Consider the following 72,089-nt stretch of genomic DNA (forward strand, 5'->3'; position numbering starts at 1 on the left):
GCTGCGCGTGAGCGCTGCGCGCTGATGCATTTGTCATATATGGATAGTGGAGGGGGCGGAGCGTGAGAGGGGCAGCAGGGAGGCGGGAGCGAGGTTCAAGGAGGGTCAGGGACGGTCAGAGAATCAACAAAATGGCAGTCAGGTAAACAAAGGTTGCGAGCGTCTCAACCAACAAAAGCCACAATGTGAATGGAGCTCTATGCAGGGCAAGACTATCTCAGGCCAGCAGAAGGAAAGCGCTATATCAGGTGAAGCCAGTAAGCGCTTGTGCAGGGCTAATCACTAATCACCACACTCGAAAAGTTATTCAATTAGGCAGCAAGGCACAGCAGTGTCACAGAGCGCGGCGCAGCTTTCAATTCCTAAATTAAATGAAATGCGAGGCAGTCCAAAATTATATTAAATGCGAGGCAGCAGAATTCAGCAGCAATAGGTACGATACCAGCCAGGAGAGGAGAGGAGGAGGGGGAGCGACCGTTTCTGGTGTTAGCAGGGCGGTCACAGTTCACCACGAGGATGTGGGCAGCCTATATCTCTGTGTGTGGGAGGGGCAGCAGGGAGGCGGGAGCGAGGTTCAGGGAGGGTCAGGGACGGTCAGAGAATCAACAAAATGGCAGTCAGGTAAACAAAGGTTGCGAGCGTCTCAACCAACAAAAGCCACAATGTGAATGGAGCGCTATGCAGGGCAAGACTATCTCAGGCCAGCAGAAGGAAAGCGCTATATCAGGTGAAGCCAGTAAGCGCTTGTGCAGGGCTAATCACTAATCACCACACTCGAAAAGTTATTCAATTAGGCAGCAAGGCACAGCAGTGTCACAGAGCGCGGCACAGCTTTCAATTCCTAAATTAAATGAAATGCGAGGCAGAATTCAAAGCGCTATATCAGGTGAAGCCAGAAAGCGCTGTGCAGGGCTAATCACTAATCACCACACTCGAAAAGTTATTCAATTAGGCAGCAAGGCACAGCAGTTTCACAGAGCGCGGCGCAGCTTTCAATTCTTAAATTAAATGAAATGCGAGGCAGTCCAAAATTAAATTAAATGCGAGGCAGCAGAATTCAGCAGCAATAGGTACGATACCAGCCAGGAGAGGAGAGGAGGAGGGGGAGCGACCGTTTCTGGTGTTAGCAGGGCGGGTGGGGGCCTCAGTCTGCGTGCGCCTGAGGGAGGGTGTGAGGGGCACTCTCCCCTCTGTGTGTGGGGACTTCCTCTTCCATCTGTACCCTGGTTCTGCTGGATCGGTGGGAAAGAGGCCAAGGTCACACAGGAAGAGCTTCTTTGGAGATGGGGTTGCAGGTGAGGCAAGGGAGAGGGATCGGAGGACTGCGGAGTGGTTGTGGATGCCTGTGTGTGTGTTTGCAGGCTATCCCCTCTGAGTGCGGTATGAGTCCCCTGACTTTGCTTATGTGCACGTTTGGACCTTGGTTTGGGTGTTTGTGTGCTGTCCTTGTCTGTGTGTTTGGGTGACTGTGCTAGTGTGTGTGTGCTGGAGACAGGTAGGGTGTTTGGAATTGTGGATGGGGCAGAGGCAGGAGGGGTGAGGGACTGTTGGAGGAGGGACACTGCTGCCGTCAGGGAGGAGGCCATGGACTGATTGGTCCTCTGTAGGGTAGACATGCCCGATGAGATGCCCTCCATGAATGACACCAGTTGTGTCAACAGACTGGTGTGTGCATGGAGGACACTCAGCATTGATGTCTGCCCTACATGGATCTGTTTAAGCAAGTCCACAGACTATACACTCAGGGCAGCAGGGGCCACAGGGGCAGGGCAGGGGGTGCGGTGCGTGGCATGAAGGATACATGCTCCCGATCACGGGAGCTGCCACGGACCTCTGGGATGGGATCCGATGGGAGGGTGGTGGTGGCGGTGGTGGCAGGAACAGCCTCACTAGCTGTGGATTGCTGGCTGCTGACACCTGCCCCCACAAAGGTGTCATCCTCTGAGCTGCTGTGGCCCTCAGCTGAGGTGGATGGTGCTGAGGACTCTTCAGTGTGGCTCCCCTCACTCTCCGTGCCAATGGGTCCCTCCAACTCCTCGGTTGCTGGCCCAGTCTGGCTCTGCGGCTCATTCGCTTCCGTGGCACTGCCCCTCCTGTGCCCTTGGACGTATCTGGATATAATTTGGAAAACACTAACCACATTAGTCGCCTGCACTGACTGCACACAACACAGAGATTACTACACATCACAGGGCAAGCTCTGGCATTGCCAGCTGATAATTGCTCAAACTGCCCACAATGGTTTGCATAGGGCAATTGCCAGTCTGAGCATCAACCATGTCACCCATATCCCTCCTGGACTTGTACCCATATGTCTGTTGCATGTTGGCTGCTAATACTCCAAAGTACACACATGCACCACCTACACAGTTGTTGGACATGCAAGTGACCATGTAGAAGTTTGTTATTATACACACACATCACATGACATGCCGCTCACTCAGTACAGGTGTCAGGATGAATGGATGCCTAGAGTCCCATTTCACATTCTTGTGATGCCTCGCAGAAACACACACAATGATGTCCTCACGTCCTGATAGTCAACGACACAAAGGGGTGCATGGAGCACCTTTTACTCCAGTGCAGGATCCCTCCTAGCAAGTTCAATGCCCTGGCACAGGTATGCATGGTAAGTCAGTCATCACTGCCACATGTCATAGGGGCAGGGCACCCGGACAACAACAGTCTGCACTGTGTCACAATCATACGTTATGGCCAAAGCAAACTCTGCAGCTGACAAGTGCACTTGTTTGTCCCCTGCCAAAAACATAGGGAGTCATTAAGATGGCAGGCGGACCCTATCGGGAAATGGGACCGCCCGCCATAAGTGCGGGGGTCCCGTGGGGGCAATTAGGATGCGCCCACCACAGTGGTGGGCGCATCCTGCATTCCTGTCATTGTGGCGGGCAGTGCGCTGAGCACCGCCCACCACAATGCCAGGAAGGTGCCTGACATTTTGTGCATGGAACTGCAGGGGGGTACCATAGGTACCCCCATGTGCACCCCCACCCCCGGAGTACCTGGGGGCCCGCAACGGGCCCCCGCAGTCTATTCTCGCATGCCAAGGCATCATTCAGCACCCATGTTAATATGGTTGGCGGTGTCTAACAGACACCGCCACCATATTAAACCCTTTTGCACCCGGTCAACTGGTTGACTGGGCAGAAAAGCGGCGGATGGTCTTTCCGTCCGCCGCGGTCCCCTCGCCATAGAAATATAGCAAGCGGAAGTGGGTGGCGGGCGGGGTCGGATCACGGGTGGATCGCCACCACCATGCGGGCGGTGGCGATCTGCCCATGATCCTAATGCGCCCCATAATCTGGACTTTGATGAACCCACATCACAAAAATCAGACATATATGGTGCACAGGTATCGTCCCCATAGTCTCATCTCAGATGGCCTGCTGACACAAACATTATGGACACACCAGTTTTCACAAAAAGGAAGCCACACCACAATGACATACAGTCAGCACCTGATGGCACATTTCACTAAGCACTATCAGTAGGTTGATACACGGGAGTGTGAATATAGAGTCTCCCAATGCCCTGGAGAGCACATGACTGCCCAGGTAAACCTGAAACAGTATATAGTCCTGGACAGTAGGCAGGTGTCTGGGCAGGTGTGACACACTTGATATACATACTCCTGAGGCCACTAAATGGGCTCACATGCTGCATGGGTGTGTTTTAAATACCCCAGGCACATGTGGCAAGTCAGACCAGCAATTCAAACACATATGAAAGGCACACACAGAACACATGCCAGAGATCAGGCATTGTGCAAAGAATTGACCCACCTACGAAGCACACATCAGAGTCCCAGTAATATATATTGTCCAGGACCTTAAGCATAGTTGACTGCAGGGACACAGTGCCCAAGTGAAAAAAGTCACAGACGATAGGGGCCACAACTGTGGATCAGATGAGAAGTGTGACTTACACAATTGAGGGACATGAGTCCAGGACTACAAGACCAATGTAATGTGGAAGTATGACCAGGCCAAAACACTGCAAATAGCATGTCAGACATAGTTCACAAATTGGGCATGGACGCACCCCCTCCTTGCTGCTGTCTGGCCTTCAGTTGCCCATCCAGGTCCGGGGACACCACCGCCAGAATCCGGAGCATGTGGGGGGTCAGGGTCCAGTGTCCACCCCAACGGCGGGGAGGTGACAGCTTCAGCTGGACCCTTGCGATCCTCCGAGTCCAACCCCGAAGGTCCTGCCACCTCTTCTGGCAGTTGCAGATCCGGCGCTTGTAGACCCCCACTAATCTTACTGCCCGGGCGATGGTCAGCCTGATCTCCTGCTTCTGGTGGGCATCAACCTGCGAGGATGACAAAGTGAAGAGGACATTACCACACATGCCTCATAATTGTGCTGCACACAGTTGAAAATACATGTAGTCATCACAAAGCTAAAATAGGTACACAGGTAGTGCACCCATGGAAAAGGACATTTGTGCTGCAGGTCTGACATGGTAACATTGCTTGGGAATCAAAAGCTAGCACTACTGCACTTTTGCCGCAGGACAACTGTTCATCACATGTACCCACAACTTTGGGTGCTGAAAGTACTCAGTACATATGCTTCCCACCGCTGTACACACTTCTATTACTGCTAGTCATACAACTTGCACAATTGGTAGGCAGTGGACTGCACACTCACCTGTTTCCCTGGTTTCCCATACAGCTTGCAGTACTGTGGGAGGACCCCGTCCAGCAGGGCCTGGTTGTCCTCCTCTGTGAAGGCTGGGGTCCTCTCCAGAGTATGTGCCATTGCAGTAGCCAGAGGATGCAGAGACAGTGGTAGCAGAGATGTTGTCCTGTAGCATGTAGTGAAGGCAAGTGAGCTCTCTGGGGGCCTGCCAGCCTTATATCAGTGCTGCAGAGGCAGGTTCTGTGCCATGTCTCCTTACTGATAGGTCCAACATGGTTGCATTCTATGAATCTGTCCAATCCAAGGGAAAGTAAGACTCATACATGTCTCCGCATCGTTCTAAATTTCACCTTCATGACACCCTAGGATTGCAACATTGTTGTACGCATCCAACTGAATTTCCAGCGCAAGACTCTCACAAATTTTGAATTTGCGTCCGTCTCCATGACAGTCCATTGCCAAGGAGTGCACACGGCTCGGTAAACTGACTGTAGGACGCATTTTGAAAATCCACACACCCGTCTCCTTATGATTCAATGGCAAAGGCGTGCGCACGACTAGGTCTATGCATGTACGATACGTCTACATAAAAGTCACCTGCGCAGTTCAGATTGCATCAATGGCCAAGCCGTGCGCACGGCTCAGTGCAGTACTGCACGACGCGTCACTGTAGGAGTCACCTGCGTCTGGCCACATTGCATAGGCGTGGTACATGCATGGACCGAGCCGTGCGCACGCCCTGGCATGTAAGGCTGCATTACCTGTGTGTGTATAGGGGGGCAACATTTGTTTTCTTGTGTGGCACTTTGGTGCAGCCACTCCCATGCTGGGCACGGGTTCATGGGGACAGAATCCTATTTGTGTTGTGCACCTCATCAATGTAATGCTCATATGTTCAGTTATGGACATGAGTCATGGACACAGTTGCAGTTTGGATATGTGTAGGACCTGTCACATACACCCTGAGTCCAGGGTGGGATGGTATGTACGTCACAGCACGACCCATAGCCACAATTATGATGTCCACCCACAGTCTGTGTGCATGTTGTGTCTCAGAAGTCTATGGTTCCATGTGCCCAATGGGAGTCAGTCTCCACCATGTGCTTTGTGCATCAACATTGATGGTGTGTGTGTGTCTCAAAGACGTCCATGTATGGCCTGCAGAGACCACAGGGGCCACCTCCTGTGGAACTCATGATTTGTTGTGGGTTGTATATGATTCGCCATGTCATTCCAGTGCCCATGTGGCAATACAGGGACCATGGCAATCTTCCTGTCATGGAGTTGTAATGCCTGTGAAACATCAGTTCTCACTTGTCACTGTGTTGTGTGTTTTGTATGTGACATCAGTACATAGGTACTGTGCCACAGCCCAGTGATTTGCCACTGCACTCCATGAAACTTATGTACACAAGTCTCATTGATATGTGAGAGGATGGCATGAAGGTGACATATGTGTCCATACCCAACAGCACATATCTCAGTTCATAGTGTATTGCTATGATGTATCATGTGATATTTTGCAAGGTCAGTGCCACATGGGTGGAGGAATGTATAATCTTACTTTGCCCATCTCTGTACTGCAAGGCACCAACTGTCCAGACCTTGACAGCATGGTGGAATGGGATTTCATCCAACGTTACCACTTCACTAGGCCACTGATTGAGGAGTTGGCGGAGTAGTTGGCGCCACATCTGCTACCTGGCCGGATATACCCTACTGCACTGACCCCAAAGGTGAAGGTGATGGCAGCCCTGCACTTCTTTGCTACGGGTAAATTTCAGTACACTGTGGCTACTGCTGGTGGGATGTCACAAACTATGTTCAGCTGTTTGCTTCGTGATGTCTTGGAGGGGATGTTGCATTTCCTTGACTCGTACATCAGGTTTACTAACCCTGGTGAACTCACTGACATAAAGGATGCTTTTTATAGACTGGGGAGGATGCCGAACGTCATTGGATCAATTGATGGTACACATTTGGCCCTGATACCACCACGGGCACATGAGAAGACATACCGGAACAGGAAACATTTCCACTCCATCAATGCTCTGGTGGTATGTCTAGCGGACATTTGTATCACACATGTGTGTGTACGTTTCCTGGGTTCTGACACGATGCCTTCATCATGAGGAGTAGTCGTATTGCATTGATGATGTCACAGATGCCAAACCAGCGTGCCTGGCTTGTTGGTGTGTACTGTTTTCCATTGTGTGTGTTTGGCAATGTTGTATACCACCCTCTTACAAGACTCAACTAATGTGCAATTCTTTGTATGTAGGTGACTCTAGATATCCCAACATGCCGTGGTTGCTGACACCCCTCAGGAACCCTGTGACAGCAGCCGAGATGCGCTACAATGAGGCACATCGTCAAACCAGGAGAGTGCTAGAGTGTACCTTTGGTCTCCTGAAAAGCCGCTTCCGCTGCCTGGACAAGAGTCTGGACAAGACCGTAGGGGCCCTCCCCTATGAACAACATCCCCCACCTGTAAAGGATCCTGACCTGGACCACGATGCCAGTGATGATGATGAGGGTGACGTCCGCACACAGCTCATCAACAACTTCTTCAGTTGAATGTGAGTTTACAGGATTGTTATGACAATGTCTTGAGTTAGCCTGAGATGTGTTGGTGCTACTCAGTTGCTATTTGAGTTTGTCGATGTGGTACTTGACTGGATGCGTGCAGTGATGCGTCCTGTCAGATGATCTGTAGTCCACAATAGTGTCGACATGCTAACTTGTTTCTGTGTAGGTTTCTTGTGACATGTTTTGTGCATGTGTATTGCATTTCTATACTATTCTGGTGTGCTTCTGACTGTGTGTTATATCTGTACTTCCCATGGTACTTTGCCTGTTGCTTCTTCAACTCTGACACCCAACAACCAGAATCCAATCCCAGGGTGGAACTTCTAGTATCCCATCATGTGATGTGCCTCACACCCCTTAAGCATAATTCTACAACACTTGGTGACCGTGTGCCCACTGTCAGGTGGAATTACCTGCAACTGTTGTGTAATACACTTGTTGCTGAAGTGTAATGCACCTGTGCTTCACTTAGTTATGTGTGTTGTCTGTCTTCACACATCTGACTGACATTTGCTTACCTCACCTGTGGGCTTGTTACTACTGACTGTGGATAGGTGTGGTGTCTGTGCATTCCACCGTATTTCTAGGAAACATCGTTGTAGGCAATGTGTCACATTGGCATGGTAAGTATGTGTTGTGGTGCCCTAGTGTGTGTCTCCCTCATATGTGTGACATCAACATCAGTCACATTACGGAAATGACATTACTGTAGTAGTTGGCATGCACTGTGTTCTTCGGCAGATCATCATCTCCATGACACATACCAAGTTTGAATCACAACATAGGCAAACATAGTGTAATAGTGAGTCTATTTACATACATGTGTGGAGGCAGTGCACAGGATTGTGGGTGCTGTACATAAGGTTTGGAATCCAAAGTTCACAGATGAGTTTGAAGTCTTGGTAGATGAAATATCCAGACTAAAGTCCACATTCATCTGCTACATTAGAACAACAGGAACCCTTAATGTCATGTAGGGGAGTTGTGTCATGTGCAACAAGGTGAACGCTTTGCACACAAAGGCCAATATCCAAAACAGGTTCTGGGTTCCTGGGGGATGTGCATGGACATCTGTGGCTCACTTGTCCTTCTTCGGATGACCCCTCTTCTTCTTCTTGGGGGGATCCTCAGTGCAGGTATTTGCAGTGCATCGGACTCTCCACCAGATTTATCCTCACTCCCTGTGGCATTTGCAGATGTTGCAGCAACAGATGTTGTGGGTACCCAGGGAGGTGTGGACATATTTCTGCTGATCTGGTGGAGCAAGTCAATATGTCGCTATGCACCGCAGTAAGTTTGTCTCACTTGGCCTCCATGCATGCATGATGGCCAGCCTGCTCCTGTTGCATGTCCTTGAGGATCCCCACTACCTTTCCGAATCCTCCGGTGCTATCCTGGTACGCATCTTGTGGTTCTGAAAATTCTGGATTCATATAATCATTTTGGACTCGAGAATTAAAACTCTCCGAAACATGACGAATTTGGTATCAAAAGACCGAGAATGACGAGTACATTATGCACAAGCATTTTCATCGCATTCGAGTGATGGTTACACCTCAAAATCGTCACTTATATCTTGAACCCTTGGCTTCCATTTTGTATATGGCAGCCATTTTGTGTGTTGCCCTTTACATAGGCCTTAATCCAGCTGAATTCAATTCAGCAAGGACACATACTCCTTAATCGACTTTTCTTTGACCTATACAAGTTGGAACCATTGCCCCAGGCCAAACTCGTTAGGTCAGTTCCCCTCCCAGTGGCCGAGCAAGATAGCATCAAGGCTCAACAAGCCATAAAACCATTTCAGCGCGCACACCTGCCGTATCTCGCTCACATCTGTCTCCACTCCTTTTCTTCATTTTCTTTATGATGGGGAGGTAACCATTTTTATTGGGGGTCCAGCGATATCTGATGAAATGTTGGGCCTTGCCAGGTGATTTGTTATGGGCAGCACGACGTGAAATATGTACATGTCATCATGACTCTGCTTTTCTTTTGTAAACAAAACCTGTAAATGATATACTACGAATTCGAAGAATGTTTGCCTGAAGCCGAATATTCTGTATAAAGAGAGAAGCCTGATTTTGTAAAATTGAGCAGTCTCCTGAGAATATACTCCCCGTGTGTTGTACTTCTTGGACACTTGTTACCTTGGTTGCAGCCAATAAAAATCGATCCTTGACTTCACCTAGAAGACTCCGAGTTTCTGTAGGTCTGAATCAGGAAGAACTCGAGGTCTTTGGGGTGTTGTCCCTGGCACCGCTAGGTTACCGGTTCTGTGCCGGTTCTTAGGAAAACCCAGTACCTCAGTTGGCGCCCAACGTTTGGGGCGATTCCAGCGGTACCAGCCCAGCCAGAGGTTTGTGAGGAGCTTTGTGTGGAAATTCCGGAGGACGGCCAACCACTTCAACGACCCCTGCATGTCGACGTGGTCCGAAGGTCTTTGCTGCGAGGTTCCCCGCTTCCCGACGGCTACGAAGGACTGCTGCCCTGGCTATCGCCCTGATTTGGACCCTTGAAGTTTGGTAGAGCGAAACACTGAGACGAGTCTTCTGGTGAAGTCATCGATATTTCAGTTAAGTATAAGTGGAGCGTCTCCCAGTCCTTAGTTGGTCTTAGTTTTTGGTATCCTTTGGGATAGTTTTGTTGGTACTTGCAAGCACCAAAACCGAGGGACTTGTGTATTCACAAGAACTATCGTAATCGATAAATCCTTCGAAGTTTGGAACTAGACTAGAGAGCGAAGATGCCTAGTCTTAGACTTGGAAACTTATTTTGTCTTGGTGGTAATAATAGGGACTCCCGATTGGAGGATTCATGTCCGGTTCCTCCGGTTGGAACTCCAACTTACGAGTTATATGTGAAACATGGGGTAGGCCCCATCACATACAATGAAGTGTGGATCAAATACACCAGAAAAGATGGTGTTTTAAAATGGCCCCAATATGGTAGCTTTGATACCGAAATCTTAGATAATCTTGAAGTTAAACTGTTCAAAAAGAAAGCCCGGCCGGCAATGTTTGACTCTTTCCGCCTAAGGCGTAAGGAGTCCAAACAGAAGGAAATTAAATTAGCTAAGAAAAATAAGAGAGAAGGAGGACTTTCAGTAATGCAAGCTGCTATGCAGTAAAAAGACAATGAAGAAGAGCAGATGAGTGAACAGTTGCACAGGCAACGTAAAATGGTAATAGACAAATGTTATCCAGTCTTGCCGACTCCTAAGCAAGATACAGCAAAAGAACGTGAAAAAGATCCATTAATGTCGCATTTATTAAGTTCGCCACCCCCCTATGCGCAGAATGCTACGGCACCACTGCAGCCTTTAGTTGTGCAACCTACGCCTTCTGTTCCTCTACAGCACCAACCAGCTACTCTTCAGCTGGCTCATACTTCTCTGATGAAGCCTCCTCAAGGCTCACCGACCATTCCTGTTTCACCTGTACTCTCTACTTCTCCTAATGCTCCCTCTACAATTGTGCCTAGCGCTCCTTCTATTTCTCCCGATGTATCCTCTGCTATTGTCTCTGCCCCTGCCTTTTCTCACCCAGTTTTTCCACCCGTTCTTCCTTCAGTTTCACCTTCCATTCGGCAGAAAATGGCCAGCACTGTCACTAACCTTTTCTCGCCTCTTTTCGGGTCGCCTACCACGACCTCTAACATGGAACGCAGACAGTTGCGAAATCGACTGCCTGACTATCAAGAAAGAGACTCACTGAATCGTTTAGCAAGAAAATGGGTTATGGACACTGTAAAATATGATTTACAGTCTGTCATGGAAGTCTTCCATCAATGGGAAGCACCGACGCAAAGATATGTCTTTGAACAAATGTGCGTCTTTCTTTGTGAGGATTTGGAAGACAATGATCTAGAATGCAACCCGCAAGAATTGTGTCGTGTGCGATATAAGTTCGGAGAGGGTATGTCCAGATGTCGAGAAAGCGGTTGAAATATTGTTATTATATCGGAGTAAGGGGAGCGCTTCTGGGTCACAATCTGAGCATGGCACATCTAGTAGGAAAAAGGCGCGACAATACCCCATGAGGGAAGTTCCCCCACAATGGAGAGAGGGCGACACGACTGTCGACCCCCCTATTCCGCCACATTTTCAGCGTGTATGGGTACATGTCCCATGGAAGTGAGCTGAAGTTCTGGCACTCAAACAGACATTACCTGATCCGCGTAAAAATCCTGCAGGGTATTACAAAGAGTTGTCACAAACTGCTGGATCATGTATAATGAATTTAGCCGATATAGATATGCTATTTGGGAATGTTGTTCCACAGCCTTTATGGAGTAAGATTCGTCATACGGACCACGATCAGGAATTAGGTGACCAATGGGCTAATATTGCTACGGCAGATGCCCGACAAGTTGGTGGTGCCAAGCCTGAGCCTTTGATAGCAGAACTCCCCGGTAAAATAGTAGATTACATGAAAACGATAATGCCTGCAATACGTGTAAATTGGGACAAGTTGTCTGCATGCAAGCAGAAGAAAGAAGAAACTGTCTCAGATTTCTTCACCAGGTTTGAAGAAACATTTGTCGATCACAGTGGTCAGGATATGACCACCGAAGGTGGTCAGAGATTGTTCGTCGATAAATTCGTGCACAATCTGCTTCCAGAATTGTGTAAAAAGTTAAAGGATTCAGAAAGTTCTTGGGCAGTTTCGTCTTCAGCGCAGATATTAGCTACAGTACTATGAAAATAGGGACAAAGACGAGAAAGACAGAGCAGAAAAGAAAACTAAGGAGTTGAAAACGAAGGTTTTGTTACAACAGGCATATCCGCCACGCGGTGGTGGTAATCAAAATAATAGTGGCCAGAATCACTATCAGAATAACTTTCAGCACCCTCAACAGTATCACAGGAACTCGCAAAGAGTCGAGTATACTCAGCCACGTGTCACTATAGGCCCCAATCAGTGTTTATATTGCAAGGAAGAAGGTCATTTTAAAAATAATTGTCCAATTCTGTTACAGCGTACAAATGGTGGTTCGAACACAAGAGGTCGAGGCGTTCAGCAAGCCTCCAGAGGTAGAGGACGTGGAAACGTCCCCCAAAACGCACGTCCACTTCCACCACAAAATTCGATGAATAGGTTTGATCAGCAGAACAACACATCTGACAGAACAGCTCAATACTATGTTGATGATTACTATACAGAAAGTGAAAATTGGGAAACTTATGATTGCTAGGACAGCCATAGACAAAGAGAGGGAGTTGTTTCAGTTCCAGTAGATCAGAGTGGACCATACGTTGAGGTAATTACATCGGGTGTGTTGGAACCTTTTCTTTTGGATACTGATGCTATGAAGAGTTCTATTATGCACTCCAAACTCCCTGGCGCACCTTTGTCTGGCGAAACGAACATTTCCGTAGGTTTTTCTGGCGCCCCAGTTAGAAATCCGATTTCTGACCCTCTGTCTCTTTCTGTTGGTCCTTGCGAATTCAAAGCGCCCCTCATTCTGACAACAGGTTGTGGTGAAAACTTGCTAGGATTGGATTTGTTAAAAAGATTGTATGCGACTTTATACTGTTCTCCTTCAGTAGTACAACTTACTTTAGGTAAGAAAGTGGTTTCTCCCATGTACCTGTCAAGAGATAAACTTCCAGCAGAATTGTCGTTTCTTCCAGATATCCTTTGGGCCGCTGGTCCTAATGATGTGGGTCTTTTAGAAATACCACCATATGTTGTAACATTGAAAACCAATGTGAAAATGCCACGAATTCCCCAATACCGAATTTCTAGTGAAGGTGAAAAAGCGTTGCTAGCGATCGTTTATGAATTGATTGAAAAGGATGTGATCGAAGGAACACGAGGCAACGTTTGCAATAGTCCTGTTCTGCCTGTTTTAAAACAAACTGACCCTTCTCAGCCACCTGTGTACAGATTCGTAATTGATCTTAGAGAGGTCAATAAAATAGTCGTGCCACAATTCCCAGTTGTCCCCGACATTACAACATTATTGACTATGATTCCAGCTTCTGCGTCTTGGTTTTCGGTGATTGACCTGAAGAATGCTTTCTTCAGCATCCCAATTGCTGAAGAGAGCAGGGATATTTTTTCCTTCAGTTTAGGAGGTCGCAGCTTCCGCTTTAAACGCGCTCCTCAGGGCTACTGTGAAAGTCCTTCAATATATAGTCAAGCTCTAAAAACACAGCTTGATACGATTGTTTTGCCTAAAGGTGCTACTCTTGTACAGTATGTTGATGATCTGCTCATTGCTGCAGATACTGAGAAAATCTGTAAAAAGGCAACGCTGTCATTATTGCGCCATCTGTGTGATTTGCATCACAAGGTGTCACTTTCCAAGCTGCAATATTGCAGACAAGAAGTGACCTACTTAGGTCACCTCTTATCGAAGGAGGGAAGGAAACTGACCCCAGAAAGAATTCAGGCAATAGCGAAATTGAGTGTGCCAAGAACACAGAGAGAAGTGCGTGCTTTCTTGGGCATTACATCGTACTGTAGACAGTGGATTCCAAATTTTTCGTTATTGGCCAAACCTTTGGTGGCATTAACATGTAAAGGCACACCCAATCCCATTCCTTGGTCTGAAGAGTGTCAGAAAAGTTTTCTCGAATTGCGCACAGCATTATGTTCGGCACCTGTGTTGGGTACCCCCAACTACAGTAAGCCTTTCACATTGTATGTCCACGAGAAAGAGGGCTGTGCATTGTCTGTGTTGACTCAGTTGTTTGGAGGTAGGCAGCGTCCATGTGCTTATTTTTCGGCGACTTTGGATCTGGTAGCTAAAGCATTGCCAAGTTGTTTAAGAGCCACAGCGGCAGCAGCTGTTTCTATTCGACAGTCTGCTGGTCTAGTAATGAATAATACACTAGTCGTGATGGTCCCACATGCAGTAGACACGTTGTTAAATAGAACCAAGACACAGCACTTAACTAGTGCTCGTCTGTCCAGTTACGAACTGACATCACTAGCGAGTCATGTGCACATAAAAAGGTGCAGCACCTTAAACCTAGCTACGTTATTGCCAATTGCAGAGGAATCAGATGTTTCAGAACAGCACGATTGTTTTCTCAGAACAGAAGAAGAAACAAAAGGGAGAATAGATTTATCGGACACTCCTCTTGCTGAATGTGATGGTACATTATGGGTGGATGGTTCATGCTTCAAGCTCCCGAGTGGTGACACAACTGCAGCATATGCTGTCACGACTTTGCATACAGTTGTTGAAGCTGCACGTGTCCCACATAATTCAGCTCAAGCAGCAGAATTAATTGTGCTCACAAGAGCATGTGTGTTGTCTAAAGGAATGAAAGTGACTGTCTATACCGACAGCCAGTATGCATTTGGAGTGGCTCACAGTTTTGGACGATTGTGGAGAGAACGTGGATTCCTGACTTCGCATGGAGCTAAGATTCAGCATGGTCAGTTGGTGAATGAGCTTCTTGAATCACTGACCCTGCCCCTGCAAATGGCGATTGTGAAATGTAGTGCTCACAAGAAGGTGACTGATGACGTTGGTCGTGGAAATGCATTCGCTGATGAAATCGCGAAAGAAACTGCAAAGAATGTGATGAGCCGGATGTATGTTGCAGGACCTGCAAGATGGACTGGTGATGTGGGAATGTGTGAAGACACGATGGAAAGTGTGAAATCTATCCAAGCTGAGGCTACAGAGAAAGAGTTGAGCATGTGGAGAGAAAGTACGGGTAGGATGGATGCAAATGGTTGTTGGGTTGAATTGTCTGAACACCAGAGATGGTTGTTACCCGATGCGTACGTGCTTGCAGTAGTTACAATGGCTCATGGAATGGCTCATATCAGCGTGAAAGGGATTTGCGAGTTGTTGGCTCCAGTATGGAAGAATTCAGGGATTCCCAAGTGTGCAGAGAACGTTGTCAAGAATTGCATGGTATGCTTGAAACACAATCCTGGTAGGGGAACCCCAACTCCAGCTGGTCATTTTGCACCTCCTACGTATCCGTTCGAGGTTTTGCAGCTAGATTTCATCCACATGGAGAGGTGCAACAATTTAAAATACGTGCTATTTGTTGTTTGTGCCTTCTCAAGATGGGTAGAAGCATATCCCCTAAAAGACAATACTGCCATGTCCACAGCGAAAGCCCTTGTAAAAGAGTACTTCCCGAGATTCGGAATGCCTAGAATGATCTGGTCTGACAACGGGAGTGAATTTATAGGCCGTGTGATGAAGAATGTATGTGAGGGATTAGGTATCAGACAGAAGTTCCATGCTGCAAATCATCCCCAATCAGCTGGATTAGTAGAATGCTACAACGGCACTTTAAAACTCAAACTGGCCAAAATCCAAGCAAGCACAGGTCTTAAATGGCCTGATGCTCTAACCTTAGCACTCCTGTCCACCAGAATGACTGTGCACTCACGAGTGAAACTTAGTCCATATGAGATAGTTTTTGGCCGGCCAGCCAATATATGGGGAGTGCCTAGACCCAGAAAATTTAGTGAACTGGAACACCCTGTTTTGCTCAATTATTTGTATGAATTGATGGCTAAATTGCGTGTTTTGTATCAACAGGTTCACGACACCCTGCCTCCGGTCTCTGAAACTCCAGGCCACACCATTGCCCCTGGATCCTGGGTGCTGGTTAGAAATTTTCAACGGACAAAGAACGACCAGCCGAGGTGGACCGGACCGCACCTCGTCCTTCTTTCCACCAGGTCAGCTGTTCGGGTGGAGGGGAAGGCCAACTGGGTCCACGGGACCCATTGCAAGAAAATACCTTCTCCTCTACCTCATGACCAGTGGGTCCAGAAGGGTGTCACTGATCCAGAACCTGATACCGTGCCACATGCCGTCCCTTTTAATGATTTGCACGTAAAAAGAACTGACTCTGAACCAGAAAATGAGAACATTTCGCACAAGGCTGTGCCACCATCCAAGCTATTGAACACTGCAGAGCCTGACCTTTTGTTTCCGGATCAGACAATACCTGGGAAACAACGATATGATCTAAGACCGAGAAAAACGAACTAATAAAACTATTTCTTTTGCAAATTGAGACCAAAACCTATGGACAAATAAATATATTTTTTCCCTCCAAAGTACCATTTTTGAAAAGCGCAGCTCTCCCATCTAAGAAACTGGCTCATTTTTGATTTTTCGAACCGCCATCCGGGTTCCTCTGCTAGGGCCGCGGTTGCCTAAAAAGTCTTTGGGGTGCAGCTAACGGCGTTAGGTCGGTAGTTCTGGTTGGTCTAAGGGAGTTGCCCTGGACTGACAGAAGCATCCTTTTGTGGAAAAGTAAATTTTGCCATGTTATATGTGCCTACGTGTTCCCCATCTTATGCTATATGTGCATGATCGATATGCATGTATCCCCCTATGATCGATTAAAGACGCAATTATAGTTGTGTCCAACTCTAGTATGCCGGTTTCCAGTTCTCGTGAAAGCAACGAGTATTAGGCCTATGTTGCCACGTTTTACAGTGTGCACGTTAATTCAGTAAAATGTCCCCGTTTCTAGGCCTCAAAAGGGCCCGGACACCAGATTCAAGCTCCAGTCTCCTGAACCCACTCCGAGGAGCGATACAGCCCCCACCTGCATACCTGACCCTTCACTTCCTTTCGCGCAGCACAGTGCCCGGCCCGGCCTGGCTCTGCCTGCCTGTCTGCCAAGAGTATGTTATGCTTCTAGTTATCAGTCCAGCCCTCCTTCTTTGCATTCCTAAGCTACTGAATCGCATCAATAATTTCAGCCATGGTCTAGCCTTTCTGTCTCCATGCAAGAGAAATACTGTATTAATATTCATAGAATATTCCTAACACACGCAATACATGTAGAATAATGCATGCACCAGCCTTAGTGTCAAGTAGCCTTTGCCCTGATAACTTTTGGATTCTATCAACATGTACCCCAAACACCAGATACCAGATATGATATAGGTACATGTCGTCCTGACACCGCAGACTTTAGTCTCCTCTTCTAGTGCAGAAGTCATAGTCCCCAGTTCTCCCTAGGTAACACGTCATTGCCCGTTTGCGCGCACCACTAGGTTAAAGGTCCCAGCTGCTCGAGTAGCCCCCTCCATGTTTTCCGCCCCATTCATGACACTTCTGTGACGTTCATACCACATGTCTATGTATACGCCCTGTACACGCCTTCTTGTTACACCCATTCTGTCCTTATCTTTCGCGACTGCTACGAGTTACGCCTACTGCTACGCCTACTGTATTGAATGTAATGTAATTGTTTTAGTATATATACTGTATACTGTTAATGTGATGTGCCCACTCTACCTACCCCACTTCTTCCCCTGGCGTTCCTGCCATTTTCCCTGCCCCCGGCAGCTGCCTTCCTTCCTATTTTATTTCAGGCTGTCCCGTTCCAGTCCCTTCCCTTTTGCCTGAATAAATCCTTCTGACTCGGACACATCGGATCCTGCCTCTTATTTATTGAGCTATCTGTTCTTGTTAATCCAGTCAAAAATAGTACCGGTAATTAATTATTTATTTACCACATAATGGCGCCCGAATAGGGACTTGCCCTTTCCCCACGCGCCGGCGAAGCCACGCAGGCCCCCTGACCCTCTGCAGCCGTGACGGAACCATACCGTGCACGTGCAGATATTTCTGCTTCAAGTATCCCTCAGGCCCACGGAGGAGACGGAGGTTGCGGTCCAGCATCCAGACGAGGCGGTGAGGAACGCGGCGAGTCCCGACCAGAGCCCAAGCCGAGAGTGCAAGGTCCGAAGTATCTGGAGGCCCACCTGTAACTGAAGTCCGAAGTTCGTAGTCCGACGTCGTAGTAGTCCAGTCCAGTCCAGCCCAGTCCGAGGCCTTCCAGTTTCTGCTTTCCCGGTGAGTACCGTCACAGGGGGGTATCTAGACAGGAGCATTAGTTTGCTCCTGGTCCGATGGGTTTGGGTACGCAGACCCAGCACGAAGTATCCACCTAGGTGGGTACGGGTCCTGACGTGTCTCTTTATGGGACCGGTATGTTCTGTACTGTTTTAGCAGTGCATCCAGTAATTCTAGTAAGTTTCATTTTCAAGAAATTCATGTGTTCTGTTTTCAGTGTATCAGGTAGTATTTCTGTTCGAACTGTTATTCATGTATTTTTATGTCATGGTATGAGAGTTTTGTTTGCTATGTTATTACTGTGATTATTATATATTGTGTTTCAAGTGTATTCCCGAAATGCCTCTGTTTTCCAAGTTACGTCAGTTAAAAACCAGAAAAGGGTTACTCGAGGAAGCAGTTCCTGTCCCTCCTAGGGACAGTCCAGGACATTTTATGTATCACAAGCATGGCTTAGATGCCATAATATATCTAGACTTGTGGTCTGATTATACCAAAGATCTCGAAGAGAAATATAGATGGCCTGTATCAGGTACATGGGATGCCGAGTGCATCATGCGAGTAGAAGAAGCATTATGGAAAAAGAAAGCCAGACAGTCCCAGAAAGATGCCATCGAGTTATGGCGCAAAGAATCTCACAAAAGAACCGAAAAAGAATTCAGAAAAACAGAATTAAGTAGGGAATCCTCAGAGAAAGCCCAAGAAAGGGAATTAATCGAAGAAGGTGAACGAGTTAGAGCAGAACAGTCAGACAGACAGAGAAATGCCCTTATTAAGGGTATGTATCCTCTTCTTGCCGAGGGCTTGCCAAAAGCAACCCCGGAAGCATCCCGTAATTTTCCACCGCCATTGGTCCCGATTAAGCTACGTCATAAACCGACCGCAGCTGATATTTTTCTTTCGTCCTATTTGGACGACACAGTCCCAGCATATGCAAATCCTGTCCCGCCTGCTCCTGTTAATAATGTAATTCCGGTTCCTCCAGTCACTGGTTCCGGGGACCAAGTTAATGTGCCAGTACCCCCGGACCAGTCCGCACCACGTGTGATGCCGGTTACTTTACCAGCACGTCCAGCCTTAATAGACGATTCTAGTTCAGGAGGAGCGATAGGAGGTGCCCCTATCACCCCGCCTCAAACAAAACGAATGACGCTGAGAGAAGCAGCGTTACAGCGTACGCCAAAAGTAACTACATACGCAGATCTCAAGCGAAACCTTACTGATTGCGCATATGATCCAGTACCAGGCGAGGATCACATGCTCCTGTATTCAATACGTTTAAGACGAGTTGCCAACTTTTTGGTCACCCTGCCCGACATGAAAGAACATCTAGACAGAATATATCGTTTTATCCGTACAGGGGAGAATCCAGGAAGTATTCACGAAGCTATGGCACACAGAAAGGTCGATATTCAAAGTATGATTCTGCAATTTATGATTAACTGTTTAATAAGAGAACAAGATTACCCTGATAAAGACAAGGAAGAAATGAAAGTCCTGGCTAGGTGGAGTGACAATATAGCCGAGGAAAAACACAAGACACAAGGTTGTATAGAAAGTATGTACAGGAAAATCCGTAAAGAAATTGTAAGTATACACGAGAAAGAGAGAGTAAGTAGAGCAACCGAGAAAGAGAATGACTCTTCCAGTGAAGAGGTAGACAGCGAGAATCCTTCCAGAATAGCGTATGTAGGTAGAACTAGGCTTTCCGACCGACATTCATATCTGGATTACAAGAAAGTTTTTCCCTCTCCAGCACCAGAACAATGTTCTCTGGAACAAGTATTCCAAGTTACCGATCACATTCTGAAATCACGAATAGGTTATAGTGAGCTCAGTACCATGCATGAACAAGAACTAGCCCGATCAGCAGTCCGGTGGACTACTGATTCTACCACTTTTCCAGACGAAATAGTGGCACAAATGTTTCTGAAACTGCCCCCAGCCGAGCAACGATTGGTGGGTATGTATATGATCCAGCACCTCATTACACTGTATGAGGATCAGCATTCTGATCCAGGTCCTCTACATGATGTATTAAACGAGTTACTCCAGTACAGATGGAAAGGTCTAGGTACCGATTTAATTAGTGTCATTCTAGAACAGCGCCACAAATACCGAACGTTTCTGAATCCACATTTTGTTCACGTCTCACCCCCAGAAAGTAAATCATTCTACATAGACAGACAGAATCCGTTACGGGAAGTACATCCAGTCAAGAAAGAGGGTGGTGGTCTAGAACGAGTATTTGTTTACACCCCCATCACAAAGATGGAACTCTTAGAAATGAAGAAGTTAATTCCCTGTCACGATAAAGATCCAGCAGGGTTCCACCGTGAATTAAAAGACATGCTCCGCATGGGAGAATACACGTATCCAGATATCATTAAAATGTTAAAGGTCCTGTTGCCTGCGGGCATATATGAAAAACTCAAAGAAAAAGAATGGGAGGTGGGAGAGAAAAAGATAGATTGGACAGCTTTAGAAGCTGAAGATAATACACGAGTCCCAGGTACCGGTCTTGGGGATAAAGCTAAAGAATTGCCCGAGTTATTGATACAAGTTTTGCCAAGATTACTAGCCACGAAAAAGGAAGACTGGGATGCCATCTCAGCCTGTAAACAGAAACAAGACGAAGATACTAGTGATTTTTATTCTAGATTTGAGAAATGTTTTATTATTAATAGTGGTCTGAAAACAAGTAGTGAATCATACCCTGATCTTTTTGTTACTAAACTAGTCGAGAATTCAAGTCCACAAGTTAAAAATCGAGTACTGAAAGTCGAAAGTACCTGGCAAGCTAATTCTCCGTCACAGATGCTCCAAATGCTCAAGTACCACCAGAACAGAATCAGGGAAGAGCAGGAACACGAAAGGAGACGTATGAAAGACACGAAAATGAAAGTATTAGTTGCACAGTCTGTTCCACAAGACAGTCAGAAGAGGGGTACGAATCAAGCCAGTCATCCCGCAGTTCCCGTTAAAGGGACATGTAATTATTGTAAACAGCCCGGTCATTTTATAAACGAGTGTGCAGTTCTGAAACACAACATAGCTACTGGTAAGACTAAAGAAAGACCACGTCCGCGTAGACAAGAACAAGTTTCACAGACTTCCCAGCAACCACAGAATGCACAACAGACAGTTACAGCACCGCAGCCTATCGCTGCCACACAACACGTTACACAGCAGATGTACCAGTATGCACAGTCCGAGTACCCAGATTATCAGCCGTATTCATGAAACAGCCTAGAGAGGGAGGCAGGCTTGCCTCTCATCGAGATTCCTGTAGATCAAGAGGGTCCCTATGTACACAGTCAAGTATTAGGGAAAGATAGAAAGTTTCTGATTGATACAGGGGCAAGTAGGACTACCATCAGTCATGACGAGGTTCCAGGGGCTCCGCTCTCAGGCTCTAGAAATGTTTCCCTTGGATTTTCAGGAAAGCCTATTGTTAATGAAATATCGAAACCAGTTACTCTAGAAGTTGGTCCATTGTCCTGAACTACAGATCTATTACTAACGAAATCTTGTCCAGAAAATGTATTAGGCATTAAGACATTGAAAGAATTAGGAGCAGTCATATGCTGCTCCCCAGAAGGAGTACGTCTGTTCCTCCGAGATTTTAAAGGTCATTATGTATTACGTGATTTTGATCCAAGATTATTGAATGTACCACAGCATTTATGGGCGCAAGGTCCAACTGACGTAGGTTGTATGCATATCACACCCCATCGTGTGACTCTGAAACAAGGTGTTGTATTACCACGAATCAGACAGTACAAATTGCCACCTGAGGCTGTAGCAGCCTTATCCAAAATTATTGACGAGCTTATTGTTGAAGGAGTGGTTGTAGAAACTGACTCCAATGTATGTAATTCTCCTATCATCCCAATTCTGAAACGTACTGATCCAAATGCACCTCCAGTTTATCGATTAGTGATTGACCTTCGAGAACTTAATAAATGCATCATACCCCAGTACCCAGTGGTTCCCGATATTTCTTCCCTCTTGACAGCCATTGATTTCGAAGCCACATTCTTTACAGTTATTGATCTCAAGAATGCATTTTTCAGTGTCCCCATTCACCCAGACAGCCAGTTCCTTTTCGGATTCTGTTTAAATGGAAGGAGCTATAAATTTACACGAGCTCCTCAAGGTTTCACAGAAAGTCCTAGCATTTACAGTCAAGCACTTAAAAGACAACTAGACAATATTCACATGCCAACTGACACTGCCCTGCTCCAGTATGTCGATGATCTACTGATCACAGCCCGTTCTGAACGTGACTGCGAGCGTGCGTCACTTACAGTCCTGTATTTTCTGGCCGAGATGGGGCACAAGGTGTCCCCGTCCAAATTACAATTCTGTGTCCAGCAAGTGGTCTACTTAGGACACTTACTGTCCAAGAGGGGTAGGCAGTTGACACCTGACCGTATCCAGTTAATAGCACGTCTTCCGCAGCCCAAGACTCAGAAGGAGGTACGAGCTTTTATCGGCCTCACTTCTTACTGCAGACAATGGATTCCTCAGTATGCATTTCTAGCCAAGCCACTGATACAGTTAACGACACAGGAGGCAGCCGTATCGACTGTCCTCCCTTGGACCCAGGAACATACACTTGTTTTTAACGAGTTAAAGAAAGCTTTATGTAATGCACCTGTCCTAGCAACACCGAACTACAGTAAGCCTTTTACACTTTTTGTCACAGAACGTGATGGTACTGCATTATCTGTTCTCACACAAGATCAAGCAGGACAATACAAGCCCTGTGCTTATTTTTCTAGCACATTAGATTCAGTGGCCCAGGCTCTGCCTGCGTGCCTCAAGTCAGTTGCAGCCACAGCACTAGCTATCAGACAAAGTGATTCCATAGTGTTAGGACACTCCCTGACAGTACAAGTTCCACACTCCGTCGAAGTTCTTTTAAACCGAACTCAGACTCAGCACTTGACAATTGCACGTTTAACAGGTTATGAACTGACATTGTTCCAACCACACATAGAAATCAGACGCTGCAACATTTTAAATCCAGCTACACTGTTACCGTCAGTTACTTCAAATCCTGCTGCACATGACTGTGTGGAAGTTGTTAACACCATGACAAAGCCAAGACAAGACTTGACAGATATTGCATTACCTGATCCAGACCTGACACTTTATGTGGATGGTTCATGTATGAGAACAAGTACAGGAGAACTAGTAGCCGCGTATGCAGTGACTACTGACACCGAAGTTATAGAAACACACCGTATTGACACCCTGTCTGCCCAAGCAGCAGAGCTCGTCGCTCTGACCCAAGCCTGCATACGTGCCAAGAACCTGAAAGTAAATATATACACAGACTCACGTTATGCATTCGGAGTCGTACACGACTTCGGAGTGCTCTGGCAGGAGAGAGGTTTCATGACTTCTCATGGAACCAAGATTCAGCATGGTCTCCTTATTCAAGCTCTGTTAGATGCAATACATTTACAGACAGCTATCGCTATCATGAAGTGCAAGGCACATACGAAAGTCACTGACATCATTTCCCAAGGTAACGATCTAGCAGATCGAACAGCCAAGTTCACAGCTCAGACTCCAGACATTCCAGTTAACACGACCCTGACATACACTCCAGAACAGACTACTTGTATGACAGTTAAGGACCCTACACAAGATGTCATAGATATACAGTCACATGCTACTCCCGATGAAATCAAGAAATGGTCCGAACAAGGAGGGGTCCAGACAGATCAAGGATGGTTGACGAAGGGAAAAGCCACATGGTTTCTCCCCGACTCTATGGTTCAAATCATTATTAACACCGCACATAGTCCAGCACATTTAGGAGAAAAAGCTATGTTAGACAGTATTCAGAACCTTTGGTTCAACAAGCATTTACGAGCAGCAGCCAAGCAGAAAGTCCGTACCTGTATGATATGTTGTCAGTTCAATCCAGGTAAAAGTGTCCCGGTGGAACAAGGTGGATTCCAACCCCCTGACCACCCTTTTGAAGTCCTCCAGATGGATTACATTCAGATGGAGCGATGTCGAGGTTTCAAGTATGTCCTCGTAGTTGTATGCGCTTTGTCCAGGTGGACAGAAGCATATCCAGTTCCAGATTACACAGCTGCGACCACTGCCAGGCAGTTGGTTCGTGAGTACTTTCCCCGCTACGGATTACCTAGGGTCGTGTATTCAGATAACGGCCAGCCATTCTCATCCGAGCTCATGAAACAAGTATCCCTTCTGTTAGGGTACCAGTGGAAGTTCCATTGTGTACGCCATCCTGAAGCAGCCGGTCTCGTAGAGAGACATAATCAGACTTTGAAAATCCGCATTGCTAAAGTATGTACAGAAAAAGGTGTAGATTGGTTAATAGCCCTGCCAGTTGCTCTTTTTTATATGAGAATGGTTGCACATTCCAGATCAGGTCTGTCCCCGTACGAGGTCGTATCCAAATATGTGGGGTACACCTATGCCCCGAAAGATTACAGACGTTTCCAGTAATATGCTGACAGATTACCTAGCTTCCTTGATGTCTGCACTACAATCTTGTCGTTCACAGGTTGCCGCTGCATTTCCAGACAACACTGAGGTGAAACCGCATGAAGTCGTTCCGGGGGATGTCGTCCTGGTGCGCAATTTTGATCGTTCAAGTCCGTTGGAGCCCCGTTGGAAGGAACCCCAGCTGGTGTTGTTAACAACAAGGACCGCCGTCAAGCTCGAGGGACGCAAAGGCTGGGTGCATACCAGCCACATCAAGAAATTCCATGGATTACGACAAAAGACATTTATCAAAGACTGCCCTATTCTCAAGGACTGCCCAAACACAGACTCTGAATTCAAACTCCCCCTGTTAGAGAAAACTCCGCAGCAGGAGTATAAAGCAAAACTCCGGTCTAGTAAAATAAGTCAGCCAGTTTAATTGTCTAAGTCCCTCTCGGGTGAAACGGTTAGACAGGTTCCTGACATGTATGAGACAGACCCACACAGTGAGAGAGTTAGTCAAAACTCTACGAGATGTATTATCGTTCTATTCTTTTTATTATTCTTGAGTCTTATGGTTACATGCATAAGTTATGCGTTACATTTATGTTTTCCGATTTCACATGTACATATGTTTTCTAATGTTACAGTAGAGCACACATTTAGTGATCTGCCTCCTCACGAGTTATCCTATCGTCTTGCTATGCGAAATAACACCTTTATCCGAATGTTGCACTATTCACACCAGACTAGCAATGCCACTAATTGTTGGGTGTGTGGTCGACTCCCCCCTTTCCAGACACCGAAGGGAGTTCTGCCACTCTTTCCTTAATGGTTCGTGTGGAGCATGGTCCACGTTAACGTCATACTCAACTGATATGTCCTTCCTGAATCGCACATGTTTCCCAGACAAGCAGGGTCTTTCCCATAGAACAGGGTTAGATCTAGAAAATGAAGTATATGATTTAGGTAATTATTCCTCGAATTTCATGGTCCTGAATGTCCAGTCCGATACTACTCCAGATTTACCTGCTATTTCAGTTCTACCAGTCAAAGGCGAATTATGTGTCAGAAAGAATGGTTCCGCACATGTAGGACATAGTGATTGTACTACTGTGGTCCAGTATAGTGACAGTGGGACATCTATTTTCAAAGCCTCACGTCATTCTTATTTTGTCTGTGGTCAGACCGCATATGTTCGTCTACCCCTCGATTGGGATGGAACATGTTACATTGCCTTCCTACTGCCACCAGTTTTTCTAGCCCCATCCGATTATCATCGAAATACACATCTAGTACACATTAGACATAAAAGGGAGATCGAGTCCCCAATTGTCGATCAAACTGAAACTACTCTAGAACAGTATCAAGATTTCAATAAAGGTTTCTTCTTCTTTATAGGACCTGTCCAGAATAGTAAGTTAATACGTAGGTTAACCAGAACCCTTGAAGCAGTAGTGAATGAGACTACTTCCGCTCTAGGTAACCTAACCGAAGAGCAATCTGCTATGAGATTTGTTGTGCTCCAAAATCGTCTCGTTCTTGACGTCATACTGGCCGATAGAGGAGGAGCTTGTAGAGTCATCGGATCTAGTTGCTGCATTTTCATTCCTAATAACGCGCCGTCTGTTTATTCAGCTATAACCAGACTTCATAAAATTGCCCATCAGTTACACCAGAATCCAGGCACCTGGACATGGTCCGGTTGGCTCTGGAGTATCATATCTGCCTGGGGATGGAAAGTATTGTCATTCCTAGGTATAGCAGTAATGATTATATTCAGTTGCTGCCTCTGTTTACAATGTGGCCCTGCGATTTGCGGCATGTGTGCTACCTCTTGTATTCCTAGTCCTAGGTCCCGTTCTAAGACAATTCGAGACGAGCAAATGATGCTATATGAAATGATAGATGGTATCATGAATATAGATGTTTCCTGATGGAAACGTAGGGCACAAGGAGGGAATGTGGAAAAGTAAATTTTGCCATGTTATATGTGCCTACGTGTTCCCCATCTTATGCTATATGTGCATGATCGATATGCATGTATCCCCCTATGATCGATTAAAGACGCAATTATAGTTGTGTCCAACTCTAGTATGCCGGTTTCCAGTTCTCGTGAAAGCAACGAGTATTAGGCCTATGTTGCCACGTTTTACAGTGTGCACGTTAATTCAGTAAAATGTCCCCGTTTCTAGGCCTCAAAAGGGCCCGGACACCAGATTCAAGCTCCAGTCTCCTGAACCCACTCCGAAGAGCGATACAGCCCCCACCTGCATCCCTGACCCTTCACTTCCTTACGCGCAGCACAGTGCCCGGCCTGGCTCTGCCTGCCTGTCTGCCAAGAGTATGTTATGCTTCTAGTTATCAGTCCAGCCCTCCTTCTTTGCATTCCTAAGCTACTGAATCGCATCAATAATTTCAGCCATGGTCTAGCCTTTCTGTCTCCATGCAAGAGAAATACTGTATTAATATTCATAGAATATTCCTAACACACGCAATACATGTAGAATAATGCATGCACCAGCCTTAGTGTCAAGTAGCCTTTGCCCTGATAACTTTTGGATTTTATCAACATGTACCCCAAACACCAGATACCAGATATGATATAGGTACATGTCGTCCTGACACCGCAGACTTTAGTCTCCTCTTCTAGTGCAGAAGTCATAGTCCCCAGTTCTCCCTAGGTAACACGTCATTCCCGTTTGCGCGCACCACTAGGTTAAAGGTCCCAGCTGCTCGAGTAGCCCCCTCCATGTTTTCCGCCCCATTCATGACACTTCTTTGACGTTCATACCACATGTCTATGTATACGCCCTGTACACGCCTTCTTGTTACACCCATTCTGTCCTTATCTTTCGCGACTGCTACGAGTTACGCCTACTGCTACGCCTACTGTATTGAATGTAATGTAATTGTTTTAGTATATATACTGTATACTGTTAATGTGATGTGCCCACTCTACCTACCCCACTTCTTCCCCTGGCGTTCCTGCCATTTTCCCTGCCCCCGGCAGCTGCCTTCCTTCCTATTTTATTTCAGGCTGTCCCGTTCCAGTCCCTTCCCTTTTGCCTGAATAAATCCTTCTGACTCGGACACATCGGATCCTGCCTCTTATTTATTGAGCTATCTGTTCTTGTTAATCCAGTCAAAAATAGTACCGGTAATTAATTATTTATTTACCACACTTTAGCAGAATCAACCTACCACCGCAGGCAGCACTCTAGAGAGGATGGAGTTTCCCGATGTGGAGAGACCTGCCAAACGAACGAACTTTAAGAACAGACTGCGCAACGTAATGACAAAGAGAAGTTTTATAATATTGTGCATTTTTATGCTGTTTAGTATAATGGTATTTTTAATGAGTTACATTTGCACCCACTGCATCGCCCATACCTCCTCCCACTGTTTCCTCTCATTCTTTTCACCCCCTTTCTGACCATGAATCCAATAGAAGGTTAGAGTTCATTAATAACTCCTTCATTCAGCTCTTGCACCAACACCAACTAGTAATGAACACAACTAACTGTTGGGTGTGTGGTCTGATGCCTCACACTACGGATAAAGGTATCCCTTATCTAGTTCTGCCTTTCAGTCATAATGGCTCTGTGTGGGCATACAGAACAATGTTCATATATGCACGAGAAGTCCAACCCCTACGTTCTGTAAAAGACAACCTCAAGACTAGTGCCCTAGTCAAAGGTATAGTTGACATGATTAAGGAAGTAATTTCTTATGAAGATACTCCGGATGATGAGATACTTGCATATGTCGGTTGGAACGTGACCGGGTATGGGGCTACTTTAAGTGAGAAACAGCAAGCAAAGAGATCTTCCCCGATCTGGATTGTACCCCATCAGGGTAACCTGTGTCTGCAAGGTATTGGCAAGAACCCCAGAGCTCAGTTAGGGAGAAGTGTCTGTACAGAAACGTATGTTTTTGGGTCTCAGACTTCCCCTGCGTTTTTAGCAGCTAAGGGTACTTATTTCATCTGCCATGATAAAGCCTATACATGGTTGCCCCCTGACTTTTCGGGCTCATGTTTTGTTTCATTCCTGTTGCCTCCCACCTACACAGCAGCGGCGGACTACCACCGGACAAGGATAGTTAGAGGTGTCTTGAGTAAAGAAGACACTGCAGGTCAAGAATTTGGGGACTTTGCAAAGGGTTTCCTGCCGTTCTGGGGAGCCATGGCTAACAGTAGGAACATAAGGCAATTGACAAGGGTAGTTGAGTCCACCATGACCGAAACTACTGGTGCCCTTAGTAACTTGACTGCTGAGCTCCAGTCGGATCGACTTATGACCCTTCAGAACCGGGTCGCTTTAGATGTTATACTTGCAGACCGAGGTGGGGTATGCAGATTGATCCAATCTAGCTGCTGTATTTTCATCCCAGATAACGCTCCAACGGTGTACCAGGCCATCTCCAGGCTACATAAGATTTCCGAATCTATTCATCTGGATAAAGGAGAGTTGTCGTTAATGGGATGGTTCTGGGAACTGATATCTGCCTGGGGATGGAAAATCCTAATGGTCATTGGGATGGTCTTAGCCATTCTCTTCCTGTTCTGTCTGTGCATACAGTGTGCTCCTTCAATATGTGGCCTCTGTGTTACATCATGTGTAAGGAAGCCTGTGTCAAGAGATGAACTAAGTACTAGAATGATGTTACAGCAACATCTCAATGACTTTAGGAATATAGATCTGGACTCAGACTAACATGAGGATAGATTAATTGCCTATGTAAGGGCAAAAGGAGGGTTTGTGGTCCTGAAAATTCTGGATTCATATAATCATTTTGGACTCGAGAATTAAAACTCTCCGAAACATGACGAATTTGGTATCAAAAGACCGAGAATGACGAGTACATTATGCACAAGCATTTTCATCGCATTCGAGTGATGGTTACACCTCAAAATCGTCACTTATATCTTGAACCCTTGGCTTCCATTTTGTATATGGCAGCCATTTTGTGTGTTGCCCTTTACATAGGCCTTAATCCAGCTGAATTCAATTCAGGAAGGACACATACTCCTTAATCGACTTTTCTTTGACCTATACAAGTTGGAACCATTGCCCCAGGCCAAACTCGTTAGGTCAGTTCCCCTCCCAGTGGCCGAGCAAGATAGCATCAAGGCTCAACAAGCCATAAAACCATTTCAGCGCGCACACCAGCCGTATCTCGCTCACATCTGTCTCCACTCCTTTTCTTCATTTTCTTTATGATGGGGAGGTAACCATTTTTATTGGGGGTCCAGCGATGTCTGATGAAATGTTGGGCCTTGCCAGGTGATTTGTTATGGGCAGCACGACGTGAAATATGTACATGTCATCATGACTCTGCTTTTCTTTTGTAACCAAAACCTGTAAATGATATACTACGAATTCGAAGAATGTTTGCCTGAAGCCGAATATTCTGTATAAAGAGAGAAGCCTGATTTTGTAAAATTGAGCAGTCTCCTGAGAATATACTCCCCATGTGTTGTACTTCTAGGACACTTGTTACCTTGGTTGCAGCCAATAAAAATTGATCCTTGACTTCACCTAGAAGACTCCGAGTTTCAGTAGGTCTGAATCAGGAAGATCTCGAGGTCTTTGGGGTGTTGTCCCTGGCACCGCTGGGTTACCGGTTCTGTGCCGGTTCTTAAGAAAACCCAGTACCTCAGTCTATGATGCTCAGAAGTTGGGGGTCATCATGCAGTCCAGGCCCCTCTGCAGGCCGTGACCTCTGCCTAATACCCCTCCCACCACCCCTAGCCACACCGCCAGGACCTGTGGTGGCATGCACAGGTGACCCTGGGACCCCATGGCTGTTGCTACTGGTGGTATTGTCCGTGGCTTCCTGGGTGGCTGGTGTCCTTGTACTATTTGAATTCTGTGTCCTAGGTCTGTCCGTGTTGGCAGGGGGTTCTAGGTCTCTTGCCATATGGTGTTTGACATGGGTGCAGGGGGTCAGATGTTTGTGCTGCTGGGGCTGCCTGATGACTCACACCAGAGGTGCCAGGTTGTTTTTCGTCATCCGAAGAGGACAGAGCCAGATCCACACCAGAGAGCTCATCCTCCACCAGAGTCTGAGACAGGGACTCCTCTTCACTTGCTGCTGTGTCCCAAGCACCACCTGTGTTTGGAAGAGACACACATTGTCAGTTATGTTACTACAGGCATCAATGGTTCACATATGTATTTAGCAACCGGGAGGGAGGAAGAGGTACTGATCCATTCAGCATGCAATGGTTAGTACTAAGAATCAAGGAGGGAGGAATGGATCACTCGTCCTGTGCAACCAGGGTATTTACGTATTTTCATTCCTTACTAAATACCCTCATATACGTACACAGGCACAGGGCGGTATAGCTTGTTTCTCTGCCTCAGTGTACTGTAGCAGCATTTTCATTGGGTCTCCTTTATTGGAAATTGCTGAGCATCCACCTGTAGGTGGACTGGTTGCTTTCCCAGTAGTGTCCAGAGAAGAAAAAGCCTCTAGGATCACATGGGGCTGAAACATGTTGACCAACAGTGAACAAGCATGGTGCGATGGATCAGTAGCTGGATCCACACACGCAACACCTTTGTTTCTAACTTCATACATCACAATGTTCACCATTTTACCCTAGCCTTTGGGTGATGTGAGGGATTTTGACTCACAGCACTTGAGCACAGAAACGCACTCCTAATTTTCATCTCTGGACACTACTGGCAAAACCAGCCAGTTTACCTCCAGGTGGAGGCACAGCATATTAGCAACAATAGAGAGCCTATGATAATGCTGCTACAGTACACTGAGGCGGAAAACCAAAATATATCGCACTACGCCTGTGTACGTATGTGAGGTTTTCAATGAAGGCAACACAATACGCAAAGACCCGGGTTGCACAGGACGAGTGAACCATTCCCCCTCCTTGATTTTAGCATCAATGGTTCATATACATGACATTTACAATGGAACTTCAGGATGCGTGCCTGTACACTGCATTGTCTTAGGTCGTCACAGACAGAGAATAATATTGTTGTTGCACATTGTCCAGCCAACATGAAGCATTTCAATGTGCATGTTGAAGTGTGTGCATGCCCAGCTCCTGTATGGATTTCACTATACATGGCCATTGGTACTCAAGGGCCATCAGGTGGCTGACACAGGAGTGTCTTCGCTATTCACATTTGACTGTGCTTCCCTGTGAGGGGGTATGCCTGTGCTGACAAAATGGCTGACAGTGCAGTCCTGGTGTTTATTGGTGGCCAATCCCTGCAGGGCCTTTTGCTCCCCACAACAGAGCCCAATCACATAGTTCTTGCCAGTCCATTCCCCCCCTGTGAGGTGAGCATGGTTCAGTGTGAGCTGGCTGGGCCATATAGGTGGCTGAGGATTGTGAGTGATGCAACTCCCACCATGCTCTGGGACACACACCCTTCCCAGCATGCCCTCACTTCCCTCCTTTGGACTCTGCTTCCCTGTGAGGGGGTGTGCCTGTGCTGACAAGATGGCTGACAGTGCAGTCCTGGTGTTTGTTGATGGCCAATTCCCAGCAGGGCCTTCTGCTCCCCATAACAGAGCCCAGTCACAGAGATCCTGTCAGTCCATTTAAACTTCCTGTGAGGTGAGCATGGTTCAGAGAGGTGTTGATGGTCCAATTGGGAGGGGGAGCATTATCTGTGACAACAACCCCATCATGCTTTTGGATACACTCACTTCACCAGCATACCCACTATTTCTTCCTGTCAGTCAGCTACACTGTGAGGTAGTGGTTGTGGTGGCCAAAATGTCTGACTGTTTATTTAGATTAGTGCCACTGCTTTGCTCTATTTGTTGGTAGGTTTGCACATGTCATGACCCAGTTACAAATCACTATGATGTGGCCAGTATTGTGTTTGACTGACTGGCATACACTTCTTGGGCTGATTAGCTTTTGTTTAGTATGCCTTTGCTATCAGTGCATGGTTTTACTGTCCCCTTAATCGGACTGGTAGCAGCTCCTCGAAGCAGCTCCTCACGCTGGGATCCCTATACTGGGAATATCCCGTTTAGCGCCAGCACTCGCCGAATCTCTTTAACCAGATTTGTAACAGGATTACAGGATTACTACAACACTAAAGAATTCACCCCCTTTGGGATTTGGCCCTCCCATACCCGGTGCGTACCACGGAGTTGATGCCAACCTGCGACTTTGAACCGCCACATCTGCCCCCTGCATTCGACAATCGGCGGATCGGATGCCATCCTGCGACTTCGAGCCACCGCATCCGCCACCCCTGGAATCGACAACCGGTGGCTGGTTCCGACCCCCTCAAGTCGGCTATTGTTCGCCTTGACCATCCTGTCCGCACCGTGTCGAGTCTCCCTCAAGCCCACTGGCTGGTGACTCCATGTGTGCCGTGGACTCATCCTGCAGGATGCGACACCTGCAGACCAGCGACTAACCGGTGTGTCCGTCCTGCACCAGCCGCCCAGCAAGGAAGCCCCCCTCCGATACCCCTGACGCTGATTCCATGCCTTCAGTGACCCGAGGCCTTGCGCCTGTGACCTGCTCACTGCTAGGGGCTCGTGGTTACGGTGGAGCACAGGGCTGGGACTAGCCTGCTCCTACACCCTCGCACCAAAGACCGCTCCACTCCTGCTGACCCTCAGAACCGGTCCTCCAACCAGCGGCCAGATCGGAACTCGCACTACAGAATCGCCTGGCCTGCCAGAAACACAGAAGAATCGGGAGAACAGTGCGCTCTCGCTACATTGCCCCACCCCCAAGGAAAATCGCTCCTTTTTGTTGTTCGCCCATCGACCCCAGGATCTACAGAGCTCCCATGAAGGTACTGTCTGCCGCGATCTCTTATTTCACATTTTTGCTGGTCACTGTTATTTTTGACTACTCTCCTGCTGCCTGTCCTATTTTTGATCGCCCCCTTCTCCCTCTACATTGAGCATTGCCAGAGGAAACTTTCCTTTTGCTGCACCCCAAAATGGCTGTGTTTAGAAACACCCCCATTAATATCTTTGTTCTGCCTCTCAAAATGGCGGTACCTGTGTTTAGAAAACACCCCCATTAGCAGCTTTGTTTTCGCCTCTCAAAATGGATGTGGTCATAAACCTCAGCTACCATCGCACCTCCCCCTCCCACTGACCATCACTTAGCCCTGTTAAAATCAGTGTGCTACTGTGATCACCAAAACTGTGATAGGACTGGACACCCCAAATCAATCGAAATTGAAATAGGACTAGGATACCGATACTGGTCTACTCGCCCTCTCTTAACACTCCTACCCTACTCATCACGATAGAAACAGGACCTATCCCCTCATACCACCATTGATATAGACATCAAGATAGGACATCGCCTCCTCACTCCTATCATGGATACAGACAAAAGGACCATACCACCACTCTCCTCCACCCTAAAGTGTCAGCCATCTTGGACTAGTCCTATACTAGTCTTAGACTAGTCACACCGCAGGTGTCCCTATCACTACTGCTACTTCCCTTTTTAGCCACTCTCTCTCTTTCCTATGTGAGATATAGAAATCAAAATAGGACAACGCCCCCCTACTCTTGTCCTGGAAACAGACAAAGGAATATACCACCACTCTTCTCCACCCTTAGGTGTCGGCCATCTTAGACTAGTCTTAGACTGGTCTTTGACTAGTCCCTCCACAGGCTTCCCTATGACATTTTCCTCAGCTCCTACTTCCCTATTTAGCCACTCTCTCTTCTCCTAAAGTGTCGACCATCTTAGACTAGTCCTGTCTGGTCTTAGTCCAGTCCCACCTCAGGCATCCTAATCACTTTCTCTTCAGCTGCTACCTCCACTCTACAGTACCTCACCTTTACAACATCTCTCACCATGGAACTCACAGGCACCCACACATATAAAATCATTTACCCCCCAAGCTCACAAAAAAATCTGCCAAAAAAGTCAAACACAACTTTCTTAAAGCCCACCCAGAAACACCCTTTGCAGACCCATATTTTTCACCGCGATATGGACTCACGACCACCAACATCATCTTCTACACTAAACGCAGAGCACAATGGAGGAAAGCCTTCTAATCCTTACTCATGATTTCCTCCTCAAAGAAGTCCGCACATGGTCTTCGGATATCTATTTTACCATCACAACTCTTCCAAGCAACAGCAAACATCACTATATACAACAACAGCACTATCCTCATTCAGTCCACGGATCGTAGCCTCAACCTATTTGATACATTATTCCCTATCATTAAAGAGCAGTTAGCCACTCCCCTGACCCCCTCCTAACCCACCCCCACTCCCTACACCCAAACCAATTCTTCTACTAGTCAGCCCCCCACCCCCCCACCCCCTACCCTCTTGACTCCTAGTTGCCCAGAGCTGCTCGCCTCCCCCAACCCCCCTACCCCACCCTACAATACACTTCTCCTCTCTCCCAGCCCCTCCCCTTCTCTCTCCACCCCACTTCCTCTCACATCAAGCCCCCCCTCCCCTACCACCTCCCCACAACCCCCCACATCCAGCCTCCCACCCTCCATCACCACCCCCCCTCCTCTCACTTATAGTCCACCCTCCTCCGGCTACTTTTCCTCCCCACCCCCTCTCACATCAAGCCACCTCTCCTCCTCTACCACCACCACCACCACCCCTCCTCCTCACCATCTAGCCCCCTCCTCCCTCGCCAGCCCTCCTCTTTGCACACCTAATCCCGCCTCCTCATTTACCAACCCCTACCCCACACCTAGTCCCCCCTCCTCTTCTTGCATCATCACTACCCTTCCCCCCTCACACCTAGTCCCCCCTCCACTATCCTCCCACACCTAATCCACCCCCCTCCTCTCACATCTTCACCCCCCCTCCTCTCACACCTAATCCTTCCCCCTCCTCTCATATCTTCACCCTCCTCCTCTTACACCTAATCCCCCCTCCTCTCACACCTTCACTCCCCCTCCTCTCACACCTAATCCTCCCCCCTCCTCTCATATCTTCACCCCTCCTCTCACACCTAATCCCCCTCCTCCTCTCACACCTTCACTTCCCCTCCTCTCAAACCCAACCCCCTCCTCTCACACCTTCACTCCCCCTAACCCCCCTCTTCTCAACCCCCCTCCCCTCACTACTACTCCCCCCTCCCATACCACTTTGTGTCCCCCCTCCTCCTATACCACTTCTAGTCCACCCCCCTATACCACCCCCCACCCGGTCACTCCCCCCACACCCTCTCAATGTTACCACACAAATGCCCTCCACTGAACCCCCTACCTCACCTCCTCTCCCTCCCCGCCCTCCCTCACCTCCTCTATTCCCACCCCTAATACATACCCAACACTCTATCTACCTCCGCCCCATACTCTTTCCACGCCTTTATCAGTTCTCACACCGTACCGAGTCAAATCTTCTCAACATATACCTTGCCCTTCCATCCCCACCACTACCATTCCTAACTCCACTCTGGACAAGATTATGTCCTCCCTTTTCCAAATTAAAGACGAGCTACAAACCTTCAAAGAACTCTTTGCAAATCAACTTAGACACCCCTCTCCCTGATACCCTCTTACACCGCAAATCCTCCGCCCCACCCACACGCTTACACAAGCACAGCCCCCCTCACTGGACCTCTATCCCTGCCCACAACCCTTCCACCCGACCCATTTGATGCATCAATCCACTGACACGGTATGACATACGTGTCCTTCTAGACTCCTACGATACCGCCTCCATGGCCCACACAGCCACCAGGCACCTCCCCATCCTCACTATCCATTCCAACCCACACAGGCCCACCACTCTAAATACTAGAGGCACCATCTCTAACAATCTTACTAAAGTCACCCTCACTTTGGACCCCTTCGCCTCCAGCAACACCCCAAGGCTCAAATGCACATTACTTAACTGCAGATCTGCCCCCAGACACGCATTTGACATAGCCGACCTCATTATCGCACATGACCTTGACCTTACCATACTCACCGAAACCTGGTTAACAGAATCCTCCTCCCCCTCATGCATGGACATTCTAGTTCCCCCAAACTATCACATCATCAGATTAGACAGAGCCTGCAAGACAGGAGGTGGAATAGCATATATTCACCTAAGTAACCTCTCAGTAACCAGAGCTGTCTTCCCTACATTCTCCTCTTGTGAACACATCTGCCTCGACGTCAACAGTGAGGGCAATCCAGTATGTTCTCTACATATTATTTACCACCCTCCAGGAGACAACCTCACCTTTACTGAACACCTCATGGACATGATCACTACGTACTCGGGTCGACATATGACACAAATATTCCTTGGTGACCTCAACCTCCACTGGAATGATCAAAACGACGCGCTGGTCAACAGTCTCAAAAACTTCCTCAACACTCTAGACCTCACCCAAATCTGCAAAAGCCCCACTCACGACAAAGGCTCTATCCTTGACCTCATCATTTCCAAAGGTGGCGCCAACCAACTAGACTCAATCCAATCCTGTGACTGGTCTGACCACCACATAATCACATTCTTCATCAACGAACTTGTGAAAATTTGCCCAGCCCAAGCGACCAAACCCAAGACCTGGAAAAGGGACCTGAAGAAACTTAATCCCAACTCTTCACCCTCTCCCAGCTACAACCTTCTCCTGCCCCCCACAGGCAACAACGATGTTCAGTCCCTCACCGATCATTACCTCAAGTCAATGACCACGATAATCAACGAAGTTGCCCCCCTTCAGTTAAAAAGAGTCTCCTCCAAAAGCTCTAAAACATGGTACGATGGTCCGCTTAATGACGATAGACGAGCCCAGAGAAAAGCTGAGCGTAATTGGAGATCTACTCCATCAGCTATGCACCTCAATACACTTAAGAAAAAAAGAAATGCTTACTTCAGGAAAATCAAAAGATCGAAAGCTGACTTCTTTAGCCATCAACTAGACCAAGCAAAAAACCGACCAAAAAAACTCTTTGAAATGATAAAATCTCAGTCCAAGGACGTTCCACAACGACTACCTAACACATCCAGCATTCTACCGTCATGTGAGGAATTCTCTACCTTCTTCAATCTAAAAACAGTTAACATCAAGAACAATCTCCTCATTGATCAAAACCTATACTCCAGCCCCCACAGCAAAACACCCATCAAACTAAAAAGCGATGCTACCTGGTCACCCTTCGATACTTACACAGAAGATTCTATAGGCAAGATCCTTAGTACCCTGAAACCCTCCAATCACCTATCGGACCCTCTACCTGCAAACGCTGTAAAAGATCTCAGCCCTTGGCTTCTCCCGCTCCAGACCAAAATCATTAATAGCTCTCTTCAACAAGGATGCATCCCGGACTCCCTCAAAGTGGGACAAATATCGCCCATACTAAAGAAACCTACAGCCGACCCTACTGACCCTAATAACTATCGCACTATCTCCAACATCCCTACTTTAGCCAAATTGCTAGCAAAATGTGTACACCTCCAACTGACTAAACACATCGATCACTTTGACCTCCTCAACCGACACCAATCCGGCTTCCGTGCAGGCCACAGCACTGAATCAGCCATGACACACATTATTGATGACACGCTTCAAATTCTTGACCAAAATGGTACCTGTCTCCTCATCCTACTCGACCTTTCCTCAGCATTCGACACGGTCAAACACGAGAACTTACTTGATCTGTTGAACACCAGAATGGGTCTCTCAGGGACTGTACTCAAATGGTTCACCTCCGTCCTTCATAACCTCGGAAATTCAAAATTAACAACACCATGTCCAGCCCCGTTCCAGTAACATTAGGCGTCCCGCAAGGATCATCCTTATCCCCAACCTAGTTCAATCTAGTCATGGAGCCACTCACCGCACTGCTTCATGCCTCTAATGTGCAATTCCAAATGTACGCGGACGATACCCAACTCTACCTCAAACTACAATCCCCGGAAGACATCAAACTTCTCAACGAAACGCTCAAGGACACACAGACATGGCTGGCAGTGAACCATCTCAAACTTAATGCACTAAAGACTGAATTCTTACTAATAGCCCCCCCTCCAAAATCCCCATCGCTCAAGACTGGCTTCAACACCTCAATGCATTCAACGTCCAACCTATCATTGTAGACTCATCAAAATCCTTAGGTATTACCCTTGACTCCAATCTTAATATGCAACGACATATCAGTAATGCAACAAAGGGAGCTAATTTCCAAAACAACACCTTGAGGAAACTGAAACCCTTCCTCCAACCAACGACTTTCGAACTGCAGTCCAAGCGCTAGTTATCCCTCGAATTGAGTATAGAAGTACCGCCCTCTGAGGCCTCCCACTATCTACAACTGCACCATTAGGTATAATAATTATGAACAGACTAGGAAAGTAGACCATTTGCGCTAGCTTAAATTAAAGTGAACATCCAATGATAAATGTGAATGTGAATTTTATAGATATCACCGCCATTTAAAGTAAGAGGATCTGCATTAATGAGGTCCTGATCTACGCTAGCAACAGGTTGATGACAACAAGCTGCTAAACAGGTATCATAATCACTAACTAATTAGTAAAGGAGACTAAAGGCACTAGCTATAATAAATGTATCTTAGAATCTGAATGTCTATATAAATTTTTAAACAGGTATCGCCATCCTGATTGAGCCAATTGTGAAAATTCAGCGGGGCAAATATTATCGCTGGTTACGTCAGAGATTGCAGATCGCGATATTATCCAAACAGGTAGAACTGATCATTTAGTTCCAAAGCTAAACATTTGAAAAGACATGACTCGCACATGTCTAGAAAGTAATGCATATATCTCTCTATTAGAAATCACTCCAAATTGGTATAAACATCGGACAGAGACACCATAACCACACAGACCTGAATTATTGGAGGCATATCTGTAATGGTACGTTTTAGGAAAAGTTATGGGCAGTCTATAAATAGAATAAGTGTGAAAATTATTAAAAAGTAGATGTCACATAAGTTTAGAGGGTGGGCTCTAAGCTTTAATAATCCCCTATTACAATCCCCATATTCCCATATATATGACCTAAGCTCCCATCTGCAGGCAAGTGATCAGTTACTAATGTTATAATGTAAATAGAAAAGTAATGATTAGATTAACAAATGTATTTATTGTATATAATTGTTTACTAAAGAGTGTAAGATATGTATATAAATGTATAGATAAGAAATCAGATGGGTAGAAAAATGTAGCACCCAGCGGGTCAGGGTGGACTTCTAGCTTTGGGATATTTCCCCACAATAAGCACAGAGATAAATCTTCACAGAGAAGATTTAGTAGAAGTAACGTACAAAGACGCTGAGAATGATAGATAAGCATTCATGAATATACCACTAAAATATCATTTCTTATTATTATAGCTTCTGTTGATGTTGCAAAGGAAATCACAGAATTCCTGAGGAAGGCGATTGGCCGAAACGCGTCGGAAAGGAATATATTCTGTGTTTAACAATTAACGTGTCTAAACTGTGTAGATATTTTATGTATTAGGCAAAGTTTCGTGTTATATGTAAATATGTGTGTACAATAATGACTGAAACAGGCATATAAGAAGTAAAAAAAGAAAATACGAGTGTTTTTTTAAAAAAAAGTGTATATATCAAATCTACACTACAAAAAGAGATATAAAATAGAAATAAAAAGATTTAACACTCAAAGATATTTGGTGGAGCAGTTCTTATCTTGTCTCTACGTCTGAGTTACTCTGTTAAATAATCACGCGCAACCCGGTGTGTACAGTTCTCTCCTTACAAAAATTTAGTATACCTTGCTAGGGTTTATCCTTTATTGCAGGGGCCCCAACTTTACAAAAGAGATATTCTCGCGGCAGGTCCGTGAGGGGTAGTAGTTAAATATATCAATAGGCTAAATATTCTGCCATAATTTAATCAAACAAATTAGGGATTTCCCCTGGCGTAGGGTCCTCCCTTCTGTGAAGTTGCTACATACATCTACCTGTCAAACATTCTTCTTAGAAAATAAAGTATTTTAAATAACAATTCGATTTTAATAATTCAAAATTAGATTGTATTAAATATGGCGAAACTGCCATCATTCGGATTCACGGATGAGCAATTTGCCAACATGGTAGGGAGTTCAGTCTCTTTTGGAGAATCCATCACTACTGGTCAGGACCAAAATAAAGAAGTAAACACACTTTTAGGATTAAGAAAAAAGCTTAAACGTATAGAACAGCATGGACAGTTTATGCTTCAATACTTAAAAGCAGGTGTGATACCACAGGGTCTGAGGGTACGTAATATCCCAGGTCTATTCACACACATCAAAGAGTTCCTGGAACGCTGGTCTCTAATATCGAACCGGTGTTCCAGGGACTACATGATGTTAATAGTAGAGACAGCGAAAGGAATGCTACAGGAATTGGCCAAAGAAATTGCAGAACTAGAAGACAAGATTAAGAAATCAGGTATTCTGGAAGATGTAAAAAAAACGCTAGATGAAATAGAAAAAGACGTGGAATCTTACGCAGAGTACCTTATAAAAAGGAAAACAGACAAACTGCAAAAAGATATCAAATTCTTTAAAAAAGAAACAGTGTATCCTTACCTCTCGGATAATTACTATACCAATAGTGAAGAAGGAATAGATACCTGGGGACCTAGACAGAATAGGTATGGGAAAAAGGTTAATACCTTTTCGGAATCTTCAGGCTCAGATAGCGATGGAGCCTCATATGATGGAGGTCAGCAACGCGGAAGGCCCAATTCTAGATACCAAGGCAGACGTCCTTTTTTAGGCCAGCGCCCAATGAGACGCACGAATTGGAGACCTCAATACCATCAAAGGTTTCAGAATGCGCCACAACAGGAATATCAACACCCAGCACATCAAGAGATGGGCTACGATCATTATCTAGAGACAAGGAACAACCGCTACTGGAAGAATTAGATCAATTGCCCATATTTAATCTAACCACCCAAAGGCTATCCCTAGACACTATTGAAGTTCTGTCTAAAGGTCTCTCGTTCGCTCCACACTCGGGGCTGAATAAGTTTGATCTATTCAGAGACTTGCAAATTTTCCTCAGAAAAATCAGATTGAAATTCTTTTTTCAGAACAAAGACCCCAATGTAGAACCCATGAATCTATCAGGCTTGAAACCCAAGTCTATGTTCACACCTACTTTAGAACAAGTTCCATCTCAGGTAGCTATTTTTGAGCAAATAATGTACGAGAAATTCACTAACATCACCAACTATGTCCCAAAACCAGAATTTAATTTGACATTAAGTCAATATAAAGCAATGAATATGATTAAGAACAATGACAAAATCACAATAAAAGCCTGTGATAAAGGAGGGGGCATAGTGGTCTATGACACGACACAATATGTTTCCAAAATGGAGGTGATGTTAAGTGATTTTCGATTCTATGCCTCAATAACCAAAGATCCAACAATTCAAACCAAAAATAAAATCAAAAAGCTGACAAATCAGGCACTCCGAAACGGTGAGATATGTAATAAGGAGAGTGAATATCTCAACGTAGAGAAACCCAGACTAGCAAGCATCTATGGCATCCCTAAGGTGCATAAAGACACGCAAGATCCACCCCTAAGACCAATTGTAACAACTATAGGCTCGGTGACAGAACCACTAGCTAAATATATAGACACAATACTATGCCCACATGTTGCGAAGATCCCAGGACATGTGCAGGACACTAGACAGATTATAAACCTCGTAGAGAATGTGCCCTATTGCAACACAGCTCATATCCTAGTTACAATGGACATTGTAACATTATATAGTAACATTCCAATCTCTGGGGCACTCCATGCCACACACTGGTTTATACAAAAATATCACATCCAGTGCCCAACTGTATTTGTCTTAGAATGCCTGAATATTGTCTTGAATGACAATGTGTTTGAATTTAACAGTAAGCTTTACAAACAGCAACAGGGAGTCAGTACGGGGGCTGCTTGTGCGCCCACCATAGCCAATATCTACATGGCCCATTACGAATCTCAATTTGTTTTTAATGAGGTTGCACCCTATTTTGAGTCAGTGACCAACTGGGCAAGATATATAGATGATGTGTTCTTCATCTGGATTGACAATGAAGATAAGTTAAAAGATTTTTTACAGTGGATTGATTTATGTGACAGCAACATCAGATTCACACACCATGCAGATAGGGAACAAGTAAACTACCTAGATGTAGTGATAAAACATAAAAGTGGCTCCTTAATCGTTGACCTCTTTGTTAAGCCCACTGCAAAAAATACACTTCTCCACTATGATAGTTATCACCCAGCAACCCAAAAAAATAGTGTACCGTTCGGAGAATTCCTTAGGTTGAGGCGTAACTGCACAAATATACAAGATTATGATATAAAAGCTGCCTCTATGAAAGAAAAATTCCTGACCAGAGGATACCCCAAGAAAATTATAAGAGACTCATTTAAACGGGCTCGTTTTTATGACCGACAAAGTCTGCTACAACCGAAAAAAAGCAAAGAGATCCCCCAACTGGTCTTTGTAACAAAGCATTCTAACATTAACGAAAGGATTAGACAGACTGTCTGTGCCAATTGGCACGTCTTAAATGCTAATGTTCCCAAATCAGACAAGATACCTAAGCCCATTTTTGCATACAAAAAAAATAAAACACTCAAGGATCACATAGTGAGATCAAGAATGACAACTAATACAACCAGCGTACAGCGAGCAATAACAAATATGAAACCCGTGACAGGTAATTACAGCTGTTCGAATTGCAAATCCTGTCAAAGCTCAATACAAGGTGAAAGTCTCACCTTTAATAAACAAGTTATAAGACCATCAGATTTAAATAATTGTAGAACCACAAATGTGATCTATTTGATAATATGTCCCTGTCAAAAAGGATATGTTGGACAGACAGGCAGAGCCCTAAATGTCAGACTGACAGAGCATAGGTCTGCAATAAGAACTCAAAAATTAGTGGCCCCGATGGTGAGTCACTACGTAGAATGTAACCATACGTCTGATCACATATCTTGGTTCATCCTTGAAAGAATAAACCCAAGAGCGGGATTAGATCAAGACAAAATCCGTAAAATGAGAGAGGTTTATTGGATTTTTCTTTTGGGCACAGCAATGAATGGTCTTAACGCTGAAATACCGTGGGAACAAGCAATAATGTAACATGATAATTAGCTAATAGAAATTGTGGAAATTATATGGGAATGACTAAAGGGGAAGGTATACCTTTGTAAATGTGTTGAGTGACTGAAAGATGTTAATAGCAATGATTGATTATTGCCTGTAGATGGCAGCACTCAATTGAACCATGTATGAAACATGCCAATAGTCTCTATGGGTCTTATAACATAGAGCGGGTAGAAAGGTCGATAATAATTTAAGTACAATGGTTTGAAGCCTGACAATATAGACAAACGTGAGCACAATAGTTACAACGATCAGCGCGATATTCATATCTTTAAAAATCCAGTTAAGTCTTAAATTAATAATTTAGCACGATATTCATATCTTTACAATCTAGTTGAGTCTTAAATTAATAATTTTTCCACACACCCCTTATCAGACATATGCCTCCATAAATACATAGGAAGAGTAATAAGTAGTAAATAGTAGGTACATAAAAGCTTTAGACACTTAACGCGAGTAGAACTTAATAAAATGAATAAGTAGCTGTACTATAAACCGAACCGCTTGCATATGGCGCACTTGGTCAACTTTAATAACGGTACATCTGCGAGAAATGTTTAATAAAATCCTCCAGTAAAATATATGTACCCACTTGAATAAATATAAGTTATCACCAGCTGCAAAGTTAGCGTATATAATATCCGGAGACTTAACAAACGGAGGGGAAGGGAAGTAAAAGCGGGCATATATATAATAAATAAATCACACCACTCCAAGATGGCGGGTCTATTCATCCTTTTGATCAAGTCCGCCAGGAGACTATCCATACTGCGCGAGAACACGCGAAGTCTCGAGAGAAGCGTACAGTCTGGCGCCAAAAACGAGTAACATAAAGGGAGTTAGATTTCCCCATCATTTCAACAAACAGAATTACTTGGTGGTTACAAGGCGATGCAAGGATTTATTACGGCGGCAACAGACGATATATAAGGTAAGAATAGGGGGTGGTCCACTTAGAATAAATAGACGTCCGTCTAAGAATAACCATTTAAAATAGAATTCTTTTCTTTCCCCCGCCTCCTCTCCCCTTCTCTTTTTTTCTTTCACCGTAAGCGGTGATACAGAGAGCGAGCTCCTAGATGAAGCGGTACACCAGGTGAACGCCTCTACAAACAGGAGTCCCACAGCAATAATCTCTCGTGCGATACAAAACAGACGAAGCTCAAAGATTAATAACACAGGTGGGACCTTCACTTTGAGGTCAAAAATGCTATAAATTTAAAAACTGAATGACACAGATTTTCTAATAAGAAATATAAAATTTATTGAATTTTGTAGACATCCTTATTCACCCAAGTAGACAAATGGGCAATAAATGAAGTTTGCATCGACGTGATCAAAAGATTGAGGCTACCAAGCACCAATCCAGGTATAATAATTATGAACAGACTAGGAAAGTAGACCATTTGCGCTAGCTTAAATTAAAGTGAACATCCAATGATAAATGTGAATGTGAATTTTATAGATATCACCGCCATTTAAAGTAAGAGGATCTGAATTAATGAGGTCCTGATCTACGCTAGCAACAGGTTGATGACAACAAGCTGCTAAACAGGTATCATAATCACTAACTAATTAGTAAAGGAGACTAAAGGCACTAACTATAATAAATGTATCTTAGAATCTGAATGTCTATATAAATTTTTAAACAGGTATCGCCATCCTGATTGAGCCAATTGTGAAAATTCAGCGGGGCAAATATTATCGCTGGTTACGTCAGAGATTGCAGATCGCGATATTATCCAAACAGGTAGAACTGATCATTTAGTTCCAAAGCTAAACATTTGAAAAGACATGACTCGCACATGTCTAGAAAGTAATGCATATATCTCTCTATTAGAAATCACTCCAAATTGGTATAAACATCGGACAGAGACACCATAACCACACAGACCTGAATTATTGGAGGCATATCTGTAATGGTACGTTTTAGGAAAAGTTATGGGCAGTCTATAAATAGAATAAGTGTGAAAATTATTAAAAAGTAGATGTCACATAAGTTTAGAGGGTGGGCTCTAAGCTTTAATAATCCCCTATTACAATCCCCATATTCCCATATATATGACCTAAGCTCCCATCTGCAGGCAAGTGATCAGTTACTAATGTTATAATGTAAATAGAAAAGTGATGATTAGATTAACAAATGTATTTATTGTATATAATTGTTTACTAAAGAGTGTAAGATATGTATATAAATGTATAGATAAGAAATCAGATGGGTAGAAAAATGTAGCACCCAGCGGGTCAGGGTGGACTTCTAGCTTTGGGATATTTCCCCACAATAAGCACAGAGATAAATCTTCACAGAGAAGATTTAGTAGAAGTAACGTACAAAGACGCTGAGAATGATAGATAAGCATTCATGAATATACCACTAAAATATAATTTCTTATTATTATAGCTTCTGTTGATGTTGCAAAGGAAATCACAGAATTCCTGAGGAAGGCGATTGGCCGAAACGCGTCGGAAAGGAATATATTCTGTGTTTAACAATTAACGTGTCTAAACTGTGTAGATATTTTATGTATTAGGCAAAGTTTCGTGTTATATGTAAATATGTGTGTACAATAATGACTGAAACAGGCATATAAGAAGTAAAAAAAGAAAATACGAGTGTTTTTTTAAAAAAAAGTGTATATATCAAATCTACACTACAAAAAGAGATATAAAATAGAAATAAAAAGATTTAACACTCAAAGATATTTGGTGGAGCAGTTCTTATCTTGTCTCTACGTCTGAGTTACTCTGTTAAATAATCACGCGCAACCCGGTGTGTACAGTTCTCTCCTTACAAAAATTTAGTATACCTTGCTAGGGTTTATCCTTTATTGCAGGGGCCCCAACTTTACAAAAGAGACACCCTTCGATACTTACACAGAAGATTCTATAGGCAAGATCCTTAGTACCCTGAAACCCTCCAATCACCTATCGGACCCTCTACCTGCAAACGCTGTAAAAGATCTCAGCCCTTGGCTTCTCCCGCTCCAGACCAAAATCATTAATAGCTCTCTTCAACAAGGATGCATCCCGGACTCCCTCAAAGTGGGACAAGTATCGCCCATACTAAAGAAACCTACAGCCGACCCTACTGACCCTAATAACTATCGCACTATCTCCAACATCCCTACTTTAGCCAAATTGCTAGCAAAATGTGTACACCTCCAACTGACTAAACACATCGATCACTTTGACCTCCTCAACCGACACCAATCCGGCTTCCGTGCAGGCCACAGCACTGAATCAGCCATGACACACATTATTGATGACACGCTTCAAATTCTTGACCAAAATGGTACCTGTCTCCTCATCCTACTCGACCTTTCCTCAGCATTCGACACGGTCAAACACGAGAACTTACTTGATCTGTTGAACACCAGAATGGGTCTCTCAGGGACTGTACTCAAATGGTTCACCTCCGTCCTTCATAACCTCGGAAATTCAAAATTAACAACACCATGTCCAGCCCCGTTCCAGTAACATTAGGCGTCCCGCAAGGATCATCCTTATCCCCAACCTAGTTCAATCTAGTCATGGAGCCACTCACCGCACTGCTTCATGCCTCTAATGTGCAATTCCAAATGTACGCGGACGATACCCAACTCTACCTCAAACTACAATCCCCGGAAGACATCAAACTTCTCAACGAAACGCTCAAGGACACACAGACATGGCTGGCAGAGAACCATCTCAAACTTAATGCACTAAAGACTGAATTCTTACTAATAGCCCCCCCTCCAAAATCCCCATCGCTCAAGACTGGCTTCAACACCTCAATGCATTCAACGTCCAACCTATCATTGTAGACTCATCAAAATCCTTAGGTATTACCCTTGACTCCAATCTTAATATGCAACGACATATCAGTAATGCAACAAAGGGAGCTAATTTCCAAAACAACACCTTGAGGAAACTGAAACCCTTCCTCCAACCAACGACTTTCGAACTGCAGTCCAAGCGCTAGTTATCCCTCGAATTGAGTATAGAAGTACCGCCCTCTGAGGCCTCCCACTATCTACAACTGCACCATTAGGAGCCTCTATCAACATGACCGCCCTCAAACACGCTACCCGCAAGCACCACCAGCTCATCCGCACCACCAAGAAGAAATCCCTGAAGGAACGACTGGACAACAACGCCCACGAAAGCAAAGAGCTCTTCACTATCGTCAAGGAGTTCTCCAACCCCAGCACCGGCACCAACGACATCACTCCGTCACAAGACCTCTGCGACTCCCTCGCCTCGTTCTTCCACCGCAAGATCGCCGACATCCACAACAGCTTCGGCGCCCCACCCACGCACCCAACCGTCGAACCAACGCCCCCCACCGCCACCCTTCGCACCTGGACCACGGTGACCACCGAAGACACAGCCCGCACGATGAACACCATCCACTCCGGATCACCGACCGACCCCTGCCCACACCACGTTTTCAACAAGGCCGACTCCACCATCGCACCCCAACTCCGGAACATCATCAACGCCTCCTTCAACACCGCCACCTTCCCGGAGAGCTGGAAGCACGCCGAGATCAGCGCCCTCCTGAAGAAACCTACAGCGGACCCCACCGATCTCAAACACTTCCGCCCCATCTCACTCCTCCCTTTTCCTGCTAAAGTCATTGAGAAGATCGTCAACAGACAGCTGACCGCCTTCCTCGAGACGAACAGATCCCTCGACCCCTCGCAGTCCGGCTTCAGAGCCAACCACAGCACCGAGACCGCCCTCATCGCAGCCACCGACGACATCTGGACCCTGCTCGACAAGGGGGAAACAGTGGCCCTCATCCTCCTGGACCTCTCCGCTGCGTTCGACACGGTCTGCCACCGCACCCTAGTCCAGCGCCTCAGCAACATCGGTATCCAAGAGAAGGCACTGGAGTGGATCATCTCGTTCCTCGCCGGAAGAACACAAAGAGTCCGCCTCCCCCCGTTTCGCTCCGAGGCCACCGAAGTCATCTGCGGCGTCCCGCAAGGATCTTCACTCAGCCCCACCCTCTTCAACATCTACATGAAACCTCTCGCAGCCATCGCACGCCAGCACAACCTCAACATCATCTCTTACGCCGACGACACCCAGCTGATCCTCTCCCTCACCAGAGACCCCGACACCGCCAGAACCTGCCTACACGAAGGGATGAAAGACGTCGCCGAGTGGATGAAGGACAGCCGCCTGAAACTGAACTCGGACAAGACGGAAGTCCTCATCCTGGGATCTTCGCCCTCCGCCTGGGACGACTCCTGGTGGCCCCCAGCCCTAGGCACCGCATCCAAGCCAACCGACCACACACGCAACCTGGGCTTCATACTGGACCCCTCCCTCTCGATGACCAGACAAGTCAACGCCGTCTCCTCATCGTGCTTCAACACCCTGCGTATGCTTCGCAAGATCTTCCGCTGGATCCCGACCGAGACCAGGAAGACTGTCACCCAGGCACTCGTCACCAGCCGACTGGACCACGGAAACGCCCTCTACGCCGGAACCAGAGCCAAGCTACAGAAAAGACTCCAGGGCATCCAGAACGCCTCCGCCCGACTCATCCTGGAAGTGCCCCGACGCAGCCACATCTCCAGCCACCTGAGGAACCTGCACTGGCTCCCCATCGACAGGAGGATCACGTTCCGGCTCCTCACCCACGCACACAAGTCTCTCCATGACCTGGGCCCCAAGTACCTCAACGAACGCCTGACCTTCTACACGCCCACCCGCCAGCTACGGTCCACCAGCCTCGCCCTCGCAGCCGTACCACGCATCCGAAGAGCCACCGCCGGAGGAAGATCCTTCTCTTACCTGGCTGCCAAGACTTGGAACTCCCTCCCCATCAACCTTCGGCTGACCCAGGACCATCTCGCCTTCAGGAAACAACTCTAGACCTGGCTGTTCGAGCAGTAGCATACCCCTCCCCCCAAGCGCCTTGAGACCCTCCCGGGTGAGTAGTGCGCTATACAAATGGCATGATTGATTGATTGATTGAATGTGGCAGCAAGGCTCATCACTGGATCAAAAAAACGCTCACACATCTCTCCCGACTTAAAATCTCTGAACTGGCTACCTTACGAAGGCAGGATACATCTGCAAATCGCATGCATTACGCACAAGGCCTTACAACACAACTCCCCCAGTTATATTGCTCAGAAATTGACAATCTCAGGAGGCTCAAGAGCAACAAGAAGTGCACAAACTCTCCTCCTGAAATCACAAAGATTTCACAAGAAAAAAACTTAGAAACGCTCCTTCTCAGGGATGGCTCCCAGGATCTGGTATTCCCTCCCCCCAGAAACAAGGCTTATCTCATCCACTGCATCCTTCGAAAAGGAAGTCAAATCGATACTCATGGCAAAATTCACTTGAATATATACTTTGGAAATATTGTTTTTGACTGTCTATCTCTCCACTGTATTACATTGTTCTGCCACGTCGTATTTCTCTTTTGTAAAGCGCTCTGATATCTGTAAGGATCTTGTTTGCGCTATATAAAACTTTGAAATAAACAAATAAATAAATTGCGACACAATATTGAGTATATTGCTTGTGTACCCACCATGCTCTGGTATGTCTGATAGGCCTTGGACGCTCTCTGGTGGTAGGATGTCCCTCACCTTCTCCTCCCAGGACCTGAAGTAGACTGGTTTGGCAGGAGGTCCACCGCCAGTGCGCTGACTCAAGGCGTGTTCCTTCTGGAGGAGCTTTTTGACCCTCCTGCTCACATCATGCCATCTGTTCTGGATGTTGGTCTTTGTGCAAAACATTGGGGCTTGTGGGTTCACTTTGTCCACAATCTTCTCTCACATCTTGTTTTTCTGTGACATGGGGGTCCTTTGTAACAATGTACCAAACAAATGTGGCTCCACTCTGAGGATTTCATCTACCAATACTTCTAACTCAACATCTGTGAACTGTGGATTCTTCTTAGCGGGCATGATGATGGGTGGTGGTGAGGAGTGATGTGTGTGTATGGGTGTGGGTGCAAGTGAGGGTGGGTGGGTATCTGTTTTGCTAGGTGTATGTGGGAGAGCTTTTGGAGGGGTGCTGATGGTGTGAAGTGTGTGTGATATGTGAGTTGTGTCTGTGGTTGCTGTCTGCAGTTGTTCTGTGCTGGCTGGTCTGTTGTATTTGCAAAGGATCACAGTAGTGAATTTTGGCCTTTATAAAGGTGGAGTTGTGGGTGTGTCTTTGTGACTTTTTTGGGGGTATTTATTGACTTTGTCATTGCTGATTAGTCCTTTTTTGTGTTTTTTCCTTTGTGTTTTGTGGTTATAGGAGACGATCTTCGGACCGAGTCGGACGTTCATGTTGGCTCGTGCGAGGTGCTCTGTGTCTTTCACTCTAACTTTGTTCTGTGTTGCATACAAGTCGGTCGCAGAGGTTTCTCTCGCTTCAGGTACCTGTTTTATGTGCGTGTTGGTCATGTGGGTTGGGCTCCGTGCGAGTCGGTCTGGTTTCATATGCATTGCATCATACTGTGCGTGTCGGACGTTGCGGGTACGTCTCGGTTGGGTTCATTCCTGGTTCGTGTTGGTCGGTGCGGCTTGTGTCCAGTTTCTGGCTGAATTACTGATTTCTGTATGGCTTGGTCGTACGGCATGTTTTCTGTACGGGTTGGTTGTAGATCATGGGCTTTACATCGTACTGCATGGGTCCTATGTTGCTTGTAGGTGTCTGTCGGACTCCGTTCCCGGTCCAAGTCGGTTGGTCCGATTTCCAGCCGGAATCGGAATCGACCTCTAATTAGCGTTTTCCTTATTTAGAAACTATCTACCAAAACATTTTTTAACAAAATACAAATTAACCAATAGAAACACTTAAAATTCAAACTAACCAATGAAATCAAGATAACAACATCCAAAACACCGTATAAACAGGAGGGTTCCTGTCTCCTGAGGCGGAAAGCCGGGAGAAGCAGCATTTGATTGTTTACTTGTGTTTTTAAATACTACTTCTTTTAACTTCAAGCACTTTGCACCTGAGGGCGCCGTGCAGCGGATCTAGCGCTGTCACGTGCCCCCCCTCTACCGGCTCCCATCGCCGCTGGCCACGCCCACTTGTAGGCCACGCCCCCTCACGCCCTTTTTTAAGCGCTGAACACGAGCGCGCTGTTGGTTCCTGTCTCCTGAGGCGGAAAGCCGGGAGAAGCAGCATTTGATTGTTTACTTGTGTTTTTAAATACTACTTCTTTTAACTTCAAGCACTTTGCACCTGAGGGCGCCGTGCAGCGGACCTAGCGCTGTCACGTGCCCCCCCTCTACCGGCTCCCATCGCCACTGGCCACGCCCACTTTTAGGCCACGCCCCCTCCCGCCCTTTTTTAAGCACTGAACACGAGCGCGCTGTTGGTTCCTGTCTCCTGAGGCGGAAAGCCGGGAGAAGCAGCATTTGATTGTTTACTTGTGTTTTTAAATACTACTTCTTTTAACTTCGAGCACTTTGCACCTGAGGGCGCCGTGCAGCGGATCTAGCGCTGTCACGTGCCCCCCCTCTACCGGCTCCCATCGCCGCTGGCCACGCCCACTTGTAGGCCACGCCCCCTCCCGCCCCTAAGGACCTCTATCTCAATGTGCAACTCCAGAACGCGCAGCGGACGTGCGCAGCGGGCGCGCCGTTTGCGCGCTGAAGGCGCGCCTAAGGCAAGCCCGTCTGCGCCCGTCTGCGGCCGGACGGGGCTAGGGGCATGTCCCCATGCCAAATTAACATCGTACTCTACTGAGGAGCTCACTACCCTCCAGGGCCACTGGCCACTCTCAGAATCTGTTCGCAGCCACATTGTTTTACTAGGGCTTGCCCCTCCATCTTTGCCAACACTGACGCTGCCTTTGCCGGCCTCTTCACCGCTGTGCTCTTCCTTGCCTGACCCCCCTCCTCCTACTCCTTCATTATCTGTTCTTTTGCTTAACACAAGGTCAGCGGTCAAACACCACCACGAGCTGTTTGTCCTGCTTGATTCCGAGAAGCCCGACTTACTGCTCCTGACCGAAACCTGGTTTTGTGATTCTTCCCTACCCGCACTCTTGGCCGCCATCCCCCCTTCCTACGCTGCTCTGCGCGCCGATCGCCCCGCGGGTAGGATGGGTGGTGGTGTGGCCTTAATTGCTCGGTCCGATTTTAATTTTCAATTTCTTCCCTCTCCCCCCATTGCCCCAACTGAATTCCTTGTAGTCCGCTCCCTATCCTTTTCCCCACCAATTACGTGCCTCTTGATGTACCGTCCACCCCAGCCTTCGTCTCTGTTTTTGCCAGCATTTCAAGACCTATTGGCCACTCTGGCGGTCAATTATGCCTCGGTCTTGGTGCTAGGCGATTTTAACTACTGGCCCTCAGATCCTTCAGAGTGCACCGCATCTAAAGAATTCACTGAATCTCTCCTTTTCCTGAACTTTGTCCCTCACATATCCGTCCCTACACATTCTCATGGTCACATACTTGACTAGGTTTGGTCCCTCAACCTTCCTGTTTCCCCGGTGTCTGTATCTCCCTGTCCCTGGTCCGACCATGCCCTTATCTCTTTTTCCATCCTTCTCAAACCTATTTCTAAGGTCCCACATGCCAGAAACACCTGGGCGCGGAATTGGAACCGAGTTGATCTTCCCTCCCTGACCTCCCTGCTTCAGAACTCCTCTCCGACCCTCACTGGTCTTTCATCCAATTCCCAAGCCATCGCTATCAATACCTGGCTGGCTGGAGGTTGCGACTCGGTTGCCCCACTCCGTCGTATCTCTACCCGACGACCTAAGGACTCCAACAGTTGGTTCAACGACAACTTAAAAGAACAAAAACTGACCTTACGGCAAGCAGAGAGACAGTGGAGAAGAAACTACTGCCCCTTATTAAAAACTCACTACTCAACACTACTAACTGAGTATAAGAAAGCCATCTTAGTTGCCAAAACCTCCTATTTTTCCACAAAAATAATGACAGCGGAAAATAAATCTAGGGAGATTTTCGGTATAGTTAATGACCTAGCCTATTCCGATAGAGCCTCACCTCAAATCCCCCTAACCCAGCCCCTGTGTGACCAATTAAACTCCTACTTTCTGGACAAGATTGCAACCATTAAGGCTAACATTCCCCTCCCTTCCTCTACTTTTGTTGACCCTTCCCCTCCCCCTGTTCAGTGCCACCTTACTTCAATTCCCCTCCTTACTGAGGAAGTATTCTTAAAGATACTTCCTAAAGTCAAATCTGGTTCTCCGGCAGACATCTGTCCGGCACGAATCCTACAACAGATCTACTCTGCTTGTCCCCAGCCTCCCATTACTTTCCTTAATAGCTCCCTTACTCAGGGAGTGGTGATCCCCGCTCTTAAATCAGCTACAATAGTGCCCATTTTAAAGAAGCCCGGCGCTGACCCATCTATCTCAGCTAATTACCGCCCCATTTCCCTGCTGCCATATTTGGGCAAGGTGCTTGAGCGCCATGTCACCTCGATACTCAGCACCCACGTAGAAGCAAATGGGGGTCTGGCATCTCGTCAGGCCGGCTTCCGCCCCAGGCATTCTACCGAATCTGTCGTGGTGTCAGTCTTGGACAACCTCAGGGAGGGTATGGATCACAACAAACGTCAGGCTCTGGTGCTCCTCGACCTCTCCGCCGCCTTTGACACGGTGGACCATACCATCTTACTTTCACGTGTCAGGGCGGCGGGAATTGAGGGCTCAGCCCTGGTCTGGCTATCCTCCTTCCTGAGGGACCGCACCCAGGCGGTTCGGTTGGGGGACTTCACGACCACCCCACTTCAAGTCACCTGCGGTGTCCCCCAGGGTTCCTCTCTTTCTCCCTTGTTATTCAATCTTTACATCTTTCCTCTAATCTTGGCCCTTCAGCAGCTGGAGGTCACCGTTTATAATTACGCGGATGACCTCCAGCTCATCTTTAACCTCTCCTCTTCTCCCCTCTCTATCTCAAACTTCCAGTCCATTATGATTTTCATCAGGGACTGGATGAACCACAACCATCTCAAGCTGAACCCGGACAAAACCGAGTTGGTTCTCACAGGTGGTTCTTCCAGTCCCTGGAACTCTCTCTTCTGGCCCTCTTCTTTTGGTCCCTCCCCCACTCCTTCCTCCACAGTTAAAACCCTGGGTGTCAAAATAAACAACCAACTCACCTTACACTCACAAATCAGCACTGTGGTTTCTTCCTGTTTCCTCACTCTCAGAACCATCCGCGCTGTCTCCCGCTTCTTTTCCCCCCAGGCATTTAAGCTGATCATGTCCGCGCTGGTGATCTCGCGGCTGGACTATGCCAATGCCCTGTACAACGGCATCCCAGCATACAGCCTGCGTAAGCTCCAGATGGTCCAGAACCAAGCGGCTCGGTTGGTGTATGGTTTCCCACGTTTTCACCACTTTACACCCCTCCTTAAGGAGCTCCATTGGCTTCCTGTCAAGGAACGCTCCCTCTTTAAAACCGGCTGTATGGTCTTTCAGGCCCGCCAGGGCACTGCCCCAGCCTTCATTTCCTCTGTGATCAATGAATATGTCCCGGTCAGAGAGCTTCGTTCTTCCTCTAAATCCCTCCTGCAAATCCCGCGTTTTAAACGTAAAAAGTGGGGGGGAGCCAACTTTTCAACTTTGGCCCCCACCTTTTGGAACTCCCTCCCCGACCATTTACGATCTGCCACACAATACTCCTCCTTCCGCAAAGATCTAAAAACGTTTTTGTTCAAACAGGCCTTTTCCTTGTAACTTGTCCTTCCTTTACCTGCACCAGGTTCACTCCGTCCCCAGTTGCTGGACCTACTACTATAGCGCCAAGAAACCGTAGGGTGAACGCCGCGCTTTACAAATGTTTTTTAAATTAAATTAAATTAAATAAACAATTAAAATTCATGCCTTTTCCACACCCAAAAAAAGAAAACTAAAGAAGGAGAAACTCTTCAAAATTCCAATACAGATATAAGAATATGAACATGTACCAGATAATTAACTCTATCAAAAGAAAGTAAACTAAATAAAACTCAATAATACTAAAAGAAAAAAACGTTAAACAATAAGATACATAAGGCCATGGGTAAACAGGAAGGGTTTTCCAGAGGGAGGGGGGATGGGGGAAGGGTAGGGGGTGGGAAGCGTGGGGGGGGGAAATCAAAAAATAATCCTCAGAGGCCAAAGGGCTACCAGCGATGTAAAGATCAGTTGTATTTTTAGAAAGAATGACGGGGGCTAATAAGAAAGAATTAAGGATTTTGTCCTGGAACGTCAATATGTTACGGGTGAAATCCAGGAGAATGATTATTTTCAAATATTTAGAAGACTCATTGGCTCATATAATTATTTTGCAAGAGACCCATTTAAATGAAGTAGAAAGCAAGGATACGTTTGGAACTCAGAAGTGAATAGCTTATAAGTATTATACACCCCAGACTATGGTGACTAAAGGGGTTGCAATTTTAGTTAGGGAAGGGGTGCAGTTTTCTTTTGGAGCTATGGTGGCAGATCCTGGGGGGAGATGGCTTATAGTTCAGGCCATGGTGGCTGGGAAAGATCTTGTCCTGGTTGGATATTATGGACCAAATATTGATGACCTGGGACCTTTAGACAAATTAGCAGCCGAATTACTAAGTTTTTCTGGCAATATTGTTATGGCAGGAGATTTTAACACGGTTATGGATAAGGACCTAGACCACTCTGGAAAGAGGGATCAGAGGAATGTTAAGATGTCTAACAGAGTAAAAATGCTGCTAACACAGCATGGAATGTGTGATATTTGGCGCATTAAATCAGGCCAGAAAGTGGGCTTTACATATTACAATCAAAAGTATAGACATAGGTCAAGGATAGACTACTTTCTGTTAGATCTAAGGATGGTGGAACATGTAACAAGTATCAGTCATGTAGGAGTACATCTGTCGGATCATTCTGCTATCCTTTTACATTTGACGTTTGGCCAAAAAACGCAGAACCTGGTTTGGAGACTAGATCGTACGATTTTGTTAGATCAAGAAGCCATGGAGACTGTAGATAGAGAACTGGAGTTTTTTTTGACTGCGAACACAGACTCCTTCCAAGCCAGATGTGGTATGGGACACGTGTAAAGCCTTTTTGAGGGGGAGGCTGGGGGCTTTAGGGGCAAAGAAGAGAAGGATATATTATAGTAGAATTACTGACTTGGAAGAAAAAATTTGACAATATGAGGCAAAGATCATGGGGGAAAACGAGCAGCAGTTAAGGGACCAGGCCATTTTCGACAATTTAAAACTGAAGGCTGAATTATTCACACTTCTTGCAGCCACAAATAAAGAGAGATGGGATGCTAGTAGCTTGGCACATTTTAGTTATGGAGAGGGGTGTGGCAAGCTTCTGGCATGGAAAGCAAAGAAGGAAATTAGAGTGGATGGGTCTGAAGGAGACAGAGCTATTACAGACAGTGGTGAGATTGCAGAAGCTTTTTTTGAAAAAATTTCCACGGTTTACAAAGAGGAGTTAATACCAGACCCACAAGAGGTGATAGCATGGTCACAGCTAATTAAGCCACTCCCAACCCAATACAAACAGGTTTTGAATTCAGAAATTTCACTGATGGAGGTGGAAAAAGCTATAAAAAATGGTAAGAGAGGTAAGGCCCCGGGCCAGACGGTCTTCCCTTGGAAGTATATAGGACATTGATTGGCTCAATTGCCCCTTTTTTACATCGAGTATTTAATAATATCTTTAAAGGAGACACAGTGATGCCGGAGTCTTGGAATGAGGCGGTAATAGTCTTGATCTCAAAACCCGGCAAATCACCTAAATACTTAGATGCATACAGGCCAATATCATTATTAAATAATGACTATAAACTGTTTACCAAAATTATGGCCGATAGACTGAGTCAAGTTATCCCACAATTAGTTCATGAGGACCAAAAGGGATTCATGAAGGGTAGATATTTAAAAGAACTCACCTTCGCAGTGGTTGGCGCAATAGACATGGCAACAGTTTTTAATCTCCCGCCTGCTCTTATTGCCCTTGACGCCGCCAAGGCATTTGATCGTGTGAACTGGCTTTATCTAAAGAAACTTATTCAGCATCTAGGATTAGGTCCAAGCTATACCAACACCTTGCTATCATTGTATAGCTCTCCTACCTCCAAGGTGCTTGTTAATGGCATTTTGACACCTTCTTTTAGGGTAATGAGGGGTACGCGCCAGGGCTGCCCGATTTCTCCATTATTATTTAATTTATAATTTATATATAGAGCCGCTAGCCAGCAGGATTAGAGATATGGATACAATAGCCCCTTTCAGAGCTGGCGAGTGGAATAAGAAGATTGGTCTCTATGCGGACGATATTATTATTTTTACTTCAAACTTGAAAGAGTCAATGGGAAATATATTTAAGCTTACTGAAGAATTTGGCAAGGTATCAGGGTATGAAATCAACGAGAGTAAAACAGAGCTAATGGCATGGAATTTGGACACTAAAGACACTAAATGTAAGAAGGAGATGAGATACCTACGAGTGAGAATAACGCAGAATATAGCGGATTTAACAAAAATTAACTTTCTCAAGGTGAAGAAAGAAATAGGGGCTATATTGCGAAATTGGAGTCATCTACCTCTCACTCTGTTTGGCCGTACCAACCTGATTAAAATGGTAATTTTACCAAAACTTACTTTTTTATTTGAAACAATTCCCTGGGACTTTGATAAGAAAGGGCTTAAAAGATTACAAAGCGAGATTTGTTCTTTTATTTGGGCCTCTAAGGGATCTCGCCTATCTTGGAAGAAAATCAGAAGAAGATGGGACAAGGGCAGGCTATCAGCCCCAGATTTTCTGTTATATGACTGGGCTTTTCGTCTAAAAAATTTGAGAGAGCTTATGGGAACACCGAAGGCTACAACCATAGGGCATATTTTTTTGGCTATGCTAAGTTTGAGCAATTATGACCAAGACGGATTCATGCATAAATTTTCAGACCCAAATTTTTTTTTTAAAGTGAAACTAAAATCTCTACGAGAAGCAGCAGAGCTTTGGTATAAAATTAGGAAACTAGCAAAGTTGAGTTATTTTGGATATAGGTCTTCCATATGGAACACACCAGGAGCACCGTCTTGGGCAGAGGATGCATTGGCTATCCCGTTGAAAATAGCAGGATTAAAAACTTGGGGAGACTTATTTCCAGAGGGAAAGTTGATTGGCTGGATACAAGGGGCACAGGTGTGGGGCAAAGGGTTATCTAAATTTAAATACTTGCAGATGCAAAGTTGGGCAAACAAGTGGGACATTGTTATTGGTCTCCAGAATGACTTTGAGGACAAAATATTTTCTCCACAATCACTCAAGAAGGAAGTTGCGACATGGTATTGGGCAACGGTGGAGATGGAAGATGGCCCGTTCACATTGCCGGAACTGCTATGGGGAGATTGCTTGCCGGATATCGCTACAGAAAATCAATGGCAAGTAATGATGACTATACTTTATAAAACAGTAAAATCTGCAAATTTAAGGAGAAATGTTTTGTTTACTATCCGTAGAGCATATTGGACTCCCCGTAGATTATCGAAGTTTAAAGCTGGTGGACGAGTTGAGTGTCCAAAATGCAGAAATATAAATGTGGATGACCTGCACATGTTCGTGGAGTGTTTGAACATCAGACAATTCTGGGAGGCAGTAAGCAACTGTTTGTCACAATCAATTGGCTGTACGATAGAGGTAAGCCCTGAATTAATTATTACTGGGAGACATGATTTACATGACAATAGAATGAATGATAAAGTAAAGCTAGTTTTTTATGGGGTTCTGCTAGCTCGCAGGGAAATTTGTAAGGTATGGGTAGAAGCCACGACACCGACACTTATGGATTGGCTAAAGAGTATGAGATACTTTGCGACACTAGACTCCAAAGGTCGGTTGAATAAGAAGCACAGATTTTGGTTACCTTTTCTGCAACATTTTGGGTAAGGAGTGGGCCTTCGCCTTGGTATAGTGTAAGAAATCAAGACATAAAATGAAAAATCCTATGATTAAGGCCTTGGCCTATCTCGCAGGCATGTTGAACAGGTCCGTCCTTCGTGAAGGCGGAGTCAGAGACCGGGCTGCGGCCTCCGGTAGAGCTGTGCCATTGTCTTTACAGGGTGGTATAAAGGATTTTGGCCCAGTACTGGCTGGAGAGCCGCATATGCTCGTGTCTATAGCCAGCATATTAGATAAAAAGCCCAGAGCGGAAACAATCGAACAATGGGTGGCGTAAAGGCTAATGAGGATTAAAAAAAAAAAAAAGATACATAAGTTCAAAATGAATCAGTCTTCTTTCTATTTTATATTTCCACTACAGAAAACTCTCAAGAAAACGAACACACTACATAAAACAACAAAAAAACACAACTAACAAGTTAAGTATTTTTGAAACAACTTTAAATAAATATATTAAACAATCCCCCAAACTCAATACCAATCCCAAACACCCTACCCACCCCTGTAAAAAATATACAAAGAAATAATAAAATGAATGTACTTTTATTTTTCAGACAAAGAAAATACCAAAAGAACATTTCACAACTAAAGAGCAAACGTCATCAAACTCAAATACATAAAGACCAATTTTGTAAGTATATTGTAAAAAAATATTTGTTTGTTTAAATCAAAATGCATAGAATGGCATATTTAATAACTGTAATATACATTTATGATAGATTTAAACAGTTCAAGGGGTGGAGAGCGCACCAGACATGCCCCAACGAAATTACCTCTTAGCATGATGGTACATGAAGTTCATTATTTCTCGCTCAATTCAAAGTGTTCGTAGCCAGTGCTGTATTATCAGTTTCAGTTCGTATTCCTAGACACGTGTTTCGTGATTCTTCACTCATCAGTAGGGAAAAAGCAAAGTTCATAGGTTGTAGTGCGTGCTGCCTTGTCTCTCAGGACCAGTTCAACTCACAGCAATGAAGGTACAGGCTCCCGAGCTCGTCAGCTCACAAAATTTAAACAGTTCAAGGGGTGGAGAGCGCACCAGACACGCCCCAACGAAATTACCTCTTAGCATGATGGTACATGAAGTTCATTATTTCTCGCTCAATTCAAAGTGTTCGTAGCCAGTGCTGTATTATCAGTTTCAGTTGGTATCCCTGGACACGTGTTTCGTGATTCTTCACTCATCAATAGGGAAAAAGCAAAGTTCATAGGTTGTAGTGCGTGCTGCCTTGTCTCTCAGGACCAGTTCCACTCACAGCATGAAGGTGCAGGCTCCCGAGCTCGTCAGCTCACAACATTTAAACAGTTCAAGGGGTGGAGAGCGCACCAGACACGCCCCAACGAAATTACCTCTTAGCATGATGGTCCTACCTCCCTGAAAATTTATCATAGATTTGCCTGCATCGAAATGACTGGAGGAGCAGAATTTATAACCAGCCAGAAATGAAAAATTTTATTACGCTGTATGGGATACGCTTACACACAGGAAAAACCATTTGGATAAAAAGTTAACTAGAAATGCTATAAATACTACTCTAATAAATGTTATGGGCGTGCTACGACAAGGGGGGCAACAGTACTGTACATCAGGGAACATAACCACCCACCAAACATGACTGAAATAGAAGTCAGATCTGCATTGGAAACAATAAAGGAAGCTAGCACAAGTTCTCAAAAACCTGCAAGTGTAATTTTAAAAGAGCAGCTTCCCAAAATTCCTAAAACAGCTACTGCACAAATGCCATCTGTAGCTTCATTAAAGAGAACTATAGCACGTACTAAAAAAGCTACTACTACTACCACCCCAATTCATAGAACATATAATAAAGTTATTATAAGCCCTGAACAATGTATTACTTTAATTAAAGAACCATTTGTCATTTTTGATAATAAAAGCAATGAAAAAAGATGAATAATATTCAGAACGGCAACTAATCTCTTAAAAGTACAAGAATGTCCATACTGGATGATGGATGGGACTTTTACTATATGTTCCAAGCCCTTTTTTCCAACTGTACACAATACATGGGCTACATCACAATTGCAATATACCACTCATTTACGCATTATTACCAAACAAACACAACTCAACATACATGGAACTATTAAATACAATAAAACAAAAAACTAATGACTTTTCCCCACAAAAAATAATTCTGGATTTTGAAAAGTCAATGATTAATGCTATATTAAAAACACACCCCCATACCTGCATTCAAGGCTGTTACTATCATTTTAATCAGTGCTTATGGAGGAACGTGCAAAAATCAGCACTAAGCATTGAATATGCAACTAATTCTTCTTTTGCATTTCAAATAAAAAAATTAACAGCACGAGCTTCTGTGCCTGACACAGACGTCGCAGAACATTACAATGTCCTAATAAACATCACCTTCTACAAACAAGATGAAGAAAAACGAAGTCCACTATTGGACTATTTTGAGGACACATGGGTTGGCAGACTACATAGATCTGACCACAGAAGAAACCCTAGGGGGTCGATTCCGATCTCGGTCGGACAGCTCTCCGAGAGCTGTCCTTGGCCTTACCTAACGTCAAATCATACCAGGAGCGGGACCGTCCGGGCGAGGAAGTACAATGCGGAAAAGTGCCAATTTCCCGAACGACATGTACGCTCCGACTCCATCCTCATTTTCCGTACGAGTCTGACCCGTAAACACACAATTTGAGTCACACGGCACAATTAACACAGCAATTTCCAGCCGGTCAAGTACGATGCGTACTTCCTACACCCCGGACGGGTCACCAAGTACAGCATGTCCCAGCATCCAGTAAATCTGCATATCAGGTACGATTCGCGCCAGAACACAATACACGGCTACGAGACGGACCAGCTAGAAACGGGTACGAGGTGAACGCATCATGAATCCCATTGCGCAGAGCATACCAGTCCTGTACATCTATGACCGGATCAGGAACCGACGCGGACGGCCACCCACCATACAAACAAACAACACGTATGTGCCAAATGTCACACACATCCAGGGGGTCCAGATCCTGTCCACTAGCAACAGGCCTCCATAGGGGTTGCATGCCCATCACCACTGCTACCCCCACTCATAGGAGCATGTTGCCCATCACTACTGCCACCCCCACCTACATGTGTCATGTTGCCCATCACTACTGTCACCCCACTCATAGGGGCATGTTGCCCATCACTACTGCCCCCCACCCATATGTGTCATGTTGCCTAACACTACTGCCCCCCACTCATAAGGGCATGTTGTCCATCACTACTGCCCCCCACTCATATGTGTCATGTTGCCCATCACTATTGCCACCACCACCCATATGTGTCATGTTGCCTAACACTACTGCCCCACCACTCATAGGGGTATGTTGCACATCACTTCTGCCCCCCCACCCATATGTGTCATGTTACCTAACAGTTATGCCCCCTACTCATAGGGGAATGTTGCCCATCACTACTGCCCTCCACCCATATGTGTCATGTTGCCTATCACTACTGCCCCCCCACTCATAGGGGCATATTGCCCATCACTACTGCCACCCCCACCCAGATGTGTCATATTGCCCATCACTACTGCCCCCACCCATATGTGTCATGTTGCCCATCACTACTGCTCCCATTCATAGGGGCATGTTGCTCACCAATGTTCCCTAACACAACTGCCCCACCCATATGTGTCATGTTGCCCATCACTACAGCCACCATCACCCATATGTGTCATGTTGCCTAACACTACTGCCACCCCCACCCGTAGGGGCATGTTGCCTAAAACTACTGCCCCCCCACCCATATGTTTCATGTTGCCCATCACTACTGCCCCCCACTCATAGGGGCATGTTGCCTATCACTACTGCCCCCACTCATAGGGGCATGTTGCCCATCACTACTGCCCCCACCCATATGTGTCATGTTGCCCATCACTACTGCCCCCCACCCATATGTGTCATGTTGCCCATCACTACTGCCCCCCCCACTCATAGGGGCATGTTGCCCATCACTACTGCCACCCTCACCCATAGGGGCATGTTGCCTAAACTACTGCCACCCCCACCCATATGTGTCATATTGCCCATCACTACTGCCACCCCACTCATAGGGGCATGTTGCCCAGCACTACTGCCACCCCCACCCACAGGGGCATGTTGCCTAACACTACTGCCCCCCACAAATATGTGTCATGTTGCCCATCACTACTGCTAACCCACTCATAGGGGCATGTTGCCCATCACTGCTGCCCCCCACTCATAGGGGCATGTTGTCCATCACTACTGCCCCCTACCCATATGTGTCATGTTTCCTAACACTACTGTCCCCCCACTCCTAGGGGCATGTTGCCCATCACTATTGCCCCCTCACACATATGTGTCATGTTGCCTAACACTACTGCCCCCCCCACTCATAGGGGCATGTTGCCCATCACTACTGCCACCCCACTCATAGGGGCATGTTGCCCGTCACTACTGCCTCCCCACCCATATGTTTCATGTTGCCCATCACTACTGCCACCCCACTCATAGGGGCATGTTGCCCATCACTACTGCCCCCATCCATATGTGTCATGTTGCCCATCACTACACCCCCCACTCATAGTGGCATGTAACCCATCACTACTGACACCCTCACCCATAGGGGCATGTTGCCTAACACTACTGTCCCTCCACCCATATGTGTCATGTTGCCCATCACTACTGCCACACCACTCATAGGGGCATGTTGCCCATCACTACTGCCCCCATCCATATGTGTCATGTTGCCCATCACTACCTCCCCCCACTCATAGTGGCATGCAACCCATCACTACTGACACCCTCACCCATAGGGCCATGTTGCCTAAGACTACTGTCCCTCCACCCATATGTGTCATGTTGCCCATCACTACTGCCACACCACTCATAGGGGAATGTTGCCCACCACTACTGCTACCCCCACCCATATGTGTCATGTTGCCCATCACTACTGCCACCCCCACCCATATGTGTCATGTTGCCCATCACTACTGCCACCCCCACCCAGATGTGTCATATTGCCCATCACTACTGCCCCCACCCATATGTGTCATGTTGCCCATCACTACTGCTCCCATTCATAGGGGCATGTTGCTCACCACTACTGCCACCCCCAACAATAGGGGTCTGTGTGACTATCAATATCAACACCCCACCCATAGGATGGGTGATGCGCTACACATCCATTATACATCAACCTCAGGTATGTCAGCAAAATACATCCCCCCTAACATCATGACAGCAGTGTGTAGTGTTTGACAAATACCCCCAACAGTGATTATGAGTTAGAACATACAATTTTACTACCATCACATTTGTGACCAAAAGCAATGTGTGGACAACACAAGGCAAGCATCATAATAGCACTTTGTGAATGTACTCTAACCCCACATCACTGTGTAGATCCAATGTAAATTGTGTGGTTAAAAGCTGCAGCAAAAGTTGAGCATTGTGGTAATGGGGCTAAATCCCCCATCATCAAAGTGACCTAAAGGTAAGTGTCATCATGGCAAAAGCAGCAAATGCCAAACAGCATGTATGATTCCTGGTCTCAACACATGGAACACTTTTGTGGCAAAGTAGTGGTTGTGTCACATGCCCACAGAGTTGTGGTGAGGCAAACAGTGAAAATAAAACATATTTCAGCCATGTGCAGACAAGCAACACCCATGGGGGCTGACATTGCATACATTGTACAATGACACAAAAGCAGAACTGACCATCATAATGCATACACACATCTCGAAAATAGACACACAAAGCAATACATCCTGTGTAGACTGTAGGTGTCATATCACAGAATCCCATTCCATGGCAGGAATGAACACATCATCCAGGATCAATGTGCAAAATGATGAGATATGACTCACAGGGACTGCAGGGAAATCACCACAACAATATCCACACAATTGCCCACAACAGCAATACCAATGCACTGGTGCAGATGCACAAACACAAACAGGCAACCTCACACTGCACATCTCACACAACATGTGTTTGTGTGTGTCTCAGTTTCCCCCGGCCAACTACACAACACATGGGGGGGGGTGACCCACAATGACACAGATGTGGACACAGTGCCATACAAAAGTAATCCATCAATTGGGCACCCCTTAGTGGGCAATCAGGCATTGTAAGATGAAAGGGATCCCAACAGACACATGTGACACAAGCTGGAATGAAGAGTAACTAAAACAGCTTTAGACAGACCCACAACAGCACTGCCCCCAGGGACCATACATTGGGGTCACACAAGCCTGCATGAAAGGTCCACTGTGATGCTAAAGGTAGATGTTGTTCAAACAGGGAATCTCAGACATGTGTCCTGTGCCACAAATATACATCACACCTACACAAACACAAATCACTCAGCATGGCCCGTCAACCAGGGACAAAAGGGAGGTAGGGGCCCAGCCATGCAAATATTCACATCTGTCCACCCTCAACACCACACACCCTGAATTGCACCGATGTGCATCAGTGAAGCCCACATGTATTGGTAACATTGCGCAGGCACCCATGATAAACACAGTAATGTTGGGAGGATCTAAGGTGCACATACTCACCACACAAGGACAGTCTACAACCACGGTGAATGACAGACAAACTGCACAGTAAGCGGTACATGGCCATGACATCAAATCTCCAATAACCTTTGGAATCCCTGACACAGTCCCAGGGCAATGCAGAAGCCAAGGAGATTCACAAGGCACACATGCTGAAACCTGTCAACATTGTACCTCTGAACCTGACGAGTGGGAGCGGTTACACACACATACACATGTGTCAATCACTGAAAGGTACCACCAATGGACATTTACATTATATTGCTAACAAACAAGTGCCCTAGGGAGCCCTGACTGTGTACCATCTGTGTCTGACTACATCATCATCACTCAGAACTGACAAATACTAGTGATGACACACAAATGAACAGTAGTGTCTCATCTACCCACATATCTGGAAGTCACGGACAAAGATGTGTGATGAACACAGGACAACTCAGCAAGCATCACCAACACAAACATATTAAGGGAACACAGCCTGTGTAGAAAAAAGGGATGGAACACACACAGACATACCCACACAACACACACCATGGGCCCAGGCAATGTCACGGAACAACACACTAACTTGAGGGGACTAAATTCCTGTGGAAGCACAGCTCTGCAAAACACAGTTCCAGCAGGTCACATTCATGTCAGCACAACACTTGTTCATTCAACCATCAAATACCACCCAATGTAGGCACTAGTCACATCAGCCTGGGTACGGTAGTGTCCCCTAAGTCATCTGCACATATTCAATACATATGTCCAGCTAGTTGCACAGAGGACACAGTTGACTCCTACACCAATGATGCCCACACCTGCATGTCCAGTGGATATGGGCCCACAGTCAGGGAAATAGACTAATTGGATAATGGGAAGCACATCATATGTGCATGGGTGCAAGCCACAGATGTGACCATGCAAATGAAATGTTGACAACACTGGGAAAAGTTACTTAATCATGACACAGCCAGTTAACTGCAAAGGATGACATGGATACCAAACAGAACAGGATACATATATCATGGACCACATGGAGTACATCACATCAACACCTCAGTATTGAACATTGGAAAACCAGCATCATAACAGCAAGGTCAAGGCAAACATCATCAACATAATGTACAGCAAAATCAAAATCACAAGGATAACAAAAAAGGCTTTATTCAGCAAATTGAAAACTGAAACTGAAAGTCCATAATGAAATGAAGGCCCATGTCCAGTCCATTGAGAAAGTCCAAATTGGGTGTGAGTGACACCTGTCACCCGTTGCTTGCCTGCACTGTGAACGACATGGGACTTACTTTGAGGGGAATACATGGGGGCATGACAGGCACCGCAGGGAAAGTATCAGGGCTCAGCAGAAGGAGGCAGTGAAGGGGTAGTGGGTGCAGGAGAGTCGCTGGCAACTGCAGTTGAGGTGTCTGTCATGGTGTGTGCCGTCACAACTGTGGGCCACAAGTCTGATGGGGTCGGTGCTGTAACAGCTGCAGTGGGTAGGTCAGATGTAGTGGACTGGGTTCCCACTGCAGGGCCCAAGTCAGTCTAGGTGGACGTGGACTCCACTGCAGTGCCTAACCCCATGGGAGCGGAATGGGGTTCAGGTGAGGTTGTAGGACAGAGGAAGGGCCACGGTCCCCACACCAGTTGCACAGACAGGCTGACTGGGGGTAGTGGTAGTGGAAGAGCAAGTGGAAGGGGGGAGGGCTTGAGCATTTTGGGGAGGATGTATCTGTGGGAGATGGAACCTGGGGCAGGGTGAGCGGGTGAACCTGTGGAGTGCTGACCTGGGATGAGATGTCCTCCATTAATGACACTAGTTGTGTCAACAGACTGGTGTGTGCATGGAGGTCACTCAGCAATGATGTCTGCACTACATGGATCTGTTTAAGCAAGACCACAAACTCCACACTCAGGGCAGCAGGGGACACAGTGGCAGGGAGTGCGGTGCCTGGCATGAAGGAGACATGTTCCCGAGCGCAGGAGCTGCAACGGACCTCTGGGATGGGAGCCGATGGGAGGGTGGTGGTGGTGGTCGCGGGAACAGCCTCACTAGCTGTGGTTTGCTGGCTGCTGACACCCGCCCCTACAAGGGAGTCATCCTCTGAGCTGCTGTGGTTCTCAGCTGAGGTGGATGGTTCTGAGGACTCCTCGTGTGGCTCCCCTCACCCTCTGTGCCACTGGGTCCCTCCAACTCCTGGGTTGCTGGCCCAGTCTGGCTCTGCGGCTCATCCGGTTTCGTGGCGCTGTCCCCTCCTGTGCCAGTGGATGTATCTGGATAGAATTAGGAAAACAAGACCCACAATTGTTGCCTGCACTGACTGCACACACCACAGTGATTATGGCACATCATAGGGCAAGGTGTGGCATAGTCTGCTGATCATTGATCAAACTGCCTACACTGGTTTACATAAGGCAATTGCCAGTCTGACCATCAACCATGGCACCCATATCCCTCCTGGACTTGCACCCATATGTCTGTTGCATGTTGGGTGCTAATACCCCAATGTGCACACATGCACCACCTACACAGTTGTTGGACTTGCAAGTGAACATGTAGAAGTTTGTTACTATACACACACACATCACATCTCATGCCACTCTCCCAGTACAGGTGTCAGGATGTATGGATGGCCAGAGTCTCAGTTCACTTGCTTGTGATGACTAGCTGCACCACACACAATGATGTCCTCACATCCTGATAGTCAATGAAACAGTGGGGTGCATGGAGCACCTTTGACCCCAATGCAGGATCCCTCTTAGCAAGTTCAATGCCCTGGCACAGGCATGCATGGTAAGTCAGTCATCACTGCCACATGTCATAGAGGCAGGGCATCCAGACAACAACAGTCTGCACTGTGTCACAATCATAGGTCAAGGCCAAAGCAAACTCTGCAGCTGACAAGTGCACTTGTCCCCCCCTGTCAAAAACATATTCTGGACTATGATGAGCCCACATCCCAAAAATCAGACATATGAGTGACTTCAAACAGAACTCCATGAACATGAGTACCTCACAGTCTGCTGCGAATGAAACACAGCTGCTTGGAATTCACTGTTGCATACAGCATTGTGCACAGTCATGTGACCACACACCTATTTGGTGCACAGGTATCGTCTCCTATAGTCACATCTCAGATGTCTTGCTGACCCTAAAAATGATGGACACACCATTTGTCCCAAAAAGAAAGCCACACCACAATGACATAGAGTCAGACACCTGATGGCACATTTCACTAAGCACAATCAGTAGGTTGATACACAGGAGTGTGAGTACAGAGTCTCCCAATGCCCTGGAGTGGGCATGACTGCCCATGTCAACCTGAAACAGTGTATAGGCCTGAACAGTAGGCAGGTGTCTGGGCAAGTTTGACACACTTGATATACATACTCCTGAGGCCACTAAATGGACTCACCTGCTGCATGGGTGTCTTTTAAATACCCCAGACACATATGACGAGTCAGACCAGCAATTGGAACACATATCAAAGGCACACACAGAACACATGTCAGAAATCAGGCATTGTGCAAACAATTGACCCACCAATGGAGCACACATTAGAGTCCGAGTAACATATGCTGTCCAGAACCTTGAGCATAGCTGACTGCAGGGACACAGTGCCCAAGTAAAAAAAGTCACAGACTGTAGGAGCGACAACTGTGGATCAGATGAGGAGTGTGCTTTACGCAATTGAGGGACATGAGTCCAGGACGACAAGAACAACGTAATGTGGAAGTATGATCAAGCCAAAAGCAAATCAGACATAGTTCACAAATTGGGCATGGACTTACCCCCTCCTTGCTGCTGTCTGGCCTTCAGTTACCCATCCAGGTCTGGGAAGACCACCGCCTGTATCCGGAGCATGTGGTGGGTCAGGGTCCGGTGTCCGCCCCTATGGTGAGGAGGCGACAGCTTCAGCTGAACCTTTTTGATCCTCTGGGTCCAGCCCTGAAGGTCCTGCCACCTCTTCTGGCAGTTGCGGATCCAGCGCTTGTAGACCCCCACTGATCTTACTGCCCGGGCGATGGTCAGCCAGATCTCCTGCTCCTGGTGGGCATCAACCTGTGAGGATGACAAAGTGAAGAGGACATTACCACACATGCCACATAATTGTGCTGCACACAGTTGAAAATACATATAGGCATCACAAAGCTAAAAGAGGTACACAGGTAGTGCACCCATGGAAATGGACATTTGTGCTGCAGGTCTGACATGGTAACACTGCCTGGGAATTAAAAGCTAGCACTACTGCACTTTTGCAGCAGGACACCTGTTTATCACATGTACCTACACACTTTGGGTGCTGAAAGCACTCAGTGCATATGCTTCCCACCGCTGTGCACACTTCTATTACTGCTATTCAGACAACTTGCACAATTAGGTAGGCAGTGGACTGCTCACTGACCTGATCCCCTGGTTTTCCATACAGTTGCAGTACTGTGGGAGGACCCCGTCCAGCAGGGCCTGGTTCTCCTCCTCAGTGAAAGCTGGGGCCCTCTCCAGAAAACGTGCCATTGCAGTAGCCAGAGGATGCAGAGACAGCAGCAGTGGTAGCAAAGATGTGGTCCTGTAGCATGTAGTGCAGGCAAGTGAGCTCTTTGGGGACCTGCCAGCCTTAAATCAGTGCTGCAGAGGCAGCATCTGTGCCATGTCTCCTTACTGATAGGTCCAACACAGTTGCATTCTATGAATCTGTCCAATCCATTGAATTGTAAGACTCGTACACGTCTTCCGCATCATTCAAATTTTCACCTTAATGACACCCTAGGATTGCAACATTGTTGTAGGCATGCAAGTAAATTTCCAACGCACGTCTCCTACAAGTTTTGAATTCGCATCCGACGCGTCTCTGTTGAAGTTACCCGTGTCGGTTGTGAACTGATGTGGGTGACTCAAATGCATAAGCGTCATACATGCATGGATCGAGCCGTGCGCACTCCTTGGCCATTGACTGCAATGTGAACCGACGTAGGTGATTCCAATGCATACGTGTCGTGTAGTTAATGGCCAAGGCATGTGCACGACTCGGTCCATGCATGTACGACACTTATGCGTTTGAGTCACCCGCGTCGGTTCACATTGCAGTCAATGACCATGCCGTGCTCACGGTTTGGACCACAACTACACGGCACGCCTCTGTTGAAATCACCTGCGTCGGTTCACATTGGTGTGACTTGCTGATGGATTACACACAGAATCACTTGCTAGGGACTCAGGGGCACACCTACAACACCACAGCATGTGCCACACTTCATTTCAGGGCACGTAAGGCTGCATGAACTGTGTGTGTATGGGGGCAACATTTGTTTTCTTGTGTGGCACTTTGGTGGAGCCACTCCCAGGCTGGGCATGGGTTCATGGGGACAGAAATCTTTTTGTGTTGTGCACCTCATCAATGTAATGTGCAACTGTTCAGTTATGGGCATGAGTCATGGACACAGTAGCAGTTTGGATATGTGTATGACCTGTCACATACACCCTGAGTCCAGGGTGGGATGGTATGTACGTCTCAGCGAGACCCATAGCCACAATTATGATGTACACCCACAGTCTGTGTGCATGTTGTGTCTCAGATGCCTCTGGTTCCATTCGTCCAATGGGAGTCAGTCTCCACCATGTGCTTTGTGCATCAACATTGATGGTGTGTGTGTGTCTCAGAGACATCCATGTATGCCTTGCAGAAACCACAGGGGCCACTACCTGTGGGACTCATGCTTTGTTGTGGGGTGTACATGATACCCCATGCCATGCCAGTGTCCATGTGGCAATACAGGGTACATGGCTATCTTCCTGTCATGGAGCTGTAATGCCTTTGAAACATCAGTCCTCACTTGTCACTGTGTTGTGTGTTTCGTACGTGGCAGCAGTACATAGGTACTGTGCCACAGCCCAATGATTTGCCATTGCACTCAATGGAATTTATGTACACATGTCTAATTGATATGTGAGATGATGAGCATGAAGGTGACATGTGTCCATACCCAACAGCACACAACTCA

The sequence above is a fragment of the Lissotriton helveticus genome, chromosome 4_1 (genome assembly GCF_964261635.1).
Source record: "Lissotriton helveticus chromosome 4_1, aLisHel1.1, whole genome shotgun sequence".
NCBI lineage: Eukaryota > Metazoa > Chordata > Amphibia > Caudata > Salamandridae > Lissotriton > Lissotriton helveticus.